This window comes from Lissotriton helveticus, chromosome 10, assembly GCF_964261635.1.
Source record: "Lissotriton helveticus chromosome 10, aLisHel1.1, whole genome shotgun sequence".
Taxonomy (NCBI): domain Eukaryota; kingdom Metazoa; phylum Chordata; class Amphibia; order Caudata; family Salamandridae; genus Lissotriton; species Lissotriton helveticus.
In genome coordinates this window covers 179,788,046-179,860,134 of record NC_136071.1, presented here as the reverse complement: position 1 = coordinate 179,860,134, position 72,089 = coordinate 179,788,046, and the positions used below count along the sequence as shown (strand labels likewise).

At 43.7% G+C, this 72,089-nt stretch overlaps 1 protein-coding gene across 1 annotated transcript; it reads right to left on the bottom strand.

The window, feature by feature from the left end:
* Positions 1–25,943: 25,943 nt before the first annotated feature.
* On the bottom strand, positions 25,944–29,008 carry LOC144785106 (urotensin-2 receptor-like). The gene has a single exon (XM_078664202.1). The coding sequence runs from the start codon at positions 28,452–28,454 to the stop codon at positions 27,339–27,341; it is 1,116 nt and encodes a 371-aa protein (XP_078520328.1). The 5' UTR covers positions 28,455–29,008; the 3' UTR covers positions 25,944–27,338.
* Between the last annotated feature and the right edge of the window lie 43,081 nt (positions 29,009–72,089).

Here is a 72,089-nt window from a genome sequence, read left to right as displayed (position 1 = left end):
TTGAATACTATTGCTTTAGAAATAAATACCTGTCATAAACTGATCTACCTGTCCCTCTATATCTTACATACCGCTCCCTTAAAGAATGAATTTCCTACTCTCAAGCGTAGTGCCCCCACAGGAAGAAAGTAGGGGGCCCCAGGGCCTCCTGGAGCCATTGATAGCCGTGGGGACCACCACCACTTAGAGCCAGCTCCTGCTATATCTAGGGGTGCCCACCCTTAGGACATAACTGTTTTCTGTGGCTTTGCGGGAGCTTTGGCAGCTCCCACCAAATCACAGCAAACACTCCACTTTCAGCAAGTGTGAGCAGAGAAATGCTCTTTCTTGCTGGAAATGGAACATTCATCTGTTTCCCTGCAGAGAAACAGAGGAAAGGATTGCTGTGCCAGACAGAGAGCTGCCTTTCTGCAGGTCCCGGTCTGTCAGAGCAATGCCTACTCCCGCAGAAGGCAGGGAGCTGGCAGCGACCACGGGGTCTTTGAGGCTCCCTCTGCAGTCCCCAATAGACATCACTGGGTGGCCTGGGTGAGACCAGGGTCCCCAAAATGGAGGCCGGGCCTGAGGGATGGGGTCTCCGGTGCCAGAATTGCCCCGGGGAGGGAGCCAGCATGGCCCCCACTGCCTCCATTTCTAAACGATCAGGCCCCAGGGATGGGTCCTCTGAGCTGAAATCGGCTGAGGGTGGCGTGGGGCGTACGGAACCCTCCCCTATTAAAAATACAAATAAAGGGCCAAGTGTTTTTTCTGTGCATAACCACTATGAAAAGTTATCTGTTATCTGTGATGGAGGTGTTTGCATCCCTGCTTTTCTCAAGCGTAATATCTCACGTAGTGTCTGTGATGAGTGGGTTTTTTCTTGTCATCTTCTGCTGAGACCAGAGATCATGTTCTAAAGTTTTAAAAACTAGAAGAATGTAAACTTGCCTAGAAACCCCACCCATTTGGCCGGCCCCCATATACATTAGTGGTATGGACCGTCTTCCCTCCCTTTTCTCAGGATGATGGACACCTTACTAAAATACCCGCCCTTTTGGAGACACATTCTTGATGCCTAGGAATATGATTGCATTTCCCCCAGACAAAGAAGCACTTACTTCTGTAAAGTACAAATCATCCAAGCGTGTTTTCTCTGCAGTTCGACCTTGTAAAGTTGTCTGGTAAAGACGCTCGAGGAGCAATCACATTGGCAAAGTTACAGACACACAAGGTCACTGGAGACTTTTCCTTGGCATCCTTTACACATTTGTAGTGTAGGAGATGCACTATACATTTAGCCAACGAGGTAGCACTTACTAATTAGCCAGTAGAAAGTACTCCAATTGGGCAGAGGTGTCGCACAAAACGGTGGCCTCTTTTTGGATAAATACACAGGGCAGGATTCATTCTGGCATGATGCTCTTTTCACAGAAATTAAACCTCAACAGGTTACAGTTAGGAAATAAAAAAAAAATGAAGTTGAAATTCACTGAAAAAAACATAGGTTACAGGAACATTTTAGTTAGGAACTAGAATTCGAAATTTACTGACAACCTTAGAAATGTATTGGCAAAAACAAAAAGTTATAGGGACGTTATAGTTAGGAAATACATTTTTAAAAACCTGGGGGCGTGGCTTTCGCGCCGCCTAAGATGGCGGCGTGATAGCGGAGCTTCTGCGCCGACCTCCGCTCTTGCTCATTTTTCGGCGGCTTCACCGGAGGATTTTCACCATAGTAGCCACATTTGGTTGTCTGAGCATGAGGTGAGCCTAGCGCTCTAACTTCTATCGCATTTGGATGGCTACTCATTCTTAATTTCAGCACGACTCGATCTTCCTGATTCCAGCCGCCATTTTGTTTTCATTTTCGCGCGATTCTCTCCCTTGAATGTGCTGCTTTGTGGAACGTTTTCCTCTTCATAAGCCTACATGTTTATGACTTTTACTGCATTCTTTTCCTATTTTTGGGCTCTATGTCTCCCTCAATGCCGCCTTTCTGGTCTTTGCGCATTTTTTCTCCTCAACATGTTCCCTGAACTGGATTTGCCGCCATTTTGACTGGCTTCTTCATGTTTCTTTTCATCTCGACCAACTGGAGTTCTTCAACACCGTTTTTGTGACAAACAGAATAGATAACCTGAGCCTTTTTTCACATTATCTTTTGCTTCTTTATGGGGAAACTGCATAACCTTAAGCTCTCTGCGGCTAACAAGTCAACTGTATGCTCGGACTCTGATTCCACTTTACAGGATATGGAGGACAATCCTACATCAAGATCTGCTTTACATCCTGGACCATCTCCCAAAGTGCAAACTGCTAGTAAACTTCCAACAACGGCAGTATCTACCAAGCGCCTAAAGAAGGACCCCCCTTCTCTGAGTTCTATCTCATCCTCTTCCTCTATGGATCTCATTCTGGAGGAGATACGTGCCCTCAAACCATTCATGGAAATGACCACCAAAACTCTACAGACTTTGCACGAAAAATGGTCTTCATTGGATTCTCGTGTTCTGATTATAGAACAATCAGCAGAATCTCTTCAAGCCTCTTGCTCTCGTATCTCTTCTATGGAGGTGGATATACTTCATCTCAAACGTCAAGCGGAGGATTTGGAAAATCGAAACCTCAGGAACAACCTTCACCTATATGGTCTTCCAGAACTTTCGGAAGGGTCAAACCCTACTGCCTTCTTTCAGTCTTTTCTCCCAAAGATTCTGGATCTACCCACCTCATCTTCCATCAACATTCAGAGAGCCCATAGACTTGGTCCCAAGCTGTCTAACAAACCCCGAGGTGTCATCATGCTGTTTCTACAATATACTAATCTTATACAGGTTTTATCAGCTGCTAAAGTTAAAAAGCAAATTATGTGGGAAGGTCATCGTCTATTCCTATCACAAGACGTAGCTAAAGCAACAGCGGACCGTCGGAAAAAGTTTTTGGATATGCGTTCTCAGTTACGGGCTCTCAACGCCAGATATGGCCTGCTTCATCCTTGTCTCTTCAAGGTTACTTACAAAGACAAGACTACCACGTTTGAAGATCCAGTGGCTCTACAAGAATTCCTTTGTCACCATGGAGCAGATGTTATGGACACCTCAGGAATTGTTTAACTGGTTCTATAACTGTTTAACTGGTTCTCAATAGAGTTGGTCCTATGGTTATGTTTTTCGTCACATTGGTCTTTCGTTAATTGTCGTTACTTTTTCCGTTTGTCTAAGTATGTTCTTTTTCTCATGTTCCCTCCTCATAATTAATATCTTCCTTTCTTTTTTTTTTTTTTTACAGATGTCACATTCCTCCTACCTCCCCCAGTGTGTCCCATACGTTTTGTACATTCCTGATGTTTTTGTAACGGTTGTTCGGTGCTCGCTCTCGTTGTCTACCGTTGTCATCTTTTGGCGCCGTGACCCTCGTTTTTCGTTTGTTTCCGTAAGTATGTTTTTCAGTCATCTGTATTTGACTTGTACTGTCTTCTTGTTCCTTTTCCCTTTCTCTTCTCTTTGCATCTCCTAGTTTTTCTCTCCGTCTTCTTTTCTCTACCTTCATCTTCTCTTTTCTTTTATTCTATTGTTCTTCTCTTTACTTTCTTTCTTTACACTATTTCTTGATTGCTCTCGTAAGTTTAAATTATTTGTTCATACTCTTTTATTGATTTGCATTCCGAGTTACTACATGGAATGCTAAAGGTTTGAATAACCCAATTAAAGGGCAGCGGGTGTTGTCTCATCTTGCCAAGCTTAAGACTGATGTCGCCCTACTTCAAGAGTCCCACCTCTCAGATAATGAAGCCTCTAAGCTTAAGAGATGTTGGGTGGGTCACGTATTTAACTCCCCTGCTGTGGGTAAGAAAAATGGTGTTGTGATTTTGTGACATAAAAAACTGAATGTTTCTCTTGTTTCTCATGAATATGATGCTGATGGTCGTTGGGTGATTGTTAAATTACTTATAGATAAGATTCCTTTAGTTATTTTTAACGTTTACACCCCTACTGGTGTTGATAAATCTTTTTGGCCTAAACTCTCTGAAAAATTGTACTCACTTAATGATGATTACCTTATTCTTGGTGGTGACTGTTATCAAGTTCTTGACCCTATACTTGATCGAAATTCCAAAGTTAAATTTTGTACGTCCAAAATGCATACTCAATTTACTACTTCCATACATCAAAAAGCTTTAGTAGATATTTGGAGACTATGTCATCCTGACCTTAGAGAATATAGACCCAGATGCATGAAGCTAAAAACCGCTTGCAAAGGGGCAGATTCTCAGAATCTGCCCCTTTGCGACCGGTATTTTTGCATTTGGGATGCATCATCCCAAATGCAAAAATCGCAAATTAAGAATTTGATGAATTGCGATTACTTGCATTTAAGGAATCTCAAATTGAGATTCCTTAAATGCAATGCATGAAAGTTTAAAAAATAGTGATTTCGCTAATAGGGCTCGCAAATTACCATGAAGTTCAACTTCATGGTAATTTGCAAAAACTTTGAAAAATGCACTAAAAGTGCATTTTTCAAAGTTTCATGTTGCGCACACACATGCCCTAAGGGCATGTGTGTGCGCAACATATGTGCACAGATCAATTTCAGGGGTGCACAGGGTGTCCTTTGGACACCCCTGCACCCTTGAAATCGCATTCTCATTTTGAGATTCGCTAATTGCAATTCGCAAATTGAGAATGTCTTCCCATTCATTCCTATGGACCTCTAGGCCCATAGGAATGAATAGGGAGGTATTCCTTAATTGTGACTCGCAATTTGCGAGTCGCAATTAAGGAATTTTAAGAAATCACTATTTTTAAAGTGATTTCTTCTTGCATAGCATTTTGCTATTCCTTATTAGCGATTCCTTATTTTTCGCTAATAAGGAGTCGCAAAATGGATGCTTGATGCATCTGGGGGTTAGTTTCTATTCCACTTCCCATCATTCCCAATCCCGTATAAATTATCTTTTTCTATCTAAATCATTAGCCCAACACGCTACTTCCTCTGACATTGGGTCCATTTTAATTTCAGACCATGCTCCCGTTCATGTGGATATTGATCTCATTCCCTTTTCCCCTCATCCAGGTCGATGGAGGTTTAATAATTCCCTACTCCTTGATTCCAATTTTTGTACTAAATTCACTGACTTTGCCACTGAATTTTTGTCTGTTTAATCACACCCCAGACTCCTCTTTTGTTATGGTGTGGGAATGTTTTAAGGCAGCTGCTCCAGGTTTTATTATCAATTTTGTCTCACAGAGTTTTAAAAATCCATGGAAGCTAAATCGACCCAACTTCTTAATAAAATTAAACTCCTTGAATACGCGTACTATCATTCCAACACTGAATCCTCCCTTAAAGAACTTATTGATGCCAAATTTACTTTTAATAAATTAACTACAGATGCGGCCTCCAATTTCTTATTAAAATGTAATTCCAGCTATTATGGAGGGCAGAATAAAATGGGAAAATTGCTTGCCAATTACTTGAAAGTACGGAAAGAGAGGACTAAAATTGAATCTCTTCAAAGTCCTACTGGTGCTGCTCTGTTCAAAGACAAGGATATTCTTAATGAATTTGTCACCTTTTATCAAAACCTTTACACCCCTGAATTCGTCCCAGATTCGGCCGATCTTCTTTCCTATTTTCAATCCATTCCTTCACCCCCTTCTACCCACATTGATTTTAGGTCTTTGGAATTGGACATCTCACTTGCTGAAATTTCACATGCTGTCTCGGTTTTACGTCGTGGGAAAGCACCTGGCCCTGATGGGTTTACCATTGAATTTTATAGTCGTTTTGCTTCTCTTCTTCTACCTCATCTACTACTTTTGTTTCAATCATTTCTAGCTCCTCTCGAGGCTCATTTCAAGAAGCTATGATTTGTTTAATCCCTAAAGATGGCAAAGACCATACTCTCTGCAAAAATGATCGCCCTATTTCTTTGGTTAATATTGACTATAAAAATGTTGCCAAGATTTTGGCTCTCAGAATGGATCCATTGCTACCCGATTTAATTGGCCCGGAACAATCGGGTTTTGTCAAGGGAAGACTTTCTTCTGACAATTCTCGCGTCTTTTTTAATATTCTGAGTAAAGCCTCTTTGCTCAATTATCCTTTAGCCGCCATCTCTTTAGATGCGGAAAAAGCATTTGATAGGATTAGCTGGGACTTTATGTTTCATGCTTTGCAATGGGCTGGTTTCCCACCTAAATTTATTACGCTTATCTCATTACTCTATTCTGGTCCTCAAGCTTCTATCTTTGCTAATGGTATGGTCTCTGATTACTTCCCCTTACACAGAGGTGTTCGACAGGGTTGTCCATTGTCTCCTTTAATATTTTTTTTAGCTTTGGAACCTTTTTTGACCAAAATTCGACTTGAAGATAATATTTCTGGATTTCATTTTGGTTCTCAACAAGTTAAACTTTCTGTTTATGCTGAAGACATTCTTTTATATTGTTCTAACCCTCAGTCTTCTCTTCCTTTCTTCCTTCAGCAGGTCTCTTCTTTCTCTCAAGTCTCTGGATACCGTCTTAATGTCGACAAATGTGAGATTCTCCCTTTAAATAATTTAGGTGTTTGGTTTGCTCCCCTTTTGTCAGACACTCTGAAAATAAACTTTGATTCTATAATCAAAAAATTGGATTCGGCCATTACCTGATGGAGTCCTCTCTTCCTTTCCTGGTGGGGTCGCCTCGATTCTATCAAAATGATGTTATCTCCGATTGTATTATATACTATATCCATGATTCCTTTCCACATTCCTGGTTATTATTTCAAGAGGATTGACGCCACTCTGCAAAAATTTCTATGGAAAGGCAAACACTCTCGAATAGCTCTTGCTTCTCTGAAGAAGGATAAGTCTCAAGGCGGACTTTGTTTCCCTGATTTTAAGACATATCATCGTGCTTTCTCCCTGATCTCTCGTTTTATCCCCCTCTTTGGCTAAAAATAGAGTTTTCCCTTTTCTCTCCTTTTGAGTATCGGGAAATTCTTTCTTTTTCTTCCAACTTAACTTCTCTTCTACACCCTGTTATTTCACATTCTCATACTCTTCTTCTACCTTTTCTATCCTCCTCTTATCCTTCTTTTAATTCCATCAACCTCCAACCTATCTGGTACAATAAACATATTCGAATTCGTAACCGTACTATTTACTGGAAGTCTTGGCATTCCAAAGGTTTACGATGGATTTCTCAACTTCTTTCTCATAATCAACCTCTGCCCTTCTCGGATCTTAGATCTCAATTCTTTCTTCCCCCGTCTTCTTGTGCACAATACGACTTACTTTGTCCTGTCCTTGTTCAATATATTCAATCATTACCCGTGACCACTGATATTCCCTGTATATCTCAAACCATATCTTCTGCATTAGATCATTCTCCTTCTGCTTCTTTTCTCTATAAATCCTTTCAATCTCTCATAGATAGACCTAAAACTAAAACTGAGTAAGCCTGGGAAAAAGATTTATCCCAAGATTGGTCGGTTCCTCTTTGGGACAAAATATGGTTTAAGATTCATAAAACCTCTAGAGCTGCCAATACCACTCAAAACCTTTTTTTCTCATTTATAATCGGATTTTATATACTCCTCTGATTTTGTCTACCTTCTCACCTGATACCCCTTCTACCTGTTGGTCTTGCTCAAACCCTTCTGCTGAGTTAAAGCACATGCTTTTTGAATGTCCCCCTATTTCCCAGTTTTGGAAACTCGTTTGGTCCCAAATTCAAACAATTTTCCATGTTCAGACTCCTTTCTCCATCATCCATGTCTTCCTGGGTACTCTCTCCCCTCTTTGGCCCCAATCTTCACAACACTATAAGCTCCTTGAACTATTAATAGCTATTGCACTTCACCTCATCACCTCTAATTGGAAAGATGCGAAGAACGTAACCTTTCGCTCTTGGTGGAATGCGGTTTGTTTTCATCATCGGTTAGACACTAATTATGTTACTCCCATCTCCTTAGCAATCAAAAGAGATCTCCTATGGCTACCTTTACTAATTATTTATCCCTAATTACTTCCCCGTCCTCCTCCTCCAAATCTCATTCTGAAAACCACCTTGAATACCTCCCTTTGCCTTTTTATCACTATTTCAATTGCTTAATATTTTATCTTTTGACATTGTACTGTTTATCTCCTTATCTTTTGCTGAGGATATGCTTACAATGCTATTTCTTTTTGTAAATTTTGACTGATTTCTTCTGTGCCTCTTTATACCTTGTACAGTTTTTTTTACCAATTACGTTTTTATCATATGATTTGTAAGGCTGCATCATTTACCTGTTTTCTTCATTTTTTGTTCCTATTTTGGTCTCAATAAACTCAAACTTTTTTTTTTAAAAACCTTAGAAATTCACTAAAAAACGAAAAGTTACAGGGACATTACAGTTAAGAAATAGAATCTAAAAAAACCTTAGAAATTCACTGAAAAAAAACAAAGATTACAGGGACCTTATAGTTAGGCTCACATTTCACTCATACAAAACCAGAGAAATTCAGCAATAATAATTAGCTGAGCTAACTATAACGTATAGCCCCGCAATGCACTGCTTATGATCTCACATATTACATCACTCATGACATGGTCAATGACATTCTTATATACACACATGTACTGTGCTTCTTGTCGATTTGCCTACGTACCGGAACACTTTTTCCTATATCTAAGTCCCTGTACTTTTTTCATATAAAGAACTCTATATACACTAAGCCATTTTACTTAATTATTCATTTTAAATATAGACTATATTTTTCAACTGAACACAAGTGGACTGAAACATATGAGAAGGATATAAACTGTGCAGCGTGTACTGTGTAGTTCCTTTATATTTTTGTTTGACCTACTGCTTTCTCGGATCCCAGATTATTAATCAATTTCATATCATTCTCAGAGTAAAACTGTGATGTAGTGACTGACAATTTGTTGACATGGGGCCTAATTCTCAAAGGGTATCCGCACTCGGACGGAATCTCCGTAATGAGAATTCTAATTGCAGAGATTCCGCCCTGCATGTGGAGACTACTTCATGACTGCGTGGCCTCCACTACAAGTGCAGAAGTCCTTTGTGAATCAGGTCCTCAGTGCAGAGAAGTTATATCTTCTCATACCTCTTATGCTCTCTTGTTATTTGCTTATGTTTTGGATTACCTTCATTTTCCTGTAGCTCTACTTGTCTATAAGGGAATGCCCTGACGTGGATCCCTTGCTCACTTTGCCACTGGAACCAAGTTAAACCCGACTGAAGAGCCCCAATCAGGACAAAACCGGGCTTGGGTTGCTCCTGTTCCTGGTCAGAGAGGACCTGGCTTGACAGTTCGGGCTGGACTGTTCCTTTTGGAATAGGGTCAAGACTGATTTGCTTGTAGCTGGGGCTAATCTCAGGTGACATGGTGGGAAAAAGAACTATGGGTTGTAATGGGTTGTATTACAGAGGAACTCATGGCTAAACCATGCGTGCCTTTACAACACTGTCCGAACAACGAATGCGTCTGAACAATGCATTCCTTTACCATGCATGCCTTTACCATGCAATTGCGTGACTGGTAAAGGAATGTGTGTTAAAGATCACATCCCAGCCTCCCTGCCTTGAGCCCTCGAAACTACCCCAACCCCTGTGAGCTCTAAAAACTACCCGACACCCCAGAGCCCTAAAAACTACCCCAACCCTCCCAAGCCCTAAAAACTTCCCTGAAACTGCCCTGAGCCCTAAAAACTACCCAACACCCTCTGAGCCATAAAGACAACCCTGATCCCTAAAAACAACCCCCAACCTCCGAGCCATGAAAATAACCCAACCCCTGAGCCCTAAAAACTACCCCCAACCCTGAGCCCTAAAACTCCCCACAGGCCTTACAAACTACCCCCACCCCCCAAAACCCAGCCCCACTTACCTGACCATGTCCTCTCTCAATCCTTCCTCTCCCTGTGCCCACCCATGTCAGCATCTAGACCGTGCACTGCCTTAACCAGGCATATGTGTGGTTAAGGTATATGAGTGGTTAAGGCAAGCGTGGCTCCACTTGTGGCTCAGCTTGTATTATAAAGGTCATTTCCCGTTGGAATGCTACCCCGAGTGATTGCCGGTGATTAGACTTAGTGCAAGCAGCCTTCCATCACCTTTTGTGTGTCTGAATGTTCTTTTAGCATTACCAATCAAAAACAAACCACTACCTGATCTAAAGGCCTAATGTAGAGTGCCTTCGAATTCTTGATTCACTCAGTGAGAGGAATTACATCCTGAATCGTGAATTCTGTGTTGAGCAATAACTCTGCATGCAAATTTAACAGAACATATTACTTATCCGGGGACATTTTCTCAGAGTAAAGCATTGTCTGGACTAGAAACACCCAAGTCCCAAATGCCTGGAAGCTCGCTTAGGTCACTAGATAAAACACCACACAAGTCCACCCAGAAGCAGTTTAGGCTGAAACCCCTTGAGGCATGTTTTGGCTATAAGAAATGTATTAAGTGCATGCCACAATGCAATTCTAGCAAACTAAATTGTAGATGTAATATTTCGGCTGGAGGTACCTGTAGGTGGAAGCTGTTTAACAGAAGAGAAAGTTGAGGAGGTGGGGGAGGGGGAAACAGCGAGCTTGGTGAAGGAGCAGAGTTTCTTGCACTCTAACCTTTTCAGGCTCTAATAGGACCAAACAAGGAAGACAGCTGGTAGACACTTCTAACCTTCAACCCTTTACCTGGATGTTCAGGATGGGCGATGTAGGAGGGCAGCTCAAGTAGGTGCAGGGTGGAAGGGTGGAGGAGTAACCATGCAGTGACGTAATGAAACTTGAGTGGGGCCCCCTGCAAGGTACATGGAGGGGCCCCCACCTCAGATGTAATCAGGAGCTCTCTGGCCAGAGTACTGTGCTGTGGTGACCTCCTGCAGCTCGCCCCCTGGGGGGCTGCAGGGGTCTGTGTTACGCCACTGTAACCACGCAAAGATGGGGATCTGAATGGAGGGGGCCAGGAGGGATAGGATTGAAGCAGGATGCAGGGCCAGGGGAGGGTCGAGGAGCAACCAATCAAAGATGGGGAGGAGCAGCGTGCAAGGCCAGGGTCACAGGAGGGCAGCAGAGCAGCCCAGACCACCCAGCAGAGTTAACCGAGTTCAAACCCCAGAGATGCACTAGAACACAAAGTGTTTGCTGCTAAAGATCCGACCTGCTTCTCATTCCAGGCATAAAAGCTTTTCAAGTATCAACAAATGTCCTAATGTACTTCTTGTCGATATAAAGTTTTCACTAAAACATATGTCGGGCTCCTTGGCATTTTAAGACTTGTGTTTCACATTTTTTTGAGGGACAAAGAACGGTCAACATGTTACAGGTATTTTATTTTAGCAAAATACAGTAGCTCGTTCAGGGAAAAGGTGCCAAATGAAGTGTTTTTAGGTCTCGCCTAGACGAAAGCAAAAGCGAAAGCTTTTGCTGTCTAGGGAGACAACTTATGTTGCCGCTTTCTGGGGAATGAAGGGGAATGTGGACAGCAGACTGTTACGATTTTCTTCTGCTGGAGTTTTGACCTCGTGAGCGCGCCTTGACTGCATCTAATGCGTGTGTTTTTTTTTTTAACGTGGGCCGGGCGCTTGCTTTAGTCAGTTTCACTTTGAAGTGCAGGCGTCAATGGGTCTGGTAGTTGTTCATGTGGAGTGCCTTTTGACCTCGTGAGCGCGCTTTGCCTGCATCTAATGTGCACACGCACGTACACATACAGAGACATTCCCCCCCGCCCTGCCGCATACACAGAAGCGCCCCCGGCCGCCACATACATACAGAGACATCTCCCCCCCCTCCCCCGCCCCCGCCGCAGCTCTCCCCCCCTCCCCCGCCCCCGCCGCAGCTCTCCCCCCCCTCCCCCGCCCCCGCCCCCGCCGCAGCTCTGCCCCCCTCCCCCGCCCCCGCCGCAGCTCTCCCCCCCCACCTGACAACACTCACCGGCACCGGGCTCTGCTGGCGGGGGCTACACGAGAGCTCCCGCTCCTCGGGGCTCTTTCCGCAGCACTTCTCTTTGCTCCCGGTGTGACTCCTCGGCTCTGCAGCTCTTCTCCGGGGCCGCGGGACAAAAGCTACTCCTCTGCGCAGGCGGCTCCGGGGCACTCCGCAGCTCACGGGAGCCCCGGGCCGCGGGAAGACTTTTCCTCTCCTTTCTCGGGTGCTCGAGGAGGCGGGACTTCCGGCCGGGCCGCGATGCAATTGGCTGGTTTTACCATACCAGTCTCTGTTTCCTTTAGTTAGACAGACCCTGCCTGGCTTCGCTACTCTGGTTTGGCCAAAGAAAATCTAGTTCTCACATATATTCAATCATTACACGGGGCCCTGTTAAATCACGGCCCCTTCTTCCTGGCCTCCCTCAGTCTTTGGCGTTTTATGACCAACTTCCTGTGGGGTGTAGACAGAAAAAGCCCCCAGCATTGCATGCCATCTGCCAGACCTCCAGGCACCAGCCGCCACGCCACACGAGTCCACGTGACTGTTCCAGCCTGCGGCGCGGGAAAAGGATGCGGGGTCTCGGGGTGGGCGCCGAGAAGCCTCGGAGGACTGCTAGGTGCAGAGGTGTGCCCGGCAGGGCTGAGAGGTGCTCCTGACCCCGAGGCCTGAAGCCCATCGTCGAAAGCGCCACGACGCAGAGGCAGGCGCGAGACTCTTCGGTTGGTAACTATTTTGTATACTTCTGGCTGTGCTTTTTTTTTTTTTTTTGCTGCTGTGGTGTAACTTGGTAGTGACTCCAGAGCCGTCCTTAAGGGGTTAAACACCTCAGTATCGGACTGTCCCCGACACCAGACTTAGTAAGGCTGCTATATATGTGCTAATGAGCGAAAACTTCATACAGGGGTAGGCACAGTGTTAGCAGCATAAACTGTAGTTACAAACGGAGCTGCTTGAGTTTCAAAGGTTTTTTTCAAGCCCACATACTATCTTTTATATTGTTCATCATATTATTTTTTCCTCTCTAATTTCGTCTTTGGACGTTCCTCCCTGCACATCAATGATTTTCTTCAATATATACAACTTGCTTCTTTAACGCTTCGAAATGCACAAATAGTGTCTGTGCACTGCACGCTGCTCCGAAGCAGGCCCTTATCCTGCCGCCAGTACTCTGCTACCGTGTAGAGTGCTGTATGCGGGTCTTTAAAGCACAGAAGGCCCAGACGTGGCCGCAGGCATAGAGGAGCGTAGAGGGGCAGATATACACAGGTGCAGTGACAGTGGTGAATGTACATTTGGTCCAGTTAAGGTACCCAATGCCTGAGTGTCCAGGGCCCTTCCCTCGGTAATAAAATGAGACAGGATGCATCTACCTGCAGACCAGCTTGATAGCCCACGCCAGACAGCACCTGTTCCTGACGCGCAATACAACCAACGCCTCTAGAATTACCAGTTTTCTTTTTTACCCGCATTTTTTGGACACTGGCATTTTGGTCCAGAGAATGTTAAGGGGGCTTCTTTATGCGGCTGCAAGTCGTTAAACTGTGAACACGGCCGAAGGGATGTTGAATGCTAACCATTCAGGGGCCTTATTTATGAAGGCCTTGCGCCACCGGTGCGTCACTTTTAAAATGGGAAAAAGTGACGCACCTGTAGCGCAAGGCCTTCATAAATAAGGCCCCAGGTGCCTTGGGCGCGCTTCGTGTGCTCGGTCCGTGTGGTGTGCACTCCCGCCCAGACACCCCCAGTAAGGGGCCATCGGTAGGTAAAGCTTTGAATTCGTGCACAGTCAATGGGCGCATCACCCTCTTAGACTACTTGCTTATTCTGTACTTATTATTTTGTTTTTAGAGAGATTTATCAATCTCTATGGTGCACATTCCCTTAGTTATCCACTTTATTCTCTACCCTACTAGGCTTTCCATACTCAAAGGTCTCTATGATGCTAATGTCAACATGCTCTTGCTTCTGCTGTTTAATTAGCTGCGCGGTTTGCCACATTTTGCCTAAATTGTTCCGTGCGCTTGTATATCTGCACTGATCTGCTTGCGACCTAAATTAGCGGGTATGCTGCTTTTCCAACCAACCTGTGTCTCTTTACCTAGTACTGTATGCGCCCACTGCAGCACGCATCCTCCCATTATCAAATACACCAAGGTAAAGAGGCCAACAGCTGTGCAACTATATCCTGCTGTCCTGTTTGGATATCAGACTGCACATTGCTTTGAAACCTGCTTGGGTGAAGTCTGTAGTATAGGATACCATACACAAATAACAAGCATTTGCAATGCAATAGGTCTCTTACTTACGAGAGTTTGACCTATTTGCAGTGTAAATGACATTGCCTTTTATTTATCTGATGATTTTTAAAACAAAGTAAAAGGCATTGTCATTTACAATGCCACTACCTTAAACTCTCGCAAATGCGAGACCTATTGCATTGCAAATGCTTGTTTTATTTGCTGTGTACAGTTAATGTGATTTCAGAAGGAACTTGGTGCCCTGCGCTTGAAGTTAAGATGGTGGGAAACTGAAAGTGCTTGGGAAAAGAATGCGTATGACGTGTCGGCTTTATGTTATGTTATGTTATTTATGCTTATAGAGCGCACTGTTACCCTGGGGTGTCCTGGCGCTGAGCACTGGTTACCTGAGGAGTGTAAGGCCTAGTGGTGAGAGAAAAACCATGTCTTTAAGCCCTTCCGGAAAGAAAACAGATCTTGGGCATTTCTGAGTTGGAGCGGGAGTTCATTCCATGTTTTGGAGGCACAGTGCAGGGGCGGCTCTAGGCTCATGGCGGCACTGGGCAGGGAGCGTAGGTAGGGGGCCCCGGAAGAGGGGGTCCGGGCAGTGCGGAGCCCCCCGGAGCTCAGGAAGGTGTTTGGAAGTGGAACAGAGCCGGAGGCCGCCAAATCCCTGCCATGGGCCACCACGCAAATATGTATCCATCCTCAGAGGATTATTATATTAAGGATATATATTGGCGCGGTGGCCCCTGGGGTTTGGTGGCCCTGTGCAGGTGCACAGCTTGCACATGCCTAAGGCCGCCCCTGCACAGTGATCAAAGCTTCTGCCGCCCCAGTTAGTTTTTTTAAAAGGGGGGGTTAACACTAGTTTGGACCCGGTTGACCTTAATGTTCTATTAGGAATATAGGCGTCAATTAAAAGTTATGTAGTTGAGAATCAGTCTGGCACTATGGAGGACTAGCAGCTTGTGTCTAATCTTTCACTGCTTCTCAATTTTGGAAAATTGTCTGTAATTTTTTTTGTAGTTTTATATAGCGCAAACTTGACCTGAAGTTATCAGGTATCAGAGGCTTTGCATGAGCACCAGTTGTGTTACATAGGTACGCATTCATTTATGTTAGCCACAGGGAGATTAAATGATTTGCCCAGAATCACAGGATGTTGCGGTCCTTGCCGAAACTCAAACACGGCTCCCCAGATTTGCAATTCACCACCCTAGCCGTTAGGCCACATCCTCTCCAAATCAGAGCTCGTGGCGCTAATTAAGTCAGTCAATGGTTAAGTCAATGTGCTATGTGTTGAACTAGATTCTGGTACATCATAGGTTTGTGCATATGTCTATCTTACTTAGAGTTGTTGTGACAGTATTTAAGGTGGCATTGTGTTATTAACATGTGAAGAGTGAAATAATGAGTCGGTCTCACTGGGGTGGAATTGTGATGTGAGTTTCAGGTGCACAATGTCCACTAGGGTTGCGTGTTTGTGTGTCGTCCTTGCCAGATTTGAGGTCGACCGGCCTACCCGTTAGGCCTCATCCTCTCCCAATTAGAACTCCTGGCACTAATTAAATCAGTCAATGGGTAAGTTAATGTGCTATAAGCCTCATTTACAACACGTGGTGCATCACTGCGTCAAAGCAGCGATGCTCCACTTCTTAGTGCGCCCTCCTTGCGACACCAATGATGCGTCATATTTACAGTATGAAGCATCATGTCGCAAGGAATGACAGATACGTCAGTATAAGTGACGTATCTGTTGGCACAAAAAGTGGTGCATTGCTGGAGTTGTGTCAGAAGCCTGACGCAGCTCCAGCAATGTTCCTTTCACATGGGGCAAGCCCCATGTGAAAGGGCCTGCGTCACCCTTACTCCTGACATGAGGCAGGCGTAAGATTTTGACGCAACGGCGTCCTAGAAGTGACGCAGTGAAATCCAGGGCCAGACTGGCTACCGGGCAGTTAGGAATGCTTCCAAGCAGCTCCCTGATTTTACTGCAGTGGAGGCTGATTTCGTCCATGGAGACCTGCGTGTGCTGCGAAATACTGAAAGCAAAACGAATTTCGTTTAGCTCACGCAGGTCCCCATTAACGAAATCACCCCCCAGCTCAGCAGCATTCCTAACTGCCCGGTAGCCAGTCCGGCCCTGGTGAAATCTCATAGATTTTGCTGCGCCAATTTAACAACCCTTTCTTGCGGGGGAAGGCCCACCCTGCATACATTATACCTGGCGCAGGTATAATGTAGCGCAGGTGTTTATGAAGTGACGCATCTACCTAGATGCGTCCCTTTGTAATTATGGCGCAACGTGGTGCATTTTTTACGCCACTGGTGCGTCACAAAAAGTGACGCACCTGTGGCGCAAAATTGACACAGGGCCTCATAAATAAGCCCCTATGTGTTGAACTAGATTCTGGTACATCATAGGTTTGTGCATTTGTCTATCCTACTCAGAGTTATTGTGACGGTATTTAAGGTGGCAGTGTGTTATTAACATGTGAAGAGTGATTTTAATGAGTAAGCCTCTCTGGGGTGGAATTGTAATGTGAGTTTCAGGTGCGCAATGAGCACTAGGGTTGCACGTGTGTGTGTGTGAGTGTGTGTGTGTGTGCGTGTGAGGTCCTAGCCACGTGATTCCTCTGGTGAATAAGTGCCATGTTTTAAGTGGCTGGGTTGTGTATTTACCTCATCACCTGTGAAGCTGCTTTCTTGATTGACAAGGGTGCCGGGTCATTTTCAGTTATGGAGTTACTGTGTCTCTGGAAATGTTGTGTGATTTTCAGTTAGGGCAAAGCAGTCCCAGTGCTAGGGGTGGCTGATTGGCAAACAGATATTGGCCAGTTGTGTGTCCAAAGGGCCCAGTGTTAGTTTCTCTTGAAGTTTTGTAATGCTTTGTGAAAGTCTGGGGACAATGGTTGTTAGGTTTGTCATTGATGTCGTAGAGAGTCGTCCGTACCTGGTTTCTGGTGTGAGTGTTCTGCCACCATAAAGTGTTCTGTTAATATTCTTGTGTGTCACCGGCATGGGAGTGGAGTTGTCATGCCTCTAGTGGCTGTGGGTGAGAGGCACACATTGCTGGTTGGAAATGTGTAGGTCCTGTGACTATACATTTTTCTGTTGTTCATTCATGTGCATGCATACATGTTTGCTGGTGTGTTGTAGAGTGTGTTGTAGATGGGGATATGTTTCAGTTCTAAAGTGTGATGTGTAGGAAGTTTTTTCTGGTATTTGTGATGGCATGTGTGTGGTACGTGAAGTTAGGTACGTTGACTGGTGGATGAGCCTGAAGTGTGGCTTTCAGTGTGAAGGGAGGATAACTGTTGTTGTGTGCGTGTTTTGTTGTTCTTTGTGAATAGAGGTGTGTGGTGGAGCATGATAAGCATGGTGTGACGGAATGTGCTACCTTGCTCAATAATTATTCATAAAGGGGGTGGTGATGGACAGAGCATCTGAATTAAGCAGAACACTCCTACCCAGTCAAAAGATCAGGGCTTGATCCATCACCGTTTTTTAGCCCACTGCACCATCCCAATTCAGAACCTGGCTACATGCAAATTAGTCTGTCCCTGGCCCAGTGCATCATGGGAACAGGGCAGACCAAACTACCAAGCCAATTCTTTACTGGAAAGGAAACAAGCTTCCGGGGACCGGTTTCTGGCATTACAGCCGTCTTCAGCCCGGCTTGCTTGAATCCTGATGGTGCAGTGAGCAAGGGACTCATGTCTGAGCATACCCTTCCACTCCTATAGTGGCCAAAACGATTCATAAAGGGGGTGGTGATGGACAGAGCATCTGAATTAAGCAGAACACTCCTACCCAGTCAAAAGATCAGGGCTTAATCCATCACCGTTTTTTAGCTCACTGCACCATCCCAGTCCAGAACCTGGCTACATGCAAATTAGTCTGTCCCTGGCCCAGTGCATCATGGGAACAGGGCAGACCAAACTACCAAGCCAATTCTTTACTGGAAAGGAAACAAGCTTCCGGGGACCGGTTTCTGGCATTACAGCCGTCTTCGGCCCGGCTTGCTTGAATCCTGATGGTGCAGTGAGCAAGGGACTCATGTCTGAGCAAAGCCGGCTGCAATGCCAGACTAATTTGCATGTAGCCAGGTTCTGAACTGGGATGGTGCAGTGAGCTAAAAAACGGTGATGGATCAAGCCCTGATATTTTGACTGGGTAGGAGTGTTCTGCTTAATTCAGATACTCTGTCCATCCCACCCCCTTTTATGAATCGTTTTGGCCACCATAAGTGTGGTAGGGTATACTCAGATGTGAGTCCCTTGCTCACTGCACCATCAGGATTCAAGCAAGCCGGGCCGAAGACGGCTGCAATGCCAGAAACCGGTCCCCGGAAGCTTGTTTCCTTTCCAGTAAAGAATTGGCTTGGTAGTTTGGTCTGCCCTGTTCCCATGATGCACTGGGCCAGGGCCAGACTAATTTGCATGTAGCCAGGTTCTGAACTGGGATGGTGCAGTGAGCTAAAAAACGGTGATGGATCAAGCCCTGATCTTTTGACTGGGTAGGAGTGTTCTGCTTAACCCCTTCCACGCTGATGACGAGCTGGGCTCGTCATGAGGTAGCCTCCTGGCACGCTGATGACGAGCCCAGCTCATCACGTAACATGCGCTTTGAAAAATCTCAGTGTACGAGCGGAATTCCGCCCGCACGCATGCGGTTAATTCAGATACTCTGTCCATCACCACCCCCTTTTATGAATCACCTTGCTCAATAAGACAACAGCTGAAGCATTGGTTGGAAGAATGTTCTTTGTTTGGAAATGTTATTTGTAAGAGTTGGAACAGTTAACTAAAAAGTATGGATGGGTGATAAACTCCACTCCTCCAGTGAAGTTCGCTGAGTTTTGCCTACTCTGAGCTCCACTTGGAAAAAACTCCACCAACTGCCATGTGGAAGACTTTTTCTCGCATGCAGCTTGCCAACGGTAAGTTGGTGAGCGAGAGAACCAAATACTGGACAGCCTCCTGGCGAGATTTCTCAAAGTGGGCGGTCACAGCAGGTTGCTACCACTCGCATTGAGAAAGCAGGCACTTGGGTTCAGATGGCTGCCACTCGGGTTAGGTAACCTGCCAGTGGAGCAGGCAATCTACTCAAGCACAGGAAAGAAAACAGCGCCCGCTTGAGCACCATGTGGTGCCATTCGTGGTGATTTTACAGCACGGGAAAAGCTCCTGGCGCTAAAAATCAGCATGATCAGCATGTAGTTCCAAAACTCTGTGGCTTGTGGAACTCCACTGAATATTTCTGAGTTTTGGGTAACTCCGAGGAACTCCATGGAATGAAACTCCATGAGCTACCCCCACCCCTATTAAAGGGTTTCTGAGCATGGTACTTATTTGCCCCTAGTGTGTTTATAAAATATTTAGATGTAACTTGCAACCTGGGCATAGTGAAATGAGGAATATTTCGTACATACCATATAAGGCGCTCCAGGAACAAGCAGCCTTAAATGCAAGTGGGCAGTCATGGGGTGGATAATTAGTAAATTGATCCAGTGCTGAATCTATTTTACAGTAGCAGTGCTTGCTGGACATTGTGGGTCCCATGTTTTCAGTGCATGAACTATAGTGCGCCTTTAGTGGGAGCCGAGGTAGCAGGAAAGGGAAAATAATGCCTAACAATCAATTTAGATAAAGGAAAACAAATCTAATATGTGAAGCCCAAAAGACTCTCAGATATTTAAAAAAAGAACACATTGCAAACAAATTTCAATTATTAGAATGTCGAAAGAAGGGACATGGAGTGCTTAACTCGGGGATGAGCAGCAGGAGAAGAGGCTGTTACTTCCCAGTGAGTGCTAAGTATAAACTAAGCTCATGGCTGATTGTTAGTTTAACTTTCACTCAAACTCTATTTTGGGACATAGGGTTTGCTGGGAAGTGTAGGTTGTTTGTGATTTGTGGCTGCTGTGTTAGCAAGTTAATAAGGCATAATGCAAACCACTGGTATTGTAATAAAATGTGTTCTCAAGTTTGGCTTCACGAATGTGACTTACTTCATTCATTCAACAAATATTTTCAGGATTAGTTGAGCGAGAGACAAGTAAGTGTCAAGCTTCGGGAATGGAGTGTAGCTCTTTTGACAGGCATCTGATGTTTTCTTTATGGTACCGTTTTGAAAAAAGATGCCTTCACATAAGCCATTGAGGTTGAGCAATGCATAGCTTGGGTGTAACAAGGTTCAGACAGTCTCTTATATTTAACACATCCCATTGCAGTGAGTGAATGTATGGGGGCTTTGTGTCTGCAGTCTAAACAAAGGCAATCAACACAACTATAGGTACAGAGCAAATTCAAAACATGAAAATGTTGCATAGAACGTCATTTCTGTTCAGAATGTGGGGCACCAAATATAAAGAGAACTCTTCAAAGCTGCAAAATCAAAAACCTGATTGTTAACATCATAAAGAGGAAATATATGCTTAATATTTTCCACCCACATGCTTAGCCTCCAAGTGTATGAAGTCCTGTGTGATGTCTTGAGAATGGTTTATCTGTTTTAGTCAACTGATCTGTGTTTTTGAGACTGTGGTTGTGTTTTTATCATCACAAGTATAAACTTAAAGTCTCAGGGGCAGCAGGCTCCTGGCAAAAAAGCAGCAGGGCCTGAGGCAGGTGTGCCATTTGTCACTGGGCACAACAACATGTTCCCCCTCTTGTACAGTGCCATATGCCATGACTGCATGCCCCACTAGCAGTACTTAATTTGAGCCGGTGGTTTCCAGTGCTCAGTACTGGCACTTGATTGTCAGCACCCGTTCTACTGACAGTCCACCACATGGTGGCGCTGCCTGTTTAATTATGAAATGAGCACAACAACTGTTTATTAATTTAAATTGCATTGCAAATGAATAATACCAGCCTCTCAATCAATTATTATAGCTTATGTCCTAAAATAGTGTGAATTGTCACACTTGTAAGAGTGAGATGGTTAGGTGTTATGTTAGTCCTGTCATTGCCAGCACTGGCAAGGGCATTGCATAGTGCAGGCTGCAGTAGCCTTCCGAGAAGTTCCCTGGCACTTCATATTTTATAAATTAAGCACTGCTCACTAAGGCCCCAGCTGCACTTCATCCTGTGCCCCACTGTGCACATAACACTAGTCTATACATAACCCAGGACACCTCTAATATACAACACCCAATGCTCCCCTCATGCACAATGCCAGTGTCCCTCTGATGCTCATCAGACAGTGCCCCCCTGCAGTGATTAACCATCTTAGGTACATCACTAATACATCCCTACTTGCACATCACCCATTTGTTCCCATCCTGAACATCATGTTGTGCCCTGCTGGGGCACATCACCCCATGCCGCCTGCTGCACAGAGCCATGTATGGCTCTGGTCTGTGTGCATTGATGCTTGTGTGAAAGTGTGACCCTTTTTCTGTGGGACTTTGTGAAAATAGATGTCTGTAGCTGTGTTTCTGCTGAAAGTACTGTTTTTGGATAGAATGTAGTATGTTCAGTGCTTGTTGCAGTACACAAAAGTTAAACGTATAGAATGTGTCATTATATTTAACATTACACTTGTTAGTGCACGTTTTTGAATTCTGAGAGCTCTCCAACATGAAGGCGCTATTGAGCATTATGTTAAAAAGATTTGCTGTTTTCCTCGGTATCTTCTTGGGGCAGCCAGTGATGATTTACATAAGAAAAAGTCAATGTTATTTAATTAATGTAAACCGACCACTGATGGTAGCTTCACCCACTTCATTTAGTCAATGTATCCACCCTGCAAGGATAAAATGCTGAGTCCACCCTGCCAGGATCCCCACGGATGTCAGCGGTGAGTGCTTAAGTCACTTAGTGGTCGGACAGCCAGGCACCTAACAGGAGTTTTTCTTGCAGCGTGCGTTATAAATGGCTACATTTCCCCCCCTCAGATTGTAAAGAGAGTGCCAATGCAGCATGTGAAAGGTCAAGTTAAGGGTCATATATAATTCCCCGTCATGGCATTATATTTTACAGATGTGCTTTGTAAATTCCACTGTGCAGTGTCATGTATCAACATCTGGCACCACGGGATGAAGTGACCCTGGATGAGAAAGGTCAAAGGGCACAGGTCGAACGTCTGACATAATTTAGCGATCTGGAGTGCATGTGTTTGGCATGAGAAGAATTAGCAGAAGTCAATGATGTACGAGCATCTGCGCTCAGAAATAGCAGGAAAAAAGTGTTAGTTCAAGTTATGTTTATTTCTTTTAGAGCGCTCTATGGCACTACAAGGCCCCCCTCAAAGTGGAAATTATGGGTCAGAAGGAAACAGTGCTTAATTTGTAAAATATTAAATGCCAGGACTCTGACCAGGAGGCCACTGCAGCCTACACCACCCATTGCCCCTGTCATTGCTGCCAAAACAACGTATAACCATCTCTCTCGCATGTGAACGTGACAGTTCAGATTATTCCAGGTCCCCAAAGCTAAAGAAATGGCTGGGGAGGCAGGAATTAGCAATTTTAATGTATATTATATTCCTAAACACCCGCTGTTATGCTTATCTCTAAATTAGATGAGCAGCGCCACCATGTAGTAGGCTGTTCCAAGTATGGTGTTGACAATTAGGTGCCAGTGCCCAGCACCGGAAACCAATTAAGTGCCTGTGCTGAGCACCGGAAAGCACCAGCTCAAATTAAGCACTGGACGGAAAGGGAGGATCAGTTGAAGAAAAGGGGTGGAAAAGGTGGAATTAGTAGGTCAATTTTCGAATGGATCTACATTTGACAAAAATTCTAGTTTCTCAGCAGACGAAGGGAGGAATAGTCCAGGGCTATCTGGTTAGCTGGTCCTAAAGAAGAGAACCGGAGAGGGAAGGGTGTAGAAATCAGAAGAGATGAGGACTTAGGGTTGAAAATGCAAATAACTCTCGGCATCCCACAGATTGGGGTGATGGGGGTTTCTCCTCTAGAAAAGGGTGACATCAAGAGGGGTGGAGTAATGAGTAGTGTCTCACTCAAACTCATCCTATGCATTCTTTTTTTTAACTTTATCCCTAAAGAAAGTGGCAAAGTGGACAAAATGACAGTGCACCTAGTCTGCCTTGCCTGAGCTGCAAATAGACTGCACTGTAAGACTGCTCTAGGGTTAATGCACCTGCCGCAGAGAACTGTGCTGCCGGCTGTAAAACTGCTAAGAAAACTCAGGTGTTTGATGCACTGGCTAGGGAAATCTGTGTGTAATCTCGGGTTGTAGATTTGAACCATGAAATAACACAGATGATTGTCCAGTCTATTGTAGAGGGAGTAACAGACGTCTCAGTGGGTTAATGCTTTTATTGGAGAGATCTTTATTTATCGTGTAGGTTACAGATTAGGTGAAATATCTCCTTGAGTAATGCACCCACTTTAACCAGCTAAAGTATACAAAAAAGTGATGGATGGAATGTTGAATTAATCTCAGCCGCTGGAAATTACTTGGGCCGTGTTATTTTGCACACCATGTCACCCCAGTTTGGACCCAGCTATATGCAAATCAGTCTTGATCCTGCTACAATGGAAACAGTGTAGCCCGAACTGCCAACCTAAGTCCTCGCCGAACCGGGACCAGAAATCAAGCAACTCAGGACCAGTTTCACCTTAGTTATGGTCTTATCAGCCTGGCCGCATCCAAATCCATCATTATTTTGCACACCATGTCACCTCAGTTCGGACCCAGCTATGTGCAAATCAGTCTTAGCCCTGCTTCAATCGAACAGTCCAGTCTGAACTGCCAAGCCAAATACTCCCTGAACTGGAACACAAGCAACCCAGGACAGGTTTCAACCCAATTATGGGCTCATCAGACGGGTGCAGCTTGGTTTCATTGACACAGTGTGCCCTCGTCTGGTCATACCCCGTACCACTTATGGCGACTCACTAAAGTACACGAAAAAGTAATGGATGGAATGCTGGAGTTAATCTCAGCCTCTGGTAATTACTCGGGCCGCATCCCAATCTATCGTTGTTTTGCACACAATGTCACCTCAGTTTGGGCCCAGCTATATGCAAATCAGCATTGACCCTGCTCCAATCGGAACAGTCCAGCCTGAACTGCCAGGCCAAGTCCTCCCTGAAACGGAACACAAGCAATCCAGGACCTCTTTCGCCCTTGGTTGCTTTTGTTCTAATTCAAGGCGGACCTGGCTAAGGAGTTTGGGCGTGGCTGTTCCTATGGATAAATACAGTGCATTTCTGCCCTTTCACTTTGATGTAGGGCAGCACAGCAAGGTGACCAAATTCCCATAAATGAGGCCCTTTATTTATGGTGAAAATAGCTGTAGGATTGTAAAGACCAGGGTGTAATGGTGTTGGATTTGTGAACATGTAATTGGGACTAACTCAAAGCCCCAGCATACATATGTAAGTGACAGTTAGTAGTATACAACATAGACGCTCATAAGTATATTAATTTTCTTGGGCTTTTATTATTTTCTTTGATCACTTCCACACCTCTATCTTGACGTATTACTAATTATTTTTGTCCCAGGACCTCAACTTCATTCTCTGTCTTTCTTTTTCCTGTGCATTCTTCCTTGCCCCTCCTGGGTTTTTTTTGCTATATTTTCTGATTGTTTCAGTTGTTCCCTGTTCCCTCTTTTTGTTCTTCTCACCTTCCATTAAAAAAACGGTTATCTGTGCTGTTTCATGCTCTTATGATAACAGGCATGAGACTTTGTAACATGAATTTTCAACAGACTTTGGTGTCATGGATAGATGTGGAAGTTTGGGTCTCCACTAAATTGAACATCTATGATGTAATTTTGTCTCTACATATTGCAAGTGTTTGTCGTTCAATTGTTTTCCCTGCCCTGAGGAAGTCGTGGGATAATTTCCCCGGATGACGAAACACGTATTGGCTGGATCATCAATGAAGATAATAAAAGCCTAAGAAAATAAATACTGTTATGAGCATCTATGTTGTATACTACTAACTGCCACTCGAATTTGTGTGCTCGGGCTTTAAGTTGTGTCTAAGGCAGATCCCTAGGGATCACACTCTGGGGATTGGGGTGGTCTCCCCCTCCCTGAATCACAATAACAATTTGCACTAAGCATAAACATAACCGTCAAGAGTTAGCGCCAAAACCACATGGTGCCATATCACCCACCTTGTAGTATGTAATTGCAACTGTCCCAGAAAGAACTCTGCGCTGTTGGTTTGTACGTATTTACGATTTGAGTCACAAGGAGACAAAACAAATTGCTCAGCGTCACACAGTGTTTGAGCAAGCGAAGTCAGGATTTGAGCCCTGAATGCCAGTCTGAAAGACAGCTCCGCCTAAGGTGGAGAAAACTATAGAGTCTCATACTAAGTTATAGAAGAAGTGGTCAAAAGAGGAAGGAGTAACCACAGATGAGCTAAATTCTTCAATTTAAATCCCCCAAAAAAGGCTTCTCAATTGCAAGATCACAAAAAACATACATGCAGGTGGAGCCACTTTACAGACACCAGTCTATAGCCTGGGGAGATATATGTACCATTTATGTTTTGAAGTCTTTAGTAGGTGTCCCAGTTTGACAAGAGAGGTATACATATCACAAGATGCAGTTTTAAATAAAAAGGCTGATACTGACATAAATATAGTGTACCACATAAGTGCTATGTGTGTAACCCTGCCTGCATGTTGATATTATTACACACTTAGTAGTGTCCAGGAGAAAAGACATTCACTTTCCTTTTCGAAAAACAAATAACATGGAACTATAAACCGAATTTCAAGAAATTACAAAATACATACAAATGAGAACCCAGAAATAGACACATCTCGATAATAAACAGAGAAAATAAGCTTTCTTTATGTGAAAGGGGTTTATTGTAAACTCCTGCTTAAATGTTTCCTTTATTTTTTGGCTTCGCTTAAATGTTTATTTTCTTAGCTCCGGTAAAATGGCTTTTGAAACATTCATTGCATGCTTAATTTTAAAAATAGATATATTTTTGAGGTGGAGGAATGAATGCAGCATCCCGGTGAGACAGGGCTCAAAGGTTGGGATTCATGGCTGAAAGTTGGACACAAAAAAAATGTACAGAAACATCAACTGTTTAAACACAAAATGAGAAATCATATCTATCTGAATGTATAAGTTTCACCTACAACGTATGACTTTAGAAAACAGAAGAGTAAGGCAAGGGCAAAATGTGTGTTAACTTAAATCCATAACCATTCCACGGTGGTTGGGTGATTATATCAAATAATGTTTTTGGTGTATGCAAATATTTCGGCTTCCAAGAAATGTAATTACCGTTCATATTGTTAGTGAATCCATGAAGTGATAAACGAGAAAAGTACTTTATCACTTATTCAGAGTCAGCAGAAAGTAATTGCAAATGTATAATTATATTGTTTATCTCAAAACTGCCTAAAAAATTGGGAGATGTGCTTTCAATGCATCAATGCCCAGACTGTAAAAGACTGGCGGGTTGTCAATGTCCCAAGAAAGTACTGGACCAGGAAATTTGTGCTGTCATTTCCAGGCAACATATGTCAGTTCTTTGCCTCAAATTGTGTGAGAGCTTTAAGAATGGCATTCAGCAATCTAATTACTTGGCACAGATGTTTCCAGGAACCCAGAGGGTACTTGGGAGAAACACACGAGCTCCACGATGTACCCTGTATGCTCTGGTCGTATGCGCCTCATCGGTTAGGGTTGTCCAACATGAGTCCAAGAAGTCCAGATCCATGCCAGAAATTCAAGATATCCATGCAAGAAAAGTTACAAAGTCAGATGTTACCATGAATTTCAAGATATTCATCCAAGGTGAAATTACATTCTAATAGATAGAACCCGAGCTTGTTTAACATAGTCAGTTGATTTCCTGAATTTCAGGATAGTCATGAAAGAGTGAATAACCAAAAATTACTTTAAATGGAAATTGTTTACATTGTCAGTGGTTATCCTAAATGTCAGAATTCCTATGCAGGATGAACACACATACAGTATATTTAAATGGAATGCATTTACATAGTTAGTGACTATCCTAAAAATCTGGCATGGATGCGACCACTCTCAACTTACGTTGGACAGTCCTGTCTAGGTTATGAAGAGATAGCCCAGAGTCGGGATCTACCTAGGCGCAAACAACGTGGCGAAGATTCACTTTAGCACAAGCCGATGACAATCACCCCATTGACAACAGACCTGGCTGGATGTGTTTCCAGACTGTCCAAAGTACCATAAAAGTAATAGTCATGTCTAGACCGCAGTGGCCCCTGCCATGCTCCCCTTGAGCTGTGCAAAGGCAATAGATTCTGTGTAGGGGTGGCTGGCAGAAGACACTGACCGCCTGGATGAGTGCCTCTTGGGCTTCTTGCCGGATGGTCCATTGCTGGAATTCTTTTGCCGGTTCCTCAGGTACTCCTTGTAGTTCTTGGAGAGGAGGGTGTACAGGAAGGGGTTGATGCAACTGTTGCTGTAAGCCAGACAAGTCACCATGAAGTTAATGTAGACCACAGTTTTGCTAGTGAGGTGGCCAGGCTCGTAATAGTAGATGCTGAGAAGCTGCCACAGCCAGAAGGGCACAAAACATGCCCAGTAGGCGAGGACGATACTGAAAATCATGTACAATACCTTCTGCCGGGGGCACCTTTTTGTCTCCTTCGGGCTGAACAGATCAGTTTGGGACTTCCAGTATGTCCGAGCCAACTTGATGTACAGGTAACAAATTACTAGCCCCGGGACTAGGATGCAGGTGTTGAAGAGAATTGTAAGGTACACCTTGTAGGCCTCCATCTGCCACGTGGGGTGGCACATGCGCTTGGTCACTCCATTCTGGTGGCTTGTCCGAAGGTCTATCAAGATCATGGTTGGGAGGGCTAGCAGAAAGGACCCTATCCACACCATGCACATAATTGTCCGCCTATAGTCTCTGGACCGCCCGATGGTGTCCAGGGGTTTCACCACAGCCAGGTACCGTTCTGTGCTCATGATGGTGAGGATGAAGATGCTGGCATGCATCGTCAGAAGGTCCAAACTGAACAAGATGCGACACCCAATGTCTCCAAAGTACCAGTCCTTCACGAAGTATGTGCAGACCACAAAGGGGATAGTGGACAGGTACAGGAGATCCGCCAGGGCTAAGTTGACGATGTACACGTACATTGACCCTGCAAACCTCATTGAGAGGTTCATGACCACCAAGGTGTAGATGTTGCCCCCCACACCTACCAGGCACATCACCGCAAGGATCCCACCGAGGAACGAGGTGACCAGCATGTCGTTACTGACCTCAAGAATCTCCAGAGAGGCGTTCACATGAGCGGTAGCGTTCTTTGGGCTCCACGGCAACGTGGTCGCTTGGTTGAGGGCCATGTCTCTAGGGAGCCCAGTAATCCAGTCTCCAATCACTCGGACATATGTGTGAGCGTCAATGATGCTGATGGAGCAAAGCAGACACAATAGACCCTCGATGGTCTACTTTTTGGGAATGCAGGTGCTATGAAGTCCAAAGCCACTCCTCCTTCCCCCAGTCACCGCGAGTCTAGTCGGCCATGGTGAACTTTTGTTGACTGCACCTGCAGGGGCGCACAGGTGGGCTGCAGCGTCAGGACCATGGTTCCCTGGTTGTATTTGCAGATTCGGTTACAAAGAAGCAATAACCCTGGCACGCGCAGGCTGGTCTCACAGAAGCAGGGATGTTTTGGCGGGAATCTTCGGGGTTCGGCTCTGCACGTCCTGCCAGGCTGCCTGCAGCATGAGCGGCGCTGATAGTTTGCACAGACAAAAGTACGCGTTCCTGGCTGAGCTGTTTTCCTGTCAGCGGTGCCAGCACGTTCAGACGCTAACCTGCTCCCTCAGACGGGTTTCAGAGGCGCTCGTGCCCCGTGCCAGGCTGACTAGAAAAACACAAAACCGTGGTGAATTGTCTGAAGTGGTCTGAACTTCAGTCCAAGGCGTCCGGCGCCACGCTGGGCTCCAGTGAGTCCCCTCCGGTCTCCAAGGCGTCCGGCGCCACGCTGCGCTCCACGGAGCCCCCTCCTGCCTCGGTAGTGGGTTAGAGGCAGGAAGAGATGCGATGCTCTTTCCCAAGTCACGTGAAGTCAGGGCAGGATTTACTTCTCAAGAAACGTTGACTAATTTTAGACCAAAAACAAACCAGTTTTATGCGTAGACGGATCCTGGCAGGACACGTGAAGCTGCCACATGCAGGGACTCTGCGTCCAGACAGGGCTGGCGAGGAGGGGGTCCCAGGAGACGGGGGCAGAGTCCACGCTGGACGAGCAGCTGTGTGCAGCTGGGCTAGCACGGGGGGAGGGTCAGGTTGTCAGGGCTGAGAGCAGTGAACAGGCAGGGCAGGCACCAGGGGTCAGGCTGGGAGCAGCGTCCACACCGGAGAGGCGCAGAGCACTTCCAGAGCCGCGCAGTGTCTACAAAGAACAGGCACTTAGCACGTGTGTGCAGGCTGGGGACCGAGTGCACGGTGGTCAGGCACAGTGGTTGGGAGCAGATCTTCCCACGCAGGCAGCAGGACGCGTTCAGAACAGCTGCTTGCAGGATGGACACCGTTCCACGTAGAACAGGCTGTGGCACCTGTGTGCAGGCAGAGAGCAGGACAAGCACAGGGCGGCTGTGTGCAGGCTGGGGGAGTTTCTTCTCAGCACAGGTCCTGTATGCAGGATGGGAGCAGTGTCCATGGGGGTGGGAGCACAGAAGGCGCGCGCAGGTTGATTGAAGTGTGCACGCAGGACAAGCACAGGGCGGCTGTGTGCAGGCTGAGGGAATTTCTTCTCAGCACAGGTCCTGTAAGCAGGTTTGGAGCAGTGTCCATACAGGAAGGCACGGACGGCGAGTGCAAGTTGATTTAAGTAATCATCCACCAAGACCAGGTCCTGACCACTGATTGGCAGACTCGGTGCAGGCTGTGAAGTCCCCACGCAGTATTCCTTACACAGCACCGGCGCCCCACCGTACTGGAAGGATGGCGCTCCGGTACGGCGCACGTGTGTGTGGGCAGGGTGCTATGCCAGGGCAGAGAGCACACTGATGCATTTCCACACATTCCTGGCTCAAAGATGCTGGAGTGCAAGGCAGAGAGACGTAACCACAGGACGCGGTACCTGTCGAGTGGTTCCGTGTACGGACTGCGGCAGTTTTCAAACAGAGCAGTCTCGGGGCAAAACTGTGTGATCTTGGAGATTTTCCCCACAGAAAGATACTGACTCGATTGTGCAGGATGCGGCAAGGGTCCACGCTGAAAATCTCCGTGCAGGCTGGATCAAGTATTCGTACAGGAGGACAGGCTTAGAGCATCTTTGTGCAAAGTGTATGAAGTATTCGTGCAGGAGGGAAGGTTCCGAGTACCTTTGTGCGGGCGAGGCGAAGTATCGTCGTAGGACAGGCAGAGAGCACCTCAGCGCAGGCTGCGCGCCGTGGTCCACGCAGGGCAGGCACGGGGTACCTTTGTGCAGGCGCAAGTACTGTCCACGTAGAAGTCAGATCGTGTCCACGTGCAGGTTTGGAGCAGTTCCTAGCAGAGGACAGGCTGGTGGAGGTTACAGTCTGAGAGCAGCGTCCGCTCAGTGTCCACACAGGACAGGCGCCGTGCACCTGTGTGTAACTCAGCCTGTGAGTCCGGTCCGCGCAGGGCAGGCGTCGCATCCACAGGTCACGGAGCTGCTCTGGCAGGAGGGTCCGCGCAGCAGGTGCCCCTCCACGCGTGCCCTGCTGAGGTCCGCGGGCACCTCTCACCCGGCGGAGGGAGCGCGCACTTTTCACAGGGGGATTCACAGGAGGAGGGCGGGGTCTGAGCTGCGGCGAGAGAGGACCTGTCACTCACGCAGAAATAGGGGGAGGGCCGTGTATTATTATTATTAATAAGGACACCGACCAACCTCCCTCTAACACCTGCTCCCATCTGACGAGAACATCCCTATGCGCCAGTAGGGTGACCAACTGGCATTGGTGCAAATTCAGGACGGTGAGTGTAAAAATTCAGGACAAAGGGTCGAAATTCAGGACACAAATTCAGGACAGCAGGTCAAAATTCAGGACAAAACTACAGGACAATTGGATACGTTTTACAGACACATCAGAGGTCGCGCAATAGTATAGAAGTAAGCCCAGCCATAACCAAACATATTCAACAATTTGCAAACCTATCCATCATGTATCCTTCCATCTACTATTTCACTCACCCATCCCCTCATCCATCCTTTCACTCATCCATCCATTATCCAACCATCCACCCTTTCACCCTATCCATCTGTACACTCATCCATCCACTCTTCTACCCATTCATCCATACACTCATCCATCCAGCCATTTACCCTTTCACCCATCCTTTCACTTACTCATCCATCCTCCCAGTCACTCATCCTTCCACCCTTCCACTCTATCAGTCATCCATCCATCCTCCCTTTCTCTCTCCATCGACCCTTTCACTTAGCAATCCTTCCTTCCATCCATCCACCCACCCATCCATCTACTAATCCACTCATGAATCCATCCATTGACCCTATCACTCATCCATCCTCTCTCATCCATGTATCCTTTCACTCCTTCACTCATCTATTCATCATTGTGTCCATCTACCCTCCCTTTCACTCACTCATCCATCCTTACATCCACCCTTTCACTCATTTGTTCATCCATTCACCCTTGCATTTATCAATTCATCAATCCATCTATCATTTCACTTATCCATCCACCCACTCATCATCCACCTTTTCACTCATCTATCCTTTCACTCATCCATCCACCCTTTTACCCATCCAGCTACCCTTAAACCCATACATCCAGCCATTTACCTTTTCTCTCTTCCATCCTTCCACTCACTCATCAATCCATCCATCCTCTCTCATTATTCATCTATTCAATCTTTCATTCATTCATTCACCCTTTCACTAATTCATCCAGCCATCCACTCATATAAATTTTGAGCGGAGCCTTTTTAACAAGAGGCCATTCAAGAACGTCACCCTCGCTGCATGAGCCACTCCAGGACTGGGACAGAAGCCACCCAGGTCAGAGACAGGATCCACCACAGGACGGGGACAGGAGCCATCACAGCCGGGGGGCAGGTGGGGGTGACAGGAGCCATCACTGGGGCGGGGCAGGAGCATCACAGGAGGGGGAACAGGATCCACCAGAGTGGGCACAGGGGTGGGCATGCAGTATTCTAATATAATCTTAGCCTCTTCCAGGGTGGGATAGGGCTCCTCACCCTTCCTGGACAAGACAACGAGAAGACAAGCTCTCTTCCAAAATGTTAGTTTTGCCATCCCCCACTGTGAGGTACAGTACTTACAGGAGATGCTCCAAGAGAACTGCTTTACCTGATTGTCCTCTATACTTTGTTAATCAATGTGGGTGTGATTGTGCCATTTCTTAATTTTATTACATTAAGACTGCATGTTAGAAGAACACAGGTTTGTTTAAAATGTAGTGACAGTATTTAAGCTCTGTGAAGTGAACCAGCGCTGCGCAGTGTAATCAGGTCCGGTTCCAGTATTTTTGGGGCCCTGGGCAGAAATGGAATGTGTGAAACCCTCCTAAATCGCAGAGACATGGCGCATTCAGGGCTGTTTGCATGTGAATAGATGCCCCTGCTCCTGAAGCTGCCGCCCCTCCCTCTCCGTCCCCTTCAAGCCCCTCTTAACAGCTCATCAAGGGCTGGAGGTGTGAAGGTTGCCATCCCGCTGTGCCTCTCCAATGCTGCGGGGTATCTGAGCTTTGCATCAGAGTCAAGAAGGGAGGTGGGTGGAAGCTGTGCAGGCTTCAGGGTGGCGCGACCGGTGCCCGGGGTTAAAATTACGGACAAATGGCGTCCGTTAAAGAATCCTTCACGGACAACGGACAGACGGCCGAAATTACGGACTGTCCGTGAAATTTACGGACGGTTGGTCACCCTATGCGCCAGGGGGTGAATACCAGCGCTGCACAGGTGCAACGCGCCCTCGCTACAGGAATGCGTTTATATTTACACATGTAACTGCAGCAGCACACCCAACACTATGTCTCCATCACGGATGTATACGAAGCTGAATGTTAACAATACAACCAATAATGGATGGGACTGACCCCTAACAACAAGCAACACCTTTTGATTGTTTTATCATCTGAATTGATCTAGCGTTTGCTACCTCATTTTTGGCGCTGCAAATTATTGTCGCCCCAAATCATTGTTCCTTGAAGTCATCGACTTCAACAAGATGACAGGCCAAGCCGGCCCTGTTAGGTTTCAACCCCCTGACCTGCAGGCTGAACCCGGCTCTCTTGGGCCCCAGTATTAGCAATTTTTGCCAAAATCACTCTTCAGTGGTGGTCATGCTCGCTTGCTGCACTCACAATACACCGTATGGGGGCTGGTCAGACAACATTTGCCAGGGCTGCTTTGGGTTCCCAGTCCTGTCCTGGCCTGATCTATTGAGTGAGTCAGTAACTTCTTTATGCAGTGTGAGAGGTGCTATACGCCATTCTGTAATTCCAGAGCAATGGTCAGACTTGCACGTATTTTCACAAAGCATTCCCCAAAATCAGCAAGATTGCCCGCCTAACTTCCATTCATACACAAAAGAAAGAAGCTGATACAGCACACCCATTACTAAGTATACCAATCCAAAAACAATATTGGACAAATTAAAAAAAAACAATTCCTGACCACGTGTAAACACTCAAATTCGACAAGTTATATATGGAACATTTGAATTAGTCCAGATGCGTCACCAGTTGATACATACTTTTCTTTATTGATTTCTTAAAGATTCTCAGCACATGATTTTAGCCTGACACGTGTTTCGTCTGTACTCAGACTTTTTGAAGGCGATATGGGAATAATGAAGCAAGGTAATCCGATGGAGCGCAGTCCAGTTGGTGCATCCGGTGATGTATTCCGAAGCCCAAAATGTTTATAGGAGGGACCCGATGGTCCAAAAGCAACAGCTGTGATATGCAATACAAATCAATGAAGAGTTCCAAAATTTCAAAATAGGAAGCCCTGTGCTTCTGAAATACAGTCAGTAAGTGGTGTGGTGAACGTTTCAAAACGGTAAAGTACTGTCAGTGTGATTCATGTGCAAAAATGGATGCAAAGCACAGCAACCTCCTGACCAAAACGCGAGGCAAAACCCTGATAAGTTCGTACCTCCTATGCACGAGTGTCTCCCGAAGCAGTAGCGAGGTATCCGCCCGCAATTCATATTAAATGTGAAGTTTACTGTCCACCCTGGATTTGTACTTTGATCTCACTTCAGCACTGAAATTGTTGCTGCAGCAATCAGCAAACACAAGGAGATGATACAAGGAGTTGATAGACAGAGCGCTGAAACTTTTCAGAAACTCACCCCCAGTCACAGATCTGGGTTGAATCCATCATCGTTCTTTAGCTCACTTCGCCACCCCCGTTCAGACCCAGCTATACGCAAATCAGTGTTGGCCCTGTGCCTCATGGGAACAGTCCAGCCCGAAATGCTAATGCCAAGCCAGGACTTCCCTGGACTGGAAACAAGCATCCTGGGATCGGTTTCGTGGTAATACCCATCATCAGCCAGGCTAGCTTGAAACCACTGGCAAAGTGAGCAAGGGACCCACGTCTGGGCATACCCTGCCAAATTAGGGCGAGCAAAGCAAACGCAAGGAGATGATGGACGGAGCGCTGAAACTTTTCAGACACTCACCCCCAGTCACAGATCTGGGTTGAATCCATCATCGTTCTTTAGCTCACTTCGCCACACCAGTGCAGACCCAGGCATATGCAAATCAGTCTTGCCCCTGTGCCTCATGGGAACAATCCAGCCCGAACTGCCAAACCACGTCTTCCCTGGACCAGAAACAAGCATCCTGGGACCGTTTTCGGGGTAGCACCTCACATCAGCCAGGCTTACTTGAATCCAGCGGCAAAGTGAGCAAGGGACCCACGTCTGGGCATAAATGTCAGTGGATCACGATTATAGTACACTGATGCTGATTGTGCAGCTCTCATGCTAAATCAGAAATACCTGCTCGTATCTAAAAGTACTTCTACTGACTTCAGCGCTCCAATAACTCAAGGAAACAGACATTATGGTGCATTCTACAAGACATTTTTGATAATATGTTCCAATGTATTACCTTTTATAACTTGGTAAATGATGACCTTAGCACCTGGATGACCAGTCATATGTGTGAATGAAAACCATACTGGAGTCCTTTGCCTGGAATATGGGTTTGATGTTTATTTATTTAAGTAGGCCTGTTTCAAAGTTCTCATGTATTGTTAGATTAACAATAATTTGCCTAGGACCAAACAGTTTGTTAAAGTAGGAGACCCAAAACTGAAGCACACTGCTACTTGCTCCAAAGGCTATACATTTAAACCACAGCATTTGGGATAATATACCTTGAGACTGGGTACTGTCTTCTCTCCCCCACAGAATATCCAATCCAGTGTTTTTAACCACACACTTAATACCTGATTTTACATTGAATCTAAATACTACTAATCTTGCAAAAAAGGAAGAAAAGGGATATGTTCTAAAAGTAATTTCCCAAGAGCACACTATTTGGCCATATTGAGAAGCCAGGATTAAAAACCAAGGGCCATATGTAGGTAATCTCTATTTACCGATTCTTAAATACCGAATTTTACCGATTCGGTATTTAAGAATTGGTAAATAGTATATAGGCAAAAATTCGGTAAATTTTACCGATTCGGTAATATTCGGTATTACCGATTCAGTATTTACCGATTCGGTAATTCCCATTCATTCCTATGGGCCTGGAGGCCCACAGGAATGAATGGGAAGCCATTCACTATTACCGATTCGGTAAATACCGAATCGGTAATAGGGGGAACATATTCAAGGGTGGCAGGGTGTCACATTGACACCCTGTTGCACACCTGAATCGTGCATGTGTGCACATGTGGCACACATAAATGCCCTAAGGGCATGTATGTCTGCCATATGGTACTTTTAAAAAAGCACAACATTGCATTTTTAAAGGTTTTCGATATGTACCACCAACTTGTAATTGGTGGTAAATAACAAATCCTTAAATCAAAAATGCACTCACTTGAGTGCTCCCTACATAGGATTTAAGGATTTGGTAATTTACCGATTCGGTAATTTACTGATTCCTTAAATTACAGAATCGGTAAATTACCGAATCCTTAAATCCAGCCACCTACATTAGAAAAAGCTAAATACCGGTCAGTAACAGCATATTTACCGATTTTCGGCCGTTACCGCCCGGTATTAAGCTACCTACATATGGCCCCAAGTCTTCTGATTCTACAGTTTCAACTAGCCAAATAGACCGACTGAAGTAGTAGTGATTCTGATAGCAACGCACTCAGGTTTCCAGGGAAATGTCACTCTGTTCTGGTCTCTTCCCAAATTTAGAATACTGTATTTATTTCTAGCATATTTAGGCGAAGTTGTAAAGCTGAGCAGAAAGGTAGGTGGTATCAATATATACTTCAAAGAATAGGCACTGTGGGATTTTTATATGAGGTCCAACGTAATTGCCCAAGTGGTCAATGACTACAACAGAATACGAAGTTTCTCAGTGTGTCACTGAACAGAAAAGTCTGAATCTGTTTAGTGTTCTGAGTGGAGAGAAAGGGGGTAGATGGTGTTTTAAGGAGGAAGGGGTGTTCCTCCTTGTGGAACTAGGGCCCTCACACACCCAGCAATCTAGATGTCAAACTTCATCATTTGGGCCTGCTCCTCGTCAGGTCAGCGCTGCAATACCCGCCGGGCTCCCATAAACGGTCTCTTTATCTGAGATCTTTTGTTCCAGCCTTAAGGGTGTAGTAGGGGTAAGGGGCCTAGTGGGTGTAGATGTACGTGAGAGTGTTTAAAATAGATGAGGGAATCCAGGGAATTAAAAAAAATATATCATTATTTTGTTATTCTGGTGGGACCCCAGTCTGATTAAAATAAAGATGAGGGGTAGGCGACTGTCAAGTATTTAAGAATCAAGGGGCGCTCTACTCCCAGAGGGTCAACATGTTTCACGCCTTATTTAGTCAAAGTGAACTAGTGGCGATTCATCAGGATCTATGATGGTTACTATGTACACACGTGATATGGGGGACCTACCTATAACTCTATGGTGGTCCGGGATCGGTACCCGTTTTTTGCTTGTACAACCTGTAAAGGGAATAAAAACAATATGGCAGCAGGTTGTGTTTAAACTAGTGCGGGACCCCACATAAATACTCCACATTTTATACATTTCTCAGTTGTGACAATAGTGACAATAGTGACGATAACAATGCCTAAAAGTGCATATTTTTTATACATGAGAAAGTGAGATTATAATAGTCACGCAGTGTAGAACATATCATCCACGTAGCCTCTCACAACCTTTGAGGGTGAAGAAACAAGCTGCAAAAACTCATGGTGTTTTCTAAAATAGTAGGCAAGGGTGGTGGAACGATTAGTTATTGGAATTGACTCACCTAACTACTTAGTCGGTAGTGCTACATCGACAACGGCGGACTCTAGACATCTGAATTAGGGTGTCTATTTGAGGTAAAAACAATAACAATAGAGTGTACATTAGGGCAGAGCCGCTGAGAGGGAATCAAAGTGCAGCTGTAGAGTTCTGTGTCCTGGTCACACGTGCTACGTGACCGGGTCGGAATTCTGCGATCCTTGTTTTGGGATTTGGGCCTCCTTGTCGGGTCCTGACTGGTTTGTTGGTTAGTGGCGGGTTGGTTAGCGGCTTTCTCTACCCTGGGGGACATGCTGGGCAGCTTGATATGTGCGGCATTCCGGGGAGTCCGCCGGTTTTAAGAGAGAACCAATACTGTAAATTAGGACGGACACACAACCCTGGCATCACGCCTGTCCGATCTGCATCCTTGGCGCAGCAACGTAGGGACAGGACTCTACAGCTGCACTTTGATTCCCTCCCAGCGGCTCTGCCCTAATGTACACTCTATTGTTATTGTTTTTACCTCAAATAGACATCCCAATTCAGATGTCTAGAGTCCGCCGTTGTCGATGTAGCACTACCGACTAAGTAGGTAGGTGAGTCAATTCCAATGACTAATCGTTCCACCACCCTTGACTACTATTTTAGAAAACACCATGAGTATTTGTAGCTTGTTTCTTCACCCTCACAGGTTGTGAGAGGCCACGTGGATGATATGTTCTACAGGTCATGACTATTTTAATCTCAATTTCTCATGTATAAAAAATATGAACTTTTAGGCATTGTTATCGTCACTATTGTCACAACTGAGACATTTATAAAATGTGGAGTATTTCTGTGGGGCCCTGCACTAGTTTTGACACAACCTGCCTCCATATTGTTTTTATTCCCTTTACAGGTTATACAAGCAAAAAACAGGTACCGATCCCGGACCACCATATAGTGATAGGTAGGTCCCCCCATATCACGTGTATAGATAGTAACCATCATAGGTCCTGATGAATCGCCACTAGATCACTTTGACTAAATAAGGCGTGAAACATATTGACCCTCTTGGAGTAGAGCGCCTCTTGATTCTTAAATACTTGATAGTCACTTACCCCTCATCTTTATTTTAATCAGACTGGGGTCCCACCAGGATAAAAAAAATCCCAGTATTCCCTCATCTGTTTTAAACACTCTCACGTACATCAGGTATGCCCAAACTTTAGCTGTTTATAGAAAACTAATTGTGGAAGAAAAAAGCAACTACTTCACCAAGAAAATATTGTCTGCAAAAAACTCAAGTAAAACCCTTTTCGCTAACTCAAAAACTCTTACTAAACTCCCCACTAAGGAGAGGGCAGATAATAACATTGAACTGTGTAACGTTTTGGGCCAGGCCTTTGTTAATAAGGTAGATTCAGTGTACAAAACTTTCACCCAGGTCCCTGCTGAACCCATACCTCAAGGGAATATTCCTACGATGCAATCCCCAGGTTTCTCTTCCCCCCCCCCTTCGCTGGACCAAATCACAAAAACTATAATGGGCACTAAATCAGGGGCTCCTTCTGATCCCTGCCCTCCAAGGGTCTTCCATCTTTTCCCAGAAACCCTGCGCAATCCATTTAGCGACCTATTTGCAGGAATAATTCTGCAGGGAAAATTCCCTGACCCCTGGAAGTTGGCATTGGTTCTCTCCTTTTTGAAAAATCCCCACCTAGACCCCGCTGAGCCCAATAATTACCGGCCCATTTCCAGAATTCCATTCTGCGCCAAGGTTTTGGAGAAGCTACTGAACATCCAGCTCACCGCCTTTGTCTCAGCCCACGACCTGTTGGACCATTCCCAATTTGGATATAGGGAGGGTCATGGAACGGAAACGGCCCTCATAGCCTGCAGTGAAGAGTTAAGAAAGACTCGGGACATGGGTGGGAAGGCCGCCTTGATATTATTAGATCTATCGGCGGCCTTCGACACCGTTAACTATCAAATCCTTGTCAATAGACCAGCGGTTATGGGTATCCAGGCGTCCGCCCTGACCCTACTCACATCCTACCGCACTGAAAGATCTTTTCGAGTGGAACGGGCGAAGTAAGCTCACAAACCTTTAATCTTCAGTGCAGCATGCCACAGGGCTCCTCGTTGAGCCCTACATTGTTTAATCTGTATGTAGCCCCGCTGGCCTCCCTGATCAGGCAGTTTGGATTCTCGGTCATCTCTTATGCAGATGACACGCAGATTGCGGTGTCCATCCACAATAATGAAGAGGAGGTAGCTGATCGATTTAACAGCTGCATGACCCAGGTCAATGCATGGATGCAGTCAAACTGCCTTAAGCTGAACGGTAGCAAGACCGAGGTGCTCCTTTTGGCCGCCAATCTGTTGTCATGGTCTCGGAGGTGGTGGCCCTCTGTGTTAGGGGAATGCCCTACACCGGTCGCTAAAACAAAAAACCTTGGGATTATGTTCGATGGTAGGCTTACCTTCGACAGTCAAACCAACTGTCTCACATCCAGCTTCTGGCTGATTCTGAAATTGATACGGAAGGTGCGAACTTTCGTGCCGCCGGAGGCAATAAAAACGCTTGTCACTACACTTGCATTCTCAAGACTGGATTACGGTAATGCACTATATGTTGGCATTCAAATCCAATTTCTGAAAAAGATGCAACGCCTGCAGAATGCTGAGGCAGAATGCTACTGAACATCCCTAAGCATGAGCCAGTGGCACATCATCTAGGAGCATTGCACTGGCTTCCGGTGAAAAAGAGGATTGCATTTAAAACTCTGTGCATTACATTTAAGGCACTGCATGGAAAGGGCCCTGCCTACCTCACTTCACGCATAAAATTCTACATCTCCTCTAGGAGTCTCAGATCCGCACAACGCAGACTTCTGCAAGTGCCTAGGTTCAGACAGAATCGATGGGGAGGAAGGAGCTTTCTGTTGGGAGCTGCCAGGCTATGGAATCTTCTCCCGCCATCTATCAAAGAAAGCTCAGACCTTTTAGTATTCAGAAAAAAAGTAAAAACCTGGCTCTTCCAAACTAACATTTAGTTCTCTTTGGTCACTAGTGCTACGCTCCCTGAGTCCACAGCGCCAAGACGCCTCCGGGCATTCGTTGCGCTCTACAAATTTACAAATCAAATCAAATCAAACATCTACACCCACTAGGCCCCTTACCCCCACTACGCCCTTACGGGTGGAACAAAAGATCTCCGATAAAGAGCCCATCGGGTATTGCAGCCCCGACCCGACGAGGAGCAGGCCCAAATGATGAAGCATGACACCTAGCTTGCTGGATGTGTGAGGGCCCTAGTTCCACAAGGAGGAATTCCCCTTCCTCCTTAAAACACCATCTACCCCGTTTCTCTCCACTCAGAACACTAAACAGATTCAGACTTTTCTGTTCAGTGACACACTGAGGAACTTCGTATTCTTCTTTTGTAGTCATCAGTATCAATATATAGGAGAGCTTTTCATAAATTAACACTCGGCTAGGAAAAATTGCAAACAACAATCCAAAACTGCCACAATAAGCTAAAAAAACATATAGAGCCATAAGGAATTACCATATCCGACTCACCATTCCCTGTTGTGTTCAGTGGCATCTTGGGTGACCTGCATTTTGCCCATGCGAGGAGAGTTAAAGTAGCAGACTATTATGACAGCAAATACCAGAGGTGGTGGTCCAGTGTTTCTCAGCACACAGGCCTCGCCTCCCTTACCCGACGGCTCAGTTTGCAGTGTTTCTTATATATAGTGTGAACTTGAACTGAAGGTATTAGATCGCTTTACATGTGCACCAGTTACATTACACAACTTCACATAAATGATTTTAAAGCAGGGAAGATTAAGTGATTCGGCTACACTCACAGGATTTTGAGCCGGCGCCGAGACTCAAACTGGTTGTAAGGGGAAACGGCCCTTAAAATTTGGGCTGAGCCACGTGTGCCGTTTCCCCGCAAGCGCAACAGTGCTTGTGCCTTAACCATGCATATGCATGGTTAAGGCAGCTAGAGGTCTAGTGTTCAGATGGGAGGGAAGAAGAGGAAGCTCCGCAGAGATAAGTGGTGCTGGGGCCGGGTTAGGGTGGGATTGTTTTTAGGGGTGGGTGTTGGTTTTAGGGCTCGGGGTGGGGCAGTCAGTGTAGGTTTTTGAAGAGGGCAGGGTTTTAGGATGTGGTGGGGGTCGGGATAGTTTTAAAGTCTGGAGCTGGGTTTTTGGGAAGGTTTTAGGGGTGCGGGTCGGTTTTAGGGCTCAGGGCAGTGGAAGGGGTAGTTTTAAGGACAGCGCGGGGTAAGTCTTAGGGCTCCAGGTAGGGGGGCTGGGGTCAGGGGAGTTTTTGGTAGGGGCAGGGTTTTAGGCCTCAGAGCAAGGGAAGGGGTATTTTTAGGGGCAGGGTAGGTTTAGGCCTCAGGGGGGAGGGAGATAGGATTTTCGGGCTTAGAGCGGGGAGGGGGAGGGTAGTGGTGATGATCTTAACCATGCATATCCCTTTACCAATCATGCCTTTAACAAAAAATTGCATGGTATAGGCATGCAATGGTTTAGATGCATTCGTTGTTAGGATGGCGTTTTAGAGGCACGCGTGGTTCAGCCATGCGGACTCTGTCATACAAACGGCTCTAAGGCCACATCATCACCCTGCGACTAGGCCACATAACTGAGCACCATCAAGTTGAGTGATAGTGAAATCCATTGCCTAAGAGTCTGTGAGATACATGTGTGAAACACCCATATGCTGTTTGTAAGCACAGTCACATCACTTGTAACGTGGCCCATGGTTGCAAGGCTGGGTTCAGGCCAAGCTCTGGCAGGCTGTTTCAGGAAACACCCTCTGATAAATTCCCATGGGCTGTGTACCAGCTGGACCATTAGATTTTTATAACGTGATAATAAAGAATCAGCTAAGTAAAATAATGAAGCAGCACATACAAATTAACTTATGGAGCCACACAGATCACCTATTCAGACAATTACCTTAAAGTGCCTCTGGGAAAACAAAAAGAATAAACATTTCCTAAAATAGCAAGGAAAATAGAAACATATACAGTCAGTAGAATACTAGATTTAGATAGCCTGCCATTTTCCTACCTTCAATAGTTTAGAATAGGGGATTTGTTCAAGTTGGCAATCTGTCGGTTGGGAAACAGAATGACAAAATGGACTCTATTATTCGAGACAATCCATTTTGGCTACCTGTGCCTTCTTAGATCTATGTTCTCCTCCACCCTCTGCTGAGTATCTGCGCGCGGTATAAATTGCTTTAACATAACATAACAAGTGGGATGAAAAAACTGGGGGGTCTCTCAAAGGGGCGTGGCCAGTGTAATTATGGGCGTGGCTTTAAAACACTTACGCTAAAAATCTGTGTGTAGCATAGTGTGCCGCCCGACTAGTATTTTGCTGTTTCTGTTATTGCATCCAGATATGTGAGACAACAAGTAACATCATACCTACAACAAGTAAGGACTATTGGTTTTGTCCACTGCTGATGTAGAGCCATCCACCTTGCCATTAGCACCTCGAGACGGCATATGCGGGATATCACTCTGCACTTGGAGAAAAGTTCCAAATATGCTTTTAAACAAAATCCCAACAAACGTCTTGTAGTCTCAGTCTGTGAAACTTGACAACATGAAGACCTTGTTTTGTCCCAACTGCTTCTTGCCTTTCTGACAGATAAGTGCACAGCAAGGGCACCAGTGTGGGCAGCGCACATCGATGTGCCTGCTGTCTTGAAACGGGTCTCTATCGGGCTGTTTTGCGCCCTGGCACTTTTTTCCGGACTGCAGTGACAGTAAACTGCTGTCACTGCAGTCCGGGAAATAAACGGACTGCCTGTGCCAGGGCTCAGAACAGAGCCCGATAGAGACCCATTTCGGGGCCCCCTTTAGAAAACTGCCGGTGCTCAGACCCCTTGAAACCCGGCCCACTTAAAGCCCTGTGCACAGCCTCTCTACACGCTCACATGGCTGCTTGTAGGCTAGGCCTTCCAATTCCATTCTCCGGCACCTGCTGCAGGTTGTCTGATTGCTATCTGAGACCACGTGGTTGCAAAGCACAGTTGTCTGTCTTCTATTTTCATCCTGACTGGACGCAGTGGAAATGTAAGTGTACAACGGCGCTTTGTTCAGTCGACTCGGACTTAGATTTAGGTGAGAATCGCTCCCCCCAGAAAAGCCAGCAATGACGCCAATTACCCCGGGAGGGGGAAAGTGAGTGGTGGCCTGCTGCAAAAACAGTCACCATTAATAAACTTCCCTCTGCCCTTCCAGCCTCCCGGGGAAACGCCTGGTGCCCGGTACTGCCAGTCCAGGCCTGTAGACTGCAGCAGCTTAGTCAGCTAATGACAGGCACTGGCACAGCTGATGGGACTGGCTTGAATTTTGAGTCCTGAATCAATCATATTAAAAAGCATGTGACATTGGAAAACCATAACAAGGCATCTATGAGTTAAATAGTTTAATGTGCAATGGCATTAGAGACAGAATTATACCAGTCAAAAATGAAATACCGCTCTGGGTGGAGTAAAAGTCCATTCGATTTATATGTTAAAAGAACTGGTAGCAATAAATCTTTTTTGTGAATTTTTAAATTGAAGAATCAAACCAGTAAAGCATAACACAAGCCAGAATATCACCCAATCAACACCATAGTAGGATGTGAACAATATATCAACATGAAAATAAATAAAAAGAAGTCAAAATGTACAAATCACCAAAAAGGCAATACATGGAGTGATATAATAGAAAAGAAGAAAGCTAGAAAGATAAAAAAAAAGGGAGGGAAGTAAAAAAAGAAAGTGGAAAGAAGGGAAGAAGGATATCAAGTACATGTTGAGACGAAATTATAATATACCAAGAGATGATAACAAAATATCTTATTAAAATCTGAGTGAAATATAACATGAACAATGACTTATAATACAGATGACATTTTTCAAACAACCTGGTTAGTCTTGTGAAGACATAGTATCATTAACAACAGCACTGTGAGATAAATAATCGGTAGTTGGTAACCACTGTTTATCACATTTAAATGCTAACTGAAGGGAGTTCAGATTAAATCCGTCCAATCAGTGTCTGTAATATAGTAAATTCCCCAACAAGTTAATAGAAATGCTTTCTTATGAAATTCCAGTTAGAAGTAATGACCTGTAAAGCAATTGCTATTAAGAGGTCTACACATATTCATAGCAATATTCTATGAGACCAAATGGAGTGTACCATTCTCAAAAACTGTTTATCTGAAGAAAAAGGTGAGGAAACATTGGTAATTACTCCAACCTTTTGCCAAACATTAGTTGAAAATTCTGAAATAACAGGGCATAGAAAAAACACATGCAAGTATGAACCAGCATGTACATCACAATACAAACTAGTATCTTGTTGGAACAGTTTAGTTTTAAAAAGAAAAACTGGAGTGTAAAAAAATGTATTATAAAAAAAACAGCGTTTGTGTTAAAGTAGTGGAGCGAGCTGTAGAATGCATGTTAGCCCAGATGTTCTCTCATGTTCCCAAGTACAATGCAACTCTAATTCCCTCAAAGCTTCATCAGGAAACGCAGGTCTGTCCATATTGGGTGGTTGGAGCAATTTGTATATGATAGCAGCTTTTGAGAGCAAATTCCTAGAAAAAGGACTATTCTGCACAAGGCTAGAAATGAGGTAAGTGACCCGAATGCAATGTGGAGGAGACCTTTAAGCTCATTCATTATATTGCGTTAACATATTGTTTGAGAGATTGAATGTGCTGGATAGTTCTGAAAAATAACCAATAGAGTTATCCTTTAATAATTGTGGAATGGTGAATACACTATTTTTCCACTTTTTTCACAATATGGTTTTACCATTTTTCTTAATCAATATATTATACCAGATGGAACTGCTAAAAACAGATCAAAAGTTGATACATTTGAAACCATAAATTGTTTCTATATGGAACAAAAGTTTGACACAGTAGACAGCAGCCAAAACATAGGTGAACTAAACACACAAAAAATATTCTTGTGAGAAAAAGGGAAAATAGATAGAACCATAACGGGCCAGTGTTACAGACAGGGTCCACTAAATAAACATGAACTTGTTTAATTCCAAGGGCCCTGTGTCAGTCAGTCAGTCAGTCAGTCAAAATTACTTTATTCGGTTATTCAAAACCATAAAAGCATTCTACACAGTAAAAAAAAAGTTAAAAACATAGTATGACGTTAGTTAATAACAATGATATTGCACTGGTTACATACTCAAGGTTGACAAACAGTTTACCAAACAACTTTAAAACCTGACTGTTAAAAATTAATTGTTATGAAATAGGTCATGGGAATCACTCTCACTTTTTTCCTCCTTATTCTGACTGCTGCTGTGAGGAAACTCGCTATGTTAAAGATTTCCCAGACATTAGACAGCATCTGTAAATATATTAGCGCTGGTTTCGCATGTAAAAATCCTTTCCCCTTTAAAATTGGGAGAATAAAACGTTTCAGATTATGCAAAAAGTGTTCGCAGAATAAAACGCAATGTGTCCTGGGCGGAAAAATTATCACAAGTACAGACGCCTAGGTCTTCCAAGTCATTGTTGCAGTATCTGGTATAATGTCACAACCAACATTAAGTGGTGTGATACAAGAAGCTCTTACTACAATGAGGAGAAACATCAATAGCTTCATACCCTTAACACAATTTGAGGATTGAGTCAATGTGAAGGGAGATTAGTATGCTTTGGATGGTATGCCACATGTGGTTAGAGCAATTTAAGCAGCATAAATTGGCTTGGTGGCACAATTTATCGGAAAACATGTCTACTACAATTTTAACTTCATGTCAACAACTTGTCTTTGTACAAATTATGTATACCCAAAGTATGCGCATGTCTTTCACAGGATCAATCCATGTTCCTTTTGTACTTTGCAACAGCAGCATATTACTGCAAATGTCACAACTTTGAAATGTCCAAATGAAGATGAGATGGTGAAGGGTCATAAAAGGGATAAAAACTAAAAGATTTATCACATTGCATTACCAAATAGACACCTTACAAATGAATAATTTTGAAGACACATTTTCTAAGAGCAATCAAAGATAAACAATGTAAATGAACACAGTAGTCAATGTGTCAAAATGTTGATCAAGAAACATCTTTGTCCTGGATTTGACTTACATTGGCTTTTCTAAAACATGTCCAGCACAGACTTTTTTCCTCATTACATTACAAATTGACTTAATATTTCATGTAATAAAATGTAAATCTATACTTACACTTATGTGAAGAAGTTGCCAAAGACATCTTCACGTACGTCAATTCCTTCCTCTTCACCACTATCATCTTCATTTGGCATTTCAACATCCTTACCCGGTGTTTCTTCATGGTCTTCTTCATCTGCAATGTATGGGATGTTCAGTCGCAGGGCTATGTTGTGTAACATGCAGCATGCCATGGTGATTTTGCACACTTTATCGGGTGAGTAGAAAAGGGCTCCACCAGCCTTGTCCAGACATCGAAATCTGGCCTTTAGGAGCCCAAAAGCCTACTTCGTTGGCCTCATTGAAGCGGACTTCCCCTGGTATTGTTGGATTCCTCAATGGTGCTAACAACTATGGTCGGCTAGGATAAGCTGAGTCTCCTAAATGGAAAAAATAAAATGAGCCAAAAATATAACACAATGTTAGATCATTACACTTTAAATTAACCAAACAATATTATGACAGATTGTACTTATGAACAAGCCAGGCCTTCTCAGGTCCAAGTTGTGACATTTTCTGGAGTATGCCATAGTACAAAGGAATCATGGGTTGATCTGGGAAATGTGCACAGACACTTGTGATATACACATCAGGTAAGCAGACAACCTGCACATTGATTGAATGGAATTTCTTCCGATTCCAGTTGACTTGTTCCCTGAAGTGTGGTGGCACTAAGGCAATATGTGTGCCATCAATTGTTCCAAACACATGTGGAAGGCAACCCAAACTATAGAAATAGGCCATCACATTTATAAAATCCTTGTCTCGTGGAAACTGGATGAAGCTGTTGATGTGTCTCATCATTGAAGAAAGAACTTCTTGTAGTGCACCACTAAAAGTTGGTTGTGACAGTACACCAGATACTGCCACAGTGTCATAGAATGATCCTGGGGCCACAAAATGAATTACTGCCATGAGGTTGACAATTGGTGTAATAAATGTGGGATTTCTATTGTGAGGCAGAAGATCTGGCTCTAGCTGATGACATATATCCAGTATAGTAAGCCTGGGCATAGTTCGCAGAGTTTTGCTATGGGGAACTACGTGTAGTTACAAAAAAACTCTGCCAAGTTCCGCAAGTGGTGGAGTGTATTGCAAACTGCTATTTGCACTGGTCTTGCAGCCGCTGGGGTAGAAATTCTACATGAGCGGCAACTTGCACTCGCAAACTTATTGCTCGCAAGCGCGAGCGGGGAAAAACTCTGCTGCACTATGAGAAGCGGAGTTTTCTGCACTCTGCGAGCTTCGCAGAGCGCAGAAAACTTTGCAAACTCCACGAACGGAGAGGAGGTTACTGCCCAGGCATACAGTATAGTCTGCCTATTCAATCTGAATGTTTTGATAATATCCTGTTTTTCTCTGGTGGCAAAGTATAGAAATGTTCGGAACACCTGAGGCTGTTGTTTCCTCACTCTCCATGAGTTCATATTCAATAAATATCACAAATTTCATGTTTTGCTAAAAATATATATAGTTTCCTAACATAATTTAACACAACATGTAATATTGATATTTTTCTTAACAAATACAGCGGCGTATTAGCAAGGACCTCGTTAAAATTATCGCTGTTTTAGCGGCAGGAAACTGCGCTAAAACGGCGATAATGGGTATGCTAATATACGTTATAGAATTCCAATAGAAGCCATGGTTAGATGTGCAGTACATCTAACCTGGGCTTCTATTGGAATTCTATGACGCATATTAGCAAGCCCATTATCACTGTTTTAGCTGCAGTTTCCTGCTGCTAAAACAGCGATCATTTTAACGAGGTTCTTGCTAATATGCCCCACAGTTTTTTACCTATTGTTTAAAAAAAAGAATGTGTCAATAATACATTTTAAATGTATTATATACACATTTACTTGTTTAAAAAAAAAGAAAATTACAAACAAACATACCATCAATGGAAATGTTAACAACACCGTGCAACTATTGCATTTAACCACAGCAACAGACTGCTTATAAATGTTTTTGTTTTTTTAATGAATGAGTGACATTAGCATTTTGTATATGTAAAGAAACAAGCCAACATTTTGAGGGGTGGTGACGTATTAAACATTCACAAACACACTATATGACTATCTAAAATGGCAGGCGTCTGACCTCACCATCAGGACATTTGGAATTAGACGGTCGCAGTAGAAGTTGAACGGGTAGTGGGTGTAAACTCCACGACAGATACAGCCATAGGTTGTAGTGTGTGGAAGCGACGTACAAAAGCCAATGGCTGTGTCCATCTCTGTTGATGGTCGGGTACTTCAGGTACATGTACGCAGCATCATTGCCTCCTAACACTGTAGCCAACAAGACCTTCTCAACTTTTGCTGCTGTTTCCGATCCCTGGGAGTCACGATTGCAGGAAGAGCAGGTGACAGGTCCACAGCCTTCTCGCCAGAGGAGCTAGAATTTCTGGCAATGGAGGACCTGTGCCTGTGCAGCCAGGTCTATGGCTCACTAGAGGAACAGGCATATATCTAAAATGCATTTGTAAATCTAGTTAAATGTTTTTTTAAAAACACAGGCTAGTATGTCTCTCTGAGTTCCTTAGTGAAGTGCAGTGATTGAAGTAAAGTGTCACTTATTTTTTATATTACATAGAACAATGATGGTATTAATTTTTAGCTACTTTATGATTAGAGAAAACAACAACATTTGTATGTGTTATGTGTTTTAAGCCCTACATTTTATTTGGTGTGTATTTTGAGATATATCTATGTATATGTATGAATTTCATGTGAAATGTAGAAATGTCACATCATGTAAAACTAGAAACCACATATTTTCTTTACAACTGTACATATATATTATTTTTTGCATAGCAAATAAAAATGATATTTGTAATGTGTATTATTCTACCAATAACTCAGCTTAGATCAGGTGTCTCCAACCATTCGATTGGGAGCTATCAGTAGCTCCTAGACACATATAGAGTAGCTCACAGCCTTGAGTTCATTTTCAAATGAGCACTAGGTCATATTTTCATTTCAAAGTTAAAGGAAGGCTGTGTTCATTATACATCATGATCATCAGGCTGAAGATAGCAGGTCCTGATAATGAGCAGTGCTCAGTCAGATTTATGGGCCAGCCTGGAAGTTGAGTGACAGAGGTGAACAACTGAAGCACTGAGGTATAATTCCTTGTCAACTCAAAATTTGAGTTATGAATAAAATAATGGTTCTGAACGCTTTTAAATAGACGAAAAATAAAATGGTACGTTACCTTAATTATTGAGTTGACACTTCATTTCAATTTTCTCCCATTTCAAAGTGTTACATTTACAAACAGCAGGCCCCTTACTCCCAGTGGGCAGGATACATTGTGGCAACGGAATATAGAAAAAATACAGCCCATTTTATATGAGAGTTTTTCAAAGTGCAGAAAACTGTTCCATGATATAAAGTGTTTGGTAGAATATGTATATGCACTTTTTATTTTTCCAAATTAAAAAAGAACATACAATTGAATGTTTGTGCCATTCATGTAAAGGGTGGTTCACAGTGTACACAAAGTTATCATAGCACAAACATATTCAAATCACAAATAGTTAGATCAAACAACCTTAAACCCTAAAAAGTGAAAAGAAAAAAGCTAATAAAAAGTAAGGCCCATATACAAAAACAATTTTTTAAAGAAAAACATAAAAAGTTATTTATTTAATAAAAAAGTAGTATCGTGAGGCTCAGACAATTAAGCTGGTACATATAACAACTAATAGACATTCGCAACCAGAAAGGTGGCATACAAAAAGAGTGTACATAAAAAGTCAGAGTTCCAAAACAATACTGGGACTACAACACACAAAACAATGCGTCCTCCACAAATTGAAGCCACAATTGTGTCGACGACGTTTCGACCTTTGTCATAAGTACATGGTCATCTTCAGGACAAGTAAATCAGTGAGCGTCCCACCAAATAATCTATAAAGTACAAAAATACCATGTAAATGGTTCTTAAAATTGGACCAAAGAGAAATAGAGAAAAATGAAAAAATGATGTAAGGAATAGGTGTGCCAGGAAGACGTTAAAGACAAAAGAGAGACTACCTCACCAGCCCCATTACAAAAAGGGGGCTTGTGTTTAAAGCATGCTTACAAATGAGCATAGAAGGAAAAAGAGAAAGTCGTGTAATCCCAAACAAAGAAAAGAAAAAGCAGAAAAATCAGCCGTTCTCTTTAAGGTTACCCTTGCATGAGATATATAAATTGTATCTCATACTCACTTTTATTAGCAGGAAGGATAGGTAACAAGCACAATGCTACTCAGTGCTTTTATAAAACATCTACAAGGGGAAAAGAAAGCAAACTATGGGTCCCCTGATCACACTGAATGCTTATTGACCAAACCCTTTAACACAAACCTAATTACTTTCATGTATGTGTAAAGTGGTACTGTTAACTGTACGCACTATACAGCCCGATTTCTATTAGTTCTATACCTCAGTGACTATGGAAAAATAAAGATGTAAAAGCTAGTGAGAAGATGGATTAATATCGAGCAATATTGAAAATCAGTGAGTACACCACGTTGACAAAAAACGTCTACTCTAACCCAGAGTGTAAGACCAAACATTCATTACCTGTTGGGGGTTAATCTCCCATAGTTAGTCGTGGGCAGAAAAAGTCCTATTCATTGGACTTCCAAAACGCGCCCGAACTGCATGAGGAGAGAAGAAAATACGATCCCCCATGAGCGCCATGACTACATCACCGACTCAATCAACCCTCAAACATTGCTCTGCAAGATTAAACAGGACTAAATAAACGCTTACCCTCATAGATTCATCGCAGCTCAAGTGTCGGGCAGTAGAGCCTGTGAATCGGCAGCAGTATTTACTTCCACCTGCCGCGCGCCAAAACCACCGTTGAAAGCGAGAAAGGACTCGCTTGCACGGAAGGGGAAGTCCGCGCCATCTTTAAATGGGGACTATCTACTAATACTCAAACAGTGTTTGCAGGAGAATCAGGCTGATAGAACCACCACCAAAGGAAAAAGCTGAATTACAAAATGTGTCTCAACTTAATAATAAGAAATATAAATAAAATATCACTTAGTTGCCAAATACTTTGTCCATAATAAAGCAGTTCCAATGGACTTGTATTCTTCAAATCGATTCAAAACATTAAATATACATCTTCATTACACATTATATGAACTTTTGTTTCCAAAGTAAATTGTCTCATACATTCCTCAATGTTCTATATCAATAACGTTTTTTCCACCCATAGATAATGTGCAGATTGGAGCAACTGCAACCATACACATTAGATTCCACGACGATGTTGATCAGATTTTATATGCGCGCCACAATTTCTTCTTAACATGACATACAGAAATACTGTGACATTGTAAAAACAATATATTACAATAAAGATTGTCTCAAATTTGCTACAATAACAATCCATCCATTTAACAATCCTCACAGAAACTGAGTTCTAAATCACGTCACATTTTCCTATTAACATGACATACAAAGATATTCAAACATTGTAAAAAAGATGCATAGCGGTGAAGATTAGCACAGATTTACTGAAAATAAAATCCATCCATTTAACAATGCTCACAAAAACAGTTCGCAACAGTGAGAAAAATGTTAATATGCAGGTCAGAACATATTCATAAGGTTCATGATAGTGCTCAGTATAAACAGTAAAAGCAATACTTAAAGGCTAGTACAATTTCTTAATCCTATATAACAGGTCGAAACGTCGTCGACGCAATTGTGGCCGCAATTTATGGAGGACACATTGTTTTGTGTGTTGTAGTCCCAGTTTTGTTTTGGAACTCCGACTATTTATGTAACCTCTTTTTGTATGCCACCTGTCTGGTTGCAAATGTCTATTAATTGTTATACGTACCAGCTTAATTGTCTGAGCCTCACGATAATACTTTTTTAAATTAAGTAAATAACTTTTTATATGTTTTTCTTACAAAATTCGTTTTTGTATATGGGCCTTACTTTTTATTAGCTTTTTTCTTTTCACTATTTGGTGTTTAAGGTTGTTTGATCTAAATATTTGTAATTTGAATATGTTTGCGCTATGATAACTTTGTTTACAATGTGAACCACTGTTTGGAAGAAATATTGATTGCCCCTGGTTCAGGTGGTTAGGGCTGCCCCTATGGTGGTTAATTATTCATGTAACATATGATGAAAGGTATGTCCTGTGCTTCAAGTACATACGACAAAGGCTCTTAGTCACCTGTAGAAATATATCCCCTTTATACGCACTCATGTTCATACATGGCCAAAGACCATGCTCTCACTGACACACATGGCAGCCCTTTTATAGTGCCCTTATTCATAGTATTTAGTTAAAACCATAGTCTCTGGCTCGATGGACATAAGGCTTTAAGTCAATGTAGCTGGGCATGGAGGTGATTGCTTACAATGCGCAAGTTGTTTAGCCTTTAGTATTTCACAATGATTTTTACTGATCAGAAGTAGCTCTCATTACAGAAAATGTTGGAGTCTCCTGGCCTAGATAATGTCACTGGCCTGGATTAGTGAATTTAGGACATGACTAAGTATAAGGGTAGTCAACAGGTTAAAACAAAAGCATTATTTATATTTTATTTTGCAGAATGAAATAAAAAATAGATTGTGTACTAATTTTTGACTAATGCTTGTGATTGATATAGTCAATTGTGTTACATTAATACAAACAATCAAAAATTCACAAATCTTTTTTTCTTTCATTTTTTTTATCCATACAGGTCAACGTCCATCAGAAAAAGACCATCGCCAAGAATGTGCGCAGCCTGGGGGCCCACAAGCAGCAGACCATTCATTGTCGAAAGAGGTGGGAGGACCTACGATGCTGGACCAAAAAGTCGCCAGAAGTCCAGCTCGGCCAGTCCAACCAATGTGGAAAGCACATGTGTCGCACCCTGACCCCCCTAATGCCCCACATACTTGCGGTGACCTATCCAAAGCTTGATGGGCAGTTAAGAATGCAACAACAGCATCAAGAGGGTAGGTTCTAGTTTGAGTTTAACATATTAAATAACTAATTTTTGTTACAGCAACAAATATCGCCATCAATATTAAGGCTGCCACATGACCAATGCACAAAAAGAGTTCTTGAAGGTGTAAGGTTTGCACAAGGTGTATGATGAGGTGTTTTGTATATACATTCGTGGAAAAGGATACCACCTGATTTCTGTTCACTACCAAAGGACTGGTTTGAGCAGACACATGCCTGTCTAAACAACAAATATACATCAGGTTGTTTGATGTTATAAGTTACAGTTGTACCAATCAAGCCATTAATCTTTATTGTGTCAGATGTGATGCTCCTTCACTATTGTGAATGATGTAACATTAGCCGTATTACAGGTAACATGGCATAAAATGCACTTATGATAAAGTGGATGTTTCAAACATCACATTGGAAAGTTGGTTTTATACACAAACAATAGTGAGCATGTGAGCCAAAATGACTAGCAACATCAGATTAAATAGCTACTTTTTTTATTCAAAACATATCCCAAATGTGTCTTGATTCAAAAATACTATAAAATTCATGTTAAAAGTGACAGATTTGCATGATGTCTTACTCCTTCACAGATATGCATGTAAGCCAGTTTTTTTGGGGAGAAATAATTGTGATAGGCATACAATTTTTGGAAAAACAGGCAGGAATGTGTACACATTGGTGCCAGAGTAACACATGCCCAAAACCATTTTTCACTGTCCTTTGTTATGTCCAGATGATAAAAGAATGACAGAGAAAAATGAGATAGTGAAAGGGACTTTTGCAGATTGAATGTCCCATCACATAAAAGTTGGAATATCCCATCTGGAAAATTCTAAATCAGGGTCAACGCATAACTCATTAGGAAAATGTAGGAATGCATCAAAGTGTAATCTGTTGCATATTGTGCATTGTATTTAATTATTTGATGAAAAATGTATGAATCAGTTTATGTAATATGATGTACCAATTGTTGCCTAAAGTGAAAGCCAGCATATTTTGTAAAACCATTACACTATGGTAAAACAAACTTGAAATAACTTGAGATATTTAGGATTCAAATGTGAAAATGTTTTTGCTCTGTACTAAAGTTGATTAGAAATGTATCAAACCCTATGTATTTACTTATGCTGTAGAAGTCTATTGTCAATCCACAAAAAATACGTCTTGATTTCTTCGACAGCAGGTATATGGATTGTGAGTGATTCAATGATAAGCTACTTCAGTACTGAATCAATATAATATTTTTTACATTTGAAATATACTCTAGTAACTTGAAGTAAGTGTTACCATTGTGAGATTCCCAAACAAAGGAAACAGGTTTACAGTTTATATAAGTATTGGTGCAACATTGCAGTATTTGTTGGCACACATTGATTCATATTTTACTTTTTGTGAATGAAAATAATGCAGCTTTTGTGGCTTAGTACACACACTATACAAAGGTGTTTTTGGATTATATCCTTTTTGGTTCAATAAATTCACTATTCTAAAAAACAAAGCTTAACCATTCAGAGGTGTTAAACAGTTCCTAGAGGGAAATAACAATGGATAAGAGACAACATCATAAATGGTATAGGAGCTATCATGGGGAATTACAAAGCAGTAACCAAAAGATTTCTGAAGATGTTCCCTACATGCATGAGGTAATGCTAAAAAAGAACCAACATTTGAGAGCCTTGAAGCAGGGGAAATATGAAAACTTGGAAAATGTTATGTGATCAAAGTTCATGATCAGTTACAATAAAACTATTGTATATGTCTTTGCAGCATCACCAGGAGCAGGTGAAGGAGAAATTGGCCACATAGGTGGGGAAGCAGCTGGCCACTGTGTTGTGGCTGGTGAGACCACTGACACTGATGGACACAGTGGCATGGAAGGTGAGGGGACTGGCACATAGTCCACCAGCTCCACATCATCACCAAAGGCCTCCAGAAGCGACCAGTTCCTTGTGATGGCAGACCCTACAGCAACTGCTTCACCTGCATTCTTGTCTGCCACCCAGAGACCCATCTCCTACCTCCCTCTTACTTCTCCCCCAGTTGACCAAACCTGTCCCCTAAAAGGGCAGGCACCTCACCCCCTGTCCCTGTCCCCCTGGCTGCGCTAAGTGAGGAGACTATTGACCTCCTATGCAGCACCTCTGTAGGCCAAACTGCACCAAATGGTAGTATACCAAATGGTAGTATACCTGGATGGTATTCATAGATATGTCTGGCCTGCAGATATCATTTACAGGACTAGCCTCCTCACTGATCACAGCCTCCTAACCAGCCCCACCTTGTGCCCCAACCCAGACCCCTGCCCCATCCCAATTCTCAGCCCTGTCCCAAGTATCCTTTGCATGCACCTACTCCAACAGACACAAGCAGCACACCCACACATTAACACAAACAGACCAAGAAACACAAGCACACACCAAACAACATGCGGACACCACCACCACACCCACCACCAATGCACGCAAAAGCACCACAGCCACAATCACACACACAACCACCACCAGAAATACCATCAGATCCACACCAAATCCATAAGCACCACACCCACAAGCATCAATACCAGCACCACACCCATCAGCACACCAACACGCACCACCACGTCCACAAGCACCACAACCACACAAACCACCTCAACAGCACACTCATCCAAACATACTCCTACATTCAAAACAACACCCACCAAACACAGACACTCACCTGACTAACATACACATGCCAAGAAACACACACCCAAACGTACACAACATACACCAGACCTACATGCAACAGCAAAACCAACAGAAACACACACATCACCTACTGCAGCCCCATGTACCTCCCATACCCATTCCTATCCCACCCATCCTGCCCTTTTATCTCCTTCCAATTATTTATTTGCTCTGGACTTGACCACTTCCGAACCCGCCCCTCCCAATCCCAGCCATGCCGAGAAAGATGATTGAGGTACTTGCTCTGTGCCCACTAGATGCCCCTTCCTGAGGTGGTTTTCCTTGGCAGTTATATAGGAGGCAAGTTACCAACAAGAGCACGACAGTGAAATATGACTATTATCATTTCTATATATTATCACTAAACTGGAGCAATGAAAGAAGTATTGCATAAGTTAAATGAAACAAGAGTTATCATTTCACCAAGTTTGTCCTGACATTAATTTTTATTTGCAATTGTTTGATTACTAGAAATGTTTATGACTAAACTGTGAAGTACATTTTTTATTTACCATTATGTAAGGAAACACAACAGATTTTTTTAACGGCTGCTTTGTTAAGTGCATACACTGGTTAAAATAGTATGTGATGGTAATTTGAATATAAACGCAAGCAGGGCTGGACTGGGAACGCAAACCGGCCCTGGCAATTGAGTCGGACCGGCCGCGGGGTGTGGGGGGGGGGGGGGGGGGAGGGTGAGGAGGTGCACAAAAAAAATTGCAGCTTCATTTGTTACAGGTGGCCGATATTGCAGCTATGCTGCAAAACCGGCCTCTGTAACAAAAATGCCCCCCCCCCCCCAGGTGTCCAAAACCGGCCCCCACCCTGATGGCCCACCGGCGAAATGCCCGGGGCCCGCAAAGAACCAGTCCGGCCATGGATGCAAGCATTCATCATGATAATGGGCACTTGCACCACAACAGATGTTTTACATTTTTTTAAGTGTTAATACAGGAGTGTTTATTTCAACTTGATAAGTGAAAAGAATAAACACAGTACACTTTAACAAATTATGTGACAATTGAAATTTGATCAAATAAAGCAATTGCACTAGAAAAGGGGACATTTTACATGGATAAATATGTTAACTGATTCAAGTTTGGGACTGGCAATAATTTTACAGGTATTTAAAAAACTCTAAGTTACACCTTTTCTAGTGCAGTTTCTACATTATGCTACCTTTCACTTATTCCAATGATGTGTAATGCATGTGTTTTTATTTGACAATGTATGCAATTTATTTAAACACACTTGTATGGTCACTTTTTGTTTTTTTTGATTGATGTCCTTTTTTTGTGCAAGTGTCCATTTTGTTAAGGCAGCTTGCACCAAATTTAGGAATAAAATATAATCATACAGGTGTGTTCCTTTAAATTTCTTAAACATTAACATTACACACACACACATATTCATTGTACATTGGTATGATCTAGCTTGTGAGAGAGGTTTAAAAATGCGTGAGTCCAGAGCAAATGTGAACAGACAAGTCAAAAGGTACCAGGTAAAAGAGGAGCTTACCTATGATTTGGGCCACGACGTTGTTGATTTTCTTCGTCGTCAAGTAGCAGCAGCAGAGGCAGTACTTGGAAGATCTGGCCCATGGTGGAAAAGGAAGTGTGAACGTGAGAAAAGGTGAGTTTTTGCCTTATATCCATTCCAATCTGCCAAGTCAGGTATGGAGAGTTTGCCACCGCAGTTGCGTCGGTGGGAAGGCACATCGTGATTGGCCCGGCGGATGAAGTGGCTGTCCTCCCTCCAACAGCCGCTTTTTCCTGATAGCGGAAATTCTGACAAAGGCAGTTGTTGGGAATGTATTCTTGTTGACTCGAGCTGTCACGAGCGTTCAGGCATGTCTGGCTGCTCGTGACAAGCTCGTGTTATTGTACCAACTTGTTATCTTTTGAAACATCAAGAATGTTATCATTGTACCACATCTGTTGAACTGGCATTACTAGCCTGAACCTTAAGACGTGAGCACCTAATAAACTTCGTCTCTGATCTCAACTTACTTCGTGTCCTTCCTTGACTTTCCTACACTGGCGACGAGCGGGAACTGCATCAACTGCATCTAAAGACCATTGGATTAATAATTTATTTTTAATTTTCCGGGATTTTATTGGGAAATTACCAGCGCTACCAGAACAGCGTTGGATTATAGCTGTTTAAAGGGAAGCTGAAGGACCTTTGGATTGTTGCGTTTTAGAAGGAAGCAGAAGGACCATCGTTCGTTTAAAGAATCGAAAAATTCCACTTTTCTTACTTTTTCACTTTGGTGGCATCCTTCGAATCGTTACTGCAGAAGTCCGTGCACACCATTCTGAATTGCGCAACTCTACGTTCTATCATCGCGCGACTTCAAGCCAACGTGACGTTTTGCATCATCACCCACGAGTGTCATCACGCAACGTTGCTAAGCAACCCAGTGCCGGTTTTTCTTCGCGCAAACGGGAACCATTATACGAAATTGATCGTTTCTTCTTCTAAAGTACTGTGGATATCCTGCTACCCTCAGTTATCGAACTACTGGAAATTCAACCAAAGATAACTATAAGCAAATTCAAAATAACTTTAAGTTATTATTGTTTTTTTCATTTCCTTCTTTAAGTATGTTGGACAATTTTAGTCACTATTTATTCGCATTTTACACACATTTATGACTTACAGTGCGATTGTGTATTTTTTTTTAAGTGCTTATACATATTTCAATAATAGTTATAGGTGCATATCAATTTCCTCATAGTATATAAATAATTAAGGTAACATGTCTGGCATTGTACCACCACCCTCATTTTTGTCAGCACCTGGAGAGCCACCCATGGCTTGGGAGATTTGGGAACCTGTCTTTTTGGCCTATGTTGAGGTGTTAGAAGAAGGGGAGTGCGAACCAGAAAGGAAATTGTCCTTATTAAAACATTGTTTAGGCGGCATTGCTTTGAAGGAATTTAAAACTTTACCTGTTTTAGTGAATCCTGGAAACATAAATGTGTATGAATATGCTTCACAACAGTTATGTTTGAGATATGGGAAAAAGAAGAACGTGGTCATGGAGAGGTTTATATTTTACTCTCGAAAACAACGTTCTGATGAACCTGTTGAGGATTTTGTATCAGCCTTAAGATCATTGGCTGTAACTTGTGATTTCGAACATATCTCTTATGAGCAAGTATTAAGGGACCAGATTTTAATGAGAACTAATAACAAAAAAGTACAAGAACGTCTTTGGACAACCTCTGATATGTCTCTCAATAATGCTATAGATATTGCTAAGTCTATAGAACATTCAGAGAAGTTTGTTAAAGAAATCAGGGGTAATGATAAGAGTGATGTTTTCAGTGTATCTAAAGACAGGGATAAGTTTAAGAAGAGTTTTTTGCAGAGAAATGATTTTTTTTCTAGGACCGATAACAAATATAAGAATCAGAAAAATGACAAGAGAACCTCTAAACTATTGTGTTTTAGGTGTGGAAGTGATGGACATTTAGCAGATAGTAAGAGTTGTCCTGCTCTAGGCAAAACTTGTTCAAAGTGCTATAAAAAAGGTCATTTTACAAAGTATTGTAAATCCACAACAGGGAAGACGAATTGTGTACACGAATGCTGTGAAGAGTTTCAATCAGATGACGAAGGAACTTTTCAAGTTAACACCGTTATCAATGTTTGTGAAGATGGAGATTGCACAAAATTTCCATCTTGTATTATAACCATTGATAATGTGAGTTTAGAAATTTTTGTAGACTCGTGTGCTTGGTACACTTTAATTTCCTTAAATGTCTTTAAAGATAAATTTCCGAAAAAGAGTCTAATTGACTCGGATATTTCCCCTGGTGGTTATACGGGTCACAGAATTGACTTAATTGGCTATTTCATAGCAGACATACAATTTTCTGGGAGCCACATTTCAGGGAAGATTTATGTGTCAAGATCTGGTCTGTCACTTTTGAGTTGGCCACACCAATTTCAATTGGGGATGAAAATTGATCCCAGGGCTGATCCTCCCGTGTATGTGGTGCAACCTGTGAGTGTATCTAGTGTCACTGGGGACAGTTCTTTACTTATTGAGAATTTACGCCAATCCTTTCCCACTGTGTTCAGTGGTACCTTGGGTCGGTACAAGGGTTTTGAACATGTCATCAGATTGAATGAGAATGCCATTCCTGTAAGACATAGAGTAAGGAATGTTCCTTTATCCTATAGAGTTAAACTTAAGGATATGCTAAAGGATTTATGTGAGAAGAACATCATTGAACCTATAGAGTCGTCACCTTGGGTTTCTCCGATTGTTATTTCGATTAAGTCCAATGATGAACTTAGGCTATGCATTGACCTTCGCAGTGTAAATAATGCTATTTGGGTTGATTCACACCCTTTACCAAACCTCCATGAGATGGTGTCGACATTGGCTGGTGCACAAGTTTTTTCATGTGTTGACCTAGCCAGTGCTTACCACCAAGTTGTACTTGCTGAGGAGTCCAGAAATATCACTGCCTTTATCACACCTGAAGGGTTATATAGGTTTTGTCGCATGCCCTTTGGACTGGCAAGTGCTGCCTCCGTGTTCCAGAGGCTAATGAGAGATACCCTGGAAGGTTTGAGTGGTGCCATAGCATTCCAGGATGACATTTTAGTGCATGGGAAGGATGACAATGAGCATGACAATAATCTAAGGAGTGTGATCGCTGCATTAGCACAGAAGGGCCTTACACTTCGCCTTGATAAATGTAAATTTAGGCAAAAGGAGGTAGAATATCTTGGACATACTATAAGTGGAATGGGAATCAAACCAAAGAAGAATCATGTTAAGAGCATTGTGGATGCTCCTGTGCCTACGTCAAAAGAGCAACTTGTGGCCTTTTTAGGTCTCATTGAGTTCTACGCTAAGTTCATCCCAAATTTCTCAATGAAAGTTGATCCGTTCAGATGTCTTTTAAAAAAAAAACGCAAAGTTTGTTTGGACTGATGTAATGACACAAGCTTTTGAATCCTTAAAATTGTTTATTGTGAATGCCCCTTGCTTAAAACCTTTTGTCATTGGCGTGAAATGCATCATCATGGTAGACGCCAGTTCCTCCGGTTTAGGTGGAGTTCTCTTGCAGAAAGATTGTGAAAAAGAATGGGTTGTGGCCTATGCATCAAGGGCTTTACGTGATGCTGAAAAGAATTACTCAGTTATAGAAAGGGAGTTACTGGCATGTGTTTGGGGTGCTGAACATTTCAGACCTTTTTTGTGGGGGACTAAATTTTTGATAAAAACCGATCATAAGCCATTGGTGTACCTCATGGCTCCAGGTGGAGGAAGGACTATGTCAGCACGCCTTGCAAGATTAGCTTCTAGGTTGCAGTCTTTTCAATATACAATTGAATATGTTCAAGGAAAGGCGAATGTTCATGCAGATTGCATGTCCAGATTGATTTCCGAATCTGATGTTTCGGGAGTTGTGCATGAAGAAGAGTGTGAGGTTGCTTTCAATTTTAAAGATGTCAATTCTGTTTGTAGCGAACGATTTTCTTTACAGGAGGATGTTTGGATGGAAGAGATGGATAAAGATTTGGAGTTAAGCAGTGTGAAGAAGTACATTATACAGGGTTGGCCTGAACAGAGGAAGTTGTCCGGGAACATGATGGGTTTTTTTAAGGTTCAGGAGAATCTTGCGGTGGAAAATGGTTTGATTCTTCGTGGCGACAAGATTGTTCCACCCTTTCAACTTAGGAATTCTCTACTTGAAATTGCGCATGAAGGACATCTGGGGATTTCCTTTACCAGAAGGCGTTTGAAGGAGTCTTTCTGGTGGCCAGGCATTGACTCGTGTGTAGAGCATTTTGTGCGAAAGTGTACCCAGTGTTCTAACAGCGATAAATCAGCAGTCGCTTTACGTCCTGACCCATGTCCCATTGATTTACCCTTAGGTCCCTGGCGAAAATTAGGATTAGACATCATTGGACCTTTCAGTTGTTTACCAAAGCAGGAGGCTTTCGGCATTGTACTCATAGACTATTTTTCTAAATGGCCTGAGGTCAAAATGGTTAGAGAAGTTACTTCGAGTCAAGTTATAGAATTCTTAGATGAGACCTTTTGTAGGGAAGGGATTCCCCAGGAAATTGTGACTGACAATGGCCCACAGTTTGTGAGTAAGGAGATAGAGCTTTTCTTTACTAAATGTGGTATTGAACATAGGAAGATTGCGGTTTTCCATCCTGAAGCGAATGGTCAGGTTGAACGCTTCAACCGTGTGGTCAAAGAAGCCATACAGCTTTCTATTAAAGGTAATCTAAACTGGAAGAATGCCTTGCAATCCATGTTATTGGCTTATAGAACTTCTCCCAATTCTGTGACTTTAGTTACTCCTTTTGAGCTTCTGAGAGGGCGGAAGCCCAGCACCAAGTTAGTCCCTTGGTGGCTAAAGAAAAATTTAGCTGGTTCTGAAAATTGTTATAAAGTTGATTTTGAAACTGTTCTACACAGGGTTCAGTCATATAAGGAAAGGATGAAACGCGATATGGTCAAAAGAATGGGTCCTACGTCTAGTCGTTCTATCAAGGTGGGCGATCTCGTTCGCATTAAAAAGAAAGAGGGTGTGAGTAAGGGTTTTCCTATTTGGTCAAATCCCAAGAAGGTTGTTGAAGTTTTTAGAAATGCGGTCAGGCTTGATGGTGGTTCTGTTTGGAACTTGAACAGGGTTTCCTTGTTTAATGGTCCTTTCCAATCGGTGGAAGATTCGGACAGCAATGTTTTCTATGATGTTGGAAGAATGAGTGATAATGGCGAATGTCCTCAAGCTGTGTGTGATTTTAACAACACCAGAGCTTTACGCTCACATCGCTTACCTGTTAGGTTTAATGATTTTGTGATGAATTGATCTTGTTTTTTTTTATGTGTTTTTTTTTTTTTTAAGTGGGGAAGGTGTGTTGGGAATGTATTCTTGTTGACTCGAGCTGTCACGAGCGTTCAGGCATGTCTGGCTGCTCGTGACAAGCTCGTGTTATTGTACCAACTTGTTATCTTTTGAAACATCGAGAATGTTATCATTGTACCACATCTGTTGAACTGGCATTACTAGCCTGAACCTTAAGACGTGAGCACCTAATAAACTCCGTCTCTGATCTCAACTTACTTCGTGTCCTTCCTTGACTTTCCTACAGCAGTGGCACTCCAACGGGATTTCATCCATGAACCCGCCAGCATCTAAATAGAGCAGGCGGACTGCCTAGTAGCCGGACGGGGAATCAGACGGAAAAGCAACGGCAGGACCATTATCACCAAGATCTAAATCAAGCCCTTTGTTCCCTGACCAGTACAATTCTCTGATTTTTTTTGCAGCTGAAAGAAAATCCATAAATTCGGTGAACTGCAGGAAATTAATGATGATGTCCCTAGGCCTTGTGCTAGTTGGAGGAGAGATCTTATGGCCCAAGGCATGAGCCCTTAAGATGCTGAGTAAACCACGAACTCCCAGGTGAACAACTGAGGGAATAGCCTCTTGTAAGAATGAGATCATATTGAAATCTTCAAATCCCTCTGGTAAACCATACAGGTGAAGGTCATTTCTCCTGTTTCTGTTTTTGAAGTCCCCATACCGGAAACATCTGGTAAGGAATCTTCAACACCACTCACTCTCTGTTCAATGGCAGATATTCTCTATTGTGACATCATAATTTACCTCAATTCTTTAAAAAGTTGCATTGATTTTAACAACTAAAGGTTTCTATGAGATCTTCCAAAGTCAGGGAGAATGGTGATTTGGAGGGAGATTAGACATCCTTTTTGGCCTTTTAACAGAGGTAGAGGCGTTAGGCTTTTCTGAAGCTTGAGGAGAAGCAGAGCACCTTTGTGAAAATTCACCTCCCTCTTCCATGCCGGCCCCAAGGGATATGTTATCAAGTACCTTCTGATGCTTTTTAGTCTTGATAAGGGACGGAGACTTGAAGGAAAAAGACATAGGTATTGTGCCAGCCCTTTACCTTCACGGTCTCCCCATTCAATCACAGGAAAGAACTGTGTGTGCCTAACCCCTAAAGTAATCACAGGTTATTAGCGACACCAAAAAGATTCAAGGTAAGCAGTCTCAGTCTGGACTCATTAATCAATCAATCACCCAAAAGGGTATTCAGGCGCTTGCAGGTCTGGGAGGTTTATTCGAACCGCCAGGTCTTTTGAGGGCCATTTGGAATTCTAGAACTGAGGTGATGGTACGGAGGTGCGTGGGAAAGCTGTTCCAGGTCTTCTTTTTTGCAATGTGGGAGAAGCACTTCTGCTTCAGTAGATGTGGGGAGTATGGGCAAGTGAAAGGGAGGCAGAGAGTAGGCTTCTCGACGGTGGAAGATCAGGCGGTGGTTAATGTATGCGGGTCCTTGGTTGTGTAGAGCCTTGTGTGCATGGATCAGCAGCTTGAATTGGCATCTCTTCTGTACAGGGAGCCAATGGAGTTGTCTGATGTTGGGTGTGATGTGGATTCGCTGGGGAAGGCCAAGGATGAGTCAGGCAATGATGTTCTGCGTTTAGGATTGCAACAAAGAGTTGAAGCAGCCACACATTCTGCAGGGCATACGCTGGATGGGATATTCTCTAGTAGCCCTTACCAGAAGATAACAGATGCCTTACCTTTGGTGTGGTCTGACCATACAGCTGTAATGTTTTCCATCAATTTACCACAGCCTCAAACCAAGAGGGTCTCACATCTTCAAGCCACAAAGAGTAGGGCACGGCAGAATATCAGCTCCTCAGATCTTGCCACAGTCTTATTAGAAACTTTACCAGAATCTAATTTTAATTCTATGCAAGATTTGGAGATAACTACACAGAAGTATTGTGGCCTGGATTAGCAAAGCATTTGATATTCTTGCACTGGAAAAAGTATTCGCCAATTGCCAGAAAACCGCTTCTGAACCATGGTTTTCTGAGCATTTAAGAACTCATAAACAATTGTGTAGGAAATTGGAGTGAGTTTGGAGATCTAAATGTGATTCTCAAGATAGAAAGGTTTATAAAAAGTCAATAGCAGAATATAAAAATGTTATATTAGAAGAAAACACTAAAGTAAGATTCTTCAATCTGGAAATACGGTGATTGAAATGTTTGATACTGTCAAAAAAAAATTGAAAACGCCTGTGTCTAGCAACAGTAGTAGCAACCAGACTTTCTGTAACATTCTTACAAATTGTTTTCAGAAAAAGGTAAAAGTCTTTGACACCTTTACATCAAATAGTCAAGGAACGTCCAAACTTCTGATGAGTAAAGTACAACTTCATAATACCATCTATGATAAGTTTTCCTTGCGTAATGTAGAGCAAGTTTTAAAATGAATTGGATCCACTAAATTGGGTTCACCTCTAGATCTATGCCCCCCTAAAATTATGCTCCTGAGATCTTTGGCACTCAATTGACCAAGATTTTTAACAAAATCACCAATACGGGACATTTCCCTCTAAATGGAAGAAAGCCTCAATTCTACCTTTGTTAAAGAAAAATCACCTTGATCGCCAAAAGCCCAGCAGCTATAGGCTCATTTCAAGACTGCCCTTTCCAGCTAAAGTTTTAGAGAAGGCCCTGAATACTGAATTCATGTGATTTATTGACAATAACAACCTTGCGGACTAAACTCAATATGGTTTTAGAAAGGCACACAGTCCTGGGACAGAACTGATCGCTGCATCAGAAGAACTGAAGTCCTTTCTAGATGGCGGAGGCCGGCTGCTTTGATATTACTAGATCTTTCAGTGCCTTTGACACGGTCAATCATAATATCTTAATTGGCTGACTTGCTGAGCAAGAAATAGGAGGCCTGTGAGAAGTTAGCCTAACATATGATGTCCACTAGTTCTAGTGGGCACCTTGCACCAGTCTAATCGACCCTTATTAATGGTGGTTGTAAAATCAACCTTATATAACGCTATCCTAGTGGTAGCATCGACCAGCATTCAATAGGCTAAGACTTCAGAGAGCATGTGAAGCTAGTTGTTTTACCATTTATAATCCCTTGAATACCAAATGAAAGGACACCACACAAGGTATATATTAAATATATATGTATTTATTCTAAACACAACCCCTCTGCACTCTTTATGAGGTCAGAGGTAAAAGTACATTACAAGTTACTCAATTGGCATACGATAAGTTGCACAGTATACGTTTTGCCTTAGGGGCCTCACAAACCATATACTAAAATAGTGGTATAAGAACCACGTTTGGAATAGAAAGTACGCCTAGGGCCTAGGGAATTGCTGGGATACACTAAACAACCAAAGGTTAGGAAGTAGGAGGTCCACTGGAGACGAGTGCAGTGTCTAAACACAGCTGCGAGTTACCATTGACTTTCTATGGGAAACGAAGAAGTTACAAAGTTACTGTTTTAGGGCACTTCCAGATGGACTACGACAAAATCCCTTTAGACTAGGACACTTCGAGGGTCAAGACCCACGGGAGCACCGGAGTACTCGTGTTACCTCACCCAGGGAAGCCGGGTGCATAGGGGCCTTTTGGTGTCGGGTTTCGTCGTCGTGGTTTCTATGGATATCAGCAAAGAAGTGCTGCAGGCGACCAGAGGAAAAGTGTCCGGGTGGATCCAAGGGTGGATCGAAGATATGAAGAACCTGAAAGCAGAGGGTACAGAGTCTGGGTCACTAGCCAGTGACCAGGAAGGAACCAGGTGATGTTGCGTTGATCTCGGGTGAAGAGCTGAAGCTTGTCTCTGCAGCCACGAGGTCCAGGAGGTGTCGACGACAACCAGGAGCTGGATTCTAGCTGTCCCACAAAGGATCTAGTTTACTGCAGTGTTGGTATCTGGATTGGACCCAACAAGCCTTGGCAAACGCAATCCACGCAGGAGATGAAGATTGGCTTTGGTGCAGACCAGCAAGGTCTGTGGCGCTTCTCCTTTGCAGGGAAGCTGGAGCAAGCATGGAGCAACCAAGAAAGCAAGTTAGATTCAAGATGGAGTCCTCCTGGGGCTCACTAGCCAACAGACTAGGAACTGGGAAGACGCGTCAATCTGAAATGCAAGAGCGGGCCCCATGGGACACTCGTGGAGTGTGGAGGGCTGAGCTTCAGTGCAAATGGTGCTTGGGTCTGGGGCTTCTCTTATCCCAATGCATAACTGCAAGTTAACTCAGGAGACGATGCAGTTAGCAAAATGCAAGATGTCCAGGAGTTCCGGTCCCATGTCTCTCGTGTCCGCCATGGGCCTCAGCTTTGCTGGGATTGTCGAGCAGGGTCAGATATGTCTAGAAGTCTGTGTCCTGAGTCGCAGAGTCTTTGAGTTCCAGTGGGAGCCTTCGACAAAGCAGACTGGCAAGTTACTGGTGGTGCCTGTTTGCACAGGGTGGCCACTCCTTGACCACAAGGGAGATGTCTTCCGTCTTCCAGTCGAAATGGAATGTCGAAGGTCCAGGATATGTCATGCAAAGATTCATCCAGGATAATCTAAAGTCTTAGGGACACAGCTCCTATACTAAGCTTAAGGGATGGACTACCTGGCAGGTCCCTCCTATGGGTGGACCTAGGAAGGGGGTGGTTACACCCCTTTCCCTTTGTCCAGTTTCGTGCAAGAGCGGAGCTGGAGTGCCCCAGCAACTGGTTTAAACCGGGCTATGCATGGAGCACCTTCTGTGCCCCAGGCAGTGTCTGGAAAAGCATGTGCTGATGCAGCCCTCTCTGCCCCAATACACAAAACCCTGTCTGGGGAGGGGCTGGCACCTCCCTGGATAGGAAACCTATTGTCCAGGCCTCCCCTGCCAGAGTTTCGTCCAGCAGCAGGAGGTCAGACTCGTGTCAGCAGCATCCATTTTGTGATGCTGAGGCTCTGTTTAACTTTAACCGGGTAAACCAGTAACTACATGTCTTCTCCCTCTAGAAGGGTGGAATGCTACCCCCGCCACCAGTACTGGTGGGGGGTAGTATTCCAAAGTGTTTGACACCTTACACAACATGTTTTGATAAAGCCAAACCAAAGTTAGCATTAACCGCGAGGATTATAATGCACTTAAGAGTATATGGTATGGCTATATCATAGAACAGATATAAGGAGATGGTTCTGAAATCTGCAGAGGGGCTCAGCTCATGCTAGGGCACCCTCTCATATAAAACCAAGTACTCTGCCTCCAGGATTGTTAAGGCCTGCCATAGGAGGGACTTATGGGTTACTATGTGTTTATATATAACGTAGATATAAATATACTATATCTAAGTAAGGGGTGATTACACCATCTTACCCAGGCTGTGTGAACAGACCTGTGGTGTCAGTTTAGAGGGCCAGCAAGCATAATACATGCTGCAGCCCCTGGTAGGCCTTGGATGCACCTATGCCCTGGGTACCTATGGTACACTATATAGGGACTCACGAGGTGGCCCAATACCCAATCTGGTATGTACCTAAAGTACATGGTATCAATTTAAATAGAGAACAGCTAGGCTGTGGTCCTGATTAGCACGGCAACAGCCAGTCTAAAGTCGAAAAACCAGAAAATCACAGCAAAAAGTGGGGGTGACCATAGGAAGCAGACCCTACTCTCCTGCAAGGCCTTGCACTTAAGTTGATAACACCTTTTCTAACTGACAGTACAAACCATGTTGCAATGGGCAATTTCATCTCTGAACAGTTCTGCCCTCCTCTTTTTAATCTGTAGGTTACTCCACTGGCAAGACTTATAAAATCGTTGGGTTTCTCAGTTATATTGTATGCGGCTGACACCCAAATTGTGGTATTCTATCGAGCAATCATGAGGAGACTATGCAAAGGTTTAATTCATGTATATCCCAGATAGAATGCTGGATGAGATCAAACTGCCTGAAGCTTAACTCTGAAAAGACTAAGGTTCTTTTTTTTGGTAAAGATAACTCCTTCTGGTCACAAGTTGGTGGCTGCGAAAAGTGAGGAATTTAGGAATCCTCTTTGATGATAAACTCAATTTTGAAGATCAGGTCAGTGCTCTTGTCTCGTCAATATTCTTCACTCTGAGATAATCAGAAAGATCTGTCCTTTTATCCCTTTGGATCCCTTTGGACCTTCAAAAAATGGTAGTTACTACCTTAGTCCTAGTGATCCTGGATTATGGGAGCACACTTTTCATCGGCATCCGGAAAAAATCCCTCCTAAAACTCCACATGCTGCAGAATGCTTCCGCTCGGCTTCTTGCAGAAATTCCAAAGTATCAATCAGCATTAAGTGTGGGCGTAATGTGCGTAGTGGGGCTACGCGAAGCTTCGTGAAGTGGGGGGGAAGCTACGCCCACCCACACACTTCGTGTAGCCCCACTACACACTGCCCGCCTCCCTCCCACCCTCTTCTACATGCATAAGTTAATTTAAAATAGAGTAAAACTAAATTAAATAAGAGTTACCTGATATGCGGCGTCCTGGGTCTCCCTCTTCTGCTCTCGCGCTGACTTCTTCCAGCAAAATGCGCATGCGCGGGGGCCCACACATGCGCATTTCTCGCACTGACTTCTTCTGCTGGAAGAAGTCGGCGCGAGAGCAGAAGAGGGAGCCCCGGGACACCGCATATCAGGTAAGTCTTATTTAATTTACTTTTACTCTATTTTAAATTAACTTATGCATGTAGAAGAGGGCAGGAGGGAGGCGGGTGGCGGGCAACTTCGCTCCGTTTACGGGTGTGCGTAGTGTTGCCTACTACGCCTACTTTGCGAATCACGAAGTAGGCAACACTACGTACACTCCGTGGACGAAGTGAAGCACTGCGCCCAGGGTTAATCAGCATCACAGGCCTTGATAAAGCTGCACTGCCTTCCAGTGGCAAGAGGGTGGAATTTAAGATGCTTTGTATTACATTTAAGGCACTGCACAATATTGGACCCCACCACCTTCGTGAGAAATTTGTCTGGTAACCCCCTCCTAGGACACTCAGATCCTCAAATGAAAAACTCATAGTATTAACTAAGGTTAAACGAGCTTCATGGGGTGGCAGGAGTTTATTCCTGAGGGCCGCAAGACTATGGAACTCCCTCCCCACAAATCTAAGGAATTGCCCGAAACTCCTATCATTTCGAAAATCCCTGAATACTTCGCTATTTAGTTAATAAGAACTGCCATATATCTGTCTCTCCTTCCCCCTCTTATTTAGAATAGCAGCAAGGACAAGACGTCTTGAGGCATTGAAGTGCTATAGAAAATTCGAAATCAAATCAAATCTGTATGGTCTAAAGTCTCTGTAGGAGGTGTGTGGCGATTCCTAGGAAGAGGGTGTTGCCGTAGTCCATTCGGCTGGTGATCAGGGCCTGTGTCATGGTGCGTCTCGTGTTTAGGGGTAGCCCCTTGAAGATCGTACGTAGCATTCACAGAGTGAGGAAGCAGGCAGGTGAAGAAGACAGCTTTGATTTCATTGTGAGCTTGTTGTCAATGATGATGCCAGGGTTGTTGGTGTGGTTGGAGGAAGTGGGTTCGGGCCCTAGGTCGACTGGCCATCAGGAGTCATTCCATGTGTTGCTGTTGTGGCCAAAGATCAGTTCTTCCATCTTGACTGTGTTCAGCTGCAGACAGTTGCTCTTCATCCAGTTGGTGAATTTTGTTATACGTCTGTGGAAGTTGGTTCTGGTGGTGGTGTGGTCCTCAGTGAGTGAGAGGATGAGTTGGGTGTCGTCTTCGTAGGAAATTATGTTGAGACTGTGTGATCTGATGATGTTGTCCGGTGGGATTATACACGTTTTGAAGAGTGTGGGGCTGAGGAATCATCCCTGGGGGACACCGCATGTGATCTCCTTGGGTTCAGAGGTGAAAGATGGTTGTGGATCCTCTGGTTTCTTCTGGTGAAGAAGAAGGAGATCCATCTGAGCGTGTCCCTTTGGATGCCGATGTGATGAGTCGTTCGATCTGTACGTAGTGGGATATGGTGTTGAAGGCTGCCGAGAAGTCGAGGGAGACTAAAACTACTGTTTATCCTGGTCGAGGAGGGTTCAGATGTCGTTGGTGACTGCTATCAGGGCCACTTTGGTGCAGAAGCCGGATTGGGAGGTGTTGAGTAGCTGTCTGTGCTCCAGGAGTGTCATGAGTTGATTGTTGATGATCTTTTCTGGTACCTTTGCTGGGAATGGGCGCAGGGAGATTGGCCAGTAGTTTTTGAAGTCGCTGGGGTCAGCAGAGGGTTTTTTAAGTAGTGGTCTGACTTTGGCATGTTTCCAGGCATCAGGAAATGTTGCAGTGGTGATAGAGGTGTTGAGGAGGGTGGTACGTTCCTGGCCAATCCTCTGGCTTCTGAGGAGGAAGTTGTGGTGCGGACATGGGTCTGTGGATGGATTTTATTGTGGAGCTGGTGTCCTGGGTGAAGGGCATGTTCCAGGTGGTCAGCGTGTGGTTCAAGTTGGTTACTGTGGTGGCGTATCTGTTGAGGAAGTCCATAGACATGGGTTTCAGATTTGAAGTTTTTGTATATGGTTGCAATCTTGTTCTGGAAGAAGTGGGTGAGTTTGTTGCACAGCTCCTTTGAGGATATGATGTTACTTTTGCTGGCAGTCGGGTTGGAGGATTCCTTAACAATATTGATAAGTTCCATGGTGTGGTTGGTGCTGGTTTCGATGCATGCGGCAAGGGCAGTCTTATTTGTTGCCCTCAGCAGGTGGTGGCAGAGGTTGAGGGAGGTCTTGAAGGCTGCCCGGTTGGAGGTGTCCTTGCTGGCATACCATCTCCTCTCCTACTGTTTGCTGTCCCGTTTTGCTGTTCAGAACTGGACTTGAT

Coding starts and splice junctions, on each gene's coding strand:
- LOC144785106 (XM_078664202.1), bottom strand. CDS start 28,454: ATGGCCCTCAACCAAGCGACCACGTTGCCGTGGAGCCCAAAGAACGCT.